We start from the raw sequence: 72,089 nt of genomic DNA on the forward strand, positions 1-72,089 counted from the left end.
CTCCTCAGGGACAAGAACTAAGCACCCCAATGTGCGTATACAACAGCTAACCCATTTTGGATGCTAGGCTCAGAAATGATGTCATGGACAGAAGTTGTTAAACAGATGTTGGTTTATGCACTAGCGAGGAATGACTCCCCGCGTTGCAAGATGCCACAGGGCAACGAAGCATCTGCATTTCCGCACACTCTTCTGCTTTTCCAACCCAGAAATTTTGTCTGCATAGATTTTGAGGACTTTAATGTCCTTCTTCAGAATTTCCAGCCATGTTGTAGCTTGACCAGGGACGGAAGCCCAGTCATAGCTATTGCTCTAGAGAATGAGGCCAAAGCTTGAGGGGAAGGGGAGACAGGCTGCCCAGGTGCTGCCCTGTACTGTTAGACCTGCTCACCCACATAACCAAGCCTAGAGCAGAAAGGACCTGTCTTGCATCTCCTTGCAGGGAAGGAAATGATTTCTTTATTCTTAAAACTGTATCACTATTTACATGCAGGCAGATAGTACATATTCTTGGGGAATAGATACAAAGACACATTTTTTTCCCTCTGAGTACAACTCGCTGTAATTGTGAGTATAACAAAAGAGAATGACAGGCACAGAGAAATAAGTTTCCACTGGTCAAGTGCAGCCAAGAAGATGTTAGCAAAATATTTTGATGCCGATGAAATCATCTGAAAAAAACATTTCATTAATGTAAAGGGCTTTTCTTTCTCTTCCTGTTCAACCCCTTTGAATATATTTTTAACTGGATTTTATTCTGAGCTTATATTTAAGTTACTTGCTTCTCTGTAGAGAACTTCACCATGCTAAACCTGGGCCAGTCCTGTGTGGCTGGATGTGAAGGTGTTCAGAAATCACACAACAAAGCTTAGTGCCAGCCTCATGGAAAAGGAGGGGAAATTAATTATTTTTTATATGTGTAATTGTGGCTTCTGGGTGTAAATACAGAATTCTCCAGTAAATTCTACTGGAGATTATTTTGGATTCCTACATTTCAGTTTCAAAATCACATCACAGGCTCCCACTCTGTAGTCTCCTTCCCCACCAGTGTTCCTCATTGTAGGAATGTGCAGAACCCTCCTTAGCAGATGCATTTTTTCCAACTATCCTGCAGAAAATATTTTTGCAATGCTGCATTATATATAAAATATAGGAAATACTCAATCTAAATATTTAGGAAGGCCTGACGTAGTCAGACCATACAGAAATACTAGCCAGTCTGAAGCTGAAGGGTTTTCAAAGAACAGTATAGGCTTCATGTCCTTGCACAGGTGCCAAGGTTAGTTCTGAACCTGGAGGAATTGCAGGGGCTTTACCTTTGGAGGACAATCCAAAAGACCATTTAGAGTTGCAGTTTTCTCTAATGTCCACAATCTTAACTCTTGTTAACATAGATACTACCCAATTGATTTTTTATTTTTTTTCTTCTCTCCCTGTGTTTGCTGTATGTATTTGGACACTCCAGCTGTTACCATTCCCTTCCAAATTTATCACCATCCTCTCCTTCCACTCCTTTCTTCATGGTCCAGTTTGCTGCTCCCTTCACCTTCTCATGTCTCTCTTCCCTGTAGCTTCTGTATCTAAAGCATCCTGCCAGTGTCTCTGTTTACATCTCTACCGCGTTCAAGTCACTTTTAACAAATCATTCCTTTCAAAATGCCCACAAAGAGAAACTAATAATGGGCTAAAAGAACACCATGAAGTCATTCACCTCTTTGATGCTGTCGTGCACCCTGTCTCCTCTGTGTTCAGTCCTTCACAGTGTGGGCTGCCTTTCCCCTCTCTCAGTCCTGCCCAACGCCAAGAAACTTCATAAATAATTAGGGGATGCGGTTTGGTTTGGAGAATGAGGCACTGACCTTGCTCTGCTCTCAGCAATGCCATTAAGCCGCTAAATGACCTTGAATAACTTTTTTAACCTCGTCTGTCCCAATCTGTCTCATCCTGTGACTTTTTTCAACACAACGTGTAAGCTCCTGGGATCTTGTTATGTGCTGTTAAAGCCTCTTGAACAAAAGGGCCCTATTTTCCCATTGGCTGGTTTATCCTCTGTACTTATCCCCTATAACCACAGCCATCTACACTGTGAATATCTGCATCTGAGCTATTCACTGAAGTTTCCTAGACAATCAGAGGGGAACAACAGGCAGTTTTAGGTTGAGATTCACCTAAGCAGATGTAGGCTTCACCTTTGGGATGAAATGAATTGCTCCATCAGAATGCTTGCATGTTGAAAATAGTCCCCCAAATATTAATATTAATTAATATTGTAATTCTTTGGTAAATTTAGCTGAAATATCTACATTATTTTGGGCCAACTAGATTGCATTTTTTAATAAATAAACTATTCCGTTAAAAAAAATCACCCAGATATTTGGGGAAATCCTAAATATTTGAAACGTGGTTTTTCTAAGTGTTTTTAGAAGTTTCTTTGTAAATGGATTCTCCATCTTGTGCTTCACGAGGAAGTTTTACCACATTTCACACTCCTGAAGAGCTATAACTGTGCACAATGCATGTAGACACGCAGGTACCAGCAAGTCAGCACACCAGACCCACCTCAGAGATCCCATGTTGGCTTTATGTAAGCAGAAAGCATGAGATCCTTAACATCTTGAGAACTACATCAGTACCTAAACCTGGATGTAACACCACAAAAATAAGATTGACAAAGACACTTTTCCTGCCTTAAATGAGAACTTTCATGAAATGGCATCTGCTGAAGAGCTCATGGGAAGGAATATTCTGTTTTCCTACCCAAAGGAAGAGGTTTTGAGAACAACAGACCTTTTGCGAAGCAACTAGATGGAAAGGTCATGTCACTCACCAAATATGCAGAAATGGAAGAGCTGAATAACTGACTAGCATGAACATTACACCTATCACGGCTAATCAACATCACCTCATACAGCTGAAATGGCAGTAGAATATTGGAGTGTCTTTGAAAAAGACTAAATAACAGAATGAACTTTAAAAAAAAGTCAAAGTTTTGCCAAAACCTATTACATGCACTCTACAAAGGGGTGTCTGTGAGCAACTGGGAGGGAAACAATAATAATAAACTGGAGGAATAGCTTTCATAGGATAATAAATGAATTGCAAATAGCATACATGTCAGACACACTAATTCTAAAGCAGAAAACTGTTCCAAAACAGAAATAAAATGAGATTGTGACTGGGACAAGTAGCCTCTTCATCCTTAGAAAAGGAGAGACACTTTCCTGAGTAAAGGATTAATTTATAAAAAAAAGAAATCTTTGGAGTTCAGGTGCCATTTTATGTGCCAAAGTAAAAAAAAAAAATACGCCCATTCAACTACCCTAAAATCCCAAGCACCTGGAGAGATTACTCCACAGAGTATGGGGCCCACGATGCCCAGTCAAAGAGCCCTTTTAGCGCCCACCTGAAACTGGATTAGGCACAACTAGGAGAATGGATCTAGCCCTAGAAGAAAACCTTCTGCAAGGAGGAAAATTCAGGGAATTCGTTCAGTTACTAGTCACGGTTATTGAAAATGCCTGTGCCAGCTGTATGAGGCTGGAGAAGTCATTGTGGACAATGGAAAACGGAGATGGACGCAGATCCTGTGAAGGAGACAGAGGAGTTAGTACCTTCCTGTGAGTCTCTTCCTCCCAGCGCTCCTCAGGAAGGGCTGGTAAAATGTGGAGGCTTAATTATTTCAGCTCGTGTGAGTTTGATACTCAAGAGAAATATTGGAGTGGCTTGTAATTCTGAAAACTGGAAGTTGCTCAGCCAAAACCTTAGTTGGTTTGAAGCCAAGGAATCCACCTCTATATACAGCAGCTGGAGATGTAAAGAAGAGGAGATATAACTAATCAAGTGGACGGAAAGCTTCATCAGTCCCCACATCCCTCCGATCCCATGCCACTGCATTGACCTGTAGATCATTGCGAAGGAAAGAGGGGTTTGTCTGGTTTTAATAACTCTGCTGAGACCACTGCAGTACAACTATGTAATGTGAACACCTGGTAACTGAGAACAGAATGGAGGCTAATCATCTCATTTTGAATGGGCCACCAGCCCAAATACCATTTGCATTTATTATCAGGCTGGACTGGACTTTAGCTGGGCTTGCAAAAGAAAATTGTACCTTTCAACAAGGCACTTGAGCTATCCAGTTCAAGGAAGAAACAGCACTGAGACATCATAGTAAGGTAATGGAAAAACATAATCTCCTTTCTTGAAGTATGTTTAACGTTTAGAGCTATCTTTCATTGGTGGTAACATTGTGCAGGCCTATAAAAAACAAAAGCTATGCGCAGGTGCTCAGAAACACTGCGGGAGCAGCCACAGATGAATCCAAACTACGGTCCTCCAGTCTTCTTTGAGGTAGAGCAGTGACAACCTGCATCTTCAGAGACTGGTATTGACACATCCTCAGAGAGGATCAGCAGCAGTCTTAGAATCACTTAGGTGTCCTAATATTTATGGCAAAACTTTTTAGAACTGAATAGGGCTAAAAAAAGAAAATATTCCATAGAAATTAGTCTGCAAAACAGCACAATGTTATAGAGAGTGAAAGCCTTTCTACAGGAAACCTAAAAATTCTGCACTGAGGATGTAATTCTGTACTAAACTCCCCAGAAGCATTTAACCACTGGCTCAAACGCAACCAGTTTGCACTGCTTGGGTTAGTAAATAATGTTCTGCTGCAACACCAGTGCTTGTGTTTGACTTCTGTAAAATTACTACTTATGTCTTTCCTTTTGGTCAAAGAGCAGTTCTGATGGTGGTCAGTAAAGGGATGCTTGGGAAACAGAGGTGAGAATGTGGCTTTGTAGTGAAGATTCATTTAGACAATTTGGTATCTGTTACAAGCTGAAGTCAGACAGTGTCTGCATGCAAATGTGGGGAGGTAGTGAAAGGGAACCTCACGCAGTGAGAGGGTTGTTTTTCTTCATTAGCATTTACAAAGTAAGTAAGTGACATAAATATGGGATCTGATAACTGGGAAGCCACTGGACATGTCCTGCATGTCACAAGGCTCTCAGGGCTTTGTGCTAGCACCATGTGCTGCTATCATGTTCAGGTGCTCTCTTCATCCAGTTGACTTTGAGGATTTATTACCATTATGGAAAGGGTCTGTAATCTCAAATCGGTAGGACGTGGCTGGCTGCTGCTGCACAGAAGGAAAACCTTTGTCCTTTAATTCCTTGTCCCGTGAGCAGAACAACTGCACTTAGGAGAAGGTAATAAGGATATTCTCAGATGCCCTAAATTCTTTGCCACACTGTCTATGGCTGGAAAGCAAGGAAAACAGAAAGAGGGTGTGACTCAGAAAATGACAGTGCGTGCCCCAAGCCTGTCAGTGTTTGAGGCATTTGGACAATGCCCTTAACAGCATGCTTTAACTTTTGGTCAGCCCTGAAGTGGTCAGGCAGTTGGACAGATGATCATTGTAGGTCCCTTCCAACTGAAATATTCTCTTCTATTCTGTTCTATTCTATTCTATTCTATTCTGTGCTATGCTATGCTATGCTATGCTATGCCTGATAAGAGATAGAGGGTGTATTCCAAGAAGAGGGAATCAGTCAGTTGTCTTTGCCTTCAGATCATGTCAGGAAAACAAGCCACAAATTGCTCACAGAGCATGACAGTAGCAATTACCTATATAAAATCATTTCTGCTATGCTCCCTGACCACTGTATGTGTGAGAAGGTATGAGAGCAAGGGTGGAAGGCAGCGGATGGCCTTGCACCAGAGCAGGTGATTTTGAGCAGCTTCCAGATGGCACCAGTGCAGTATGTTTTATCTCTCTCATGAAGAAAGTGGATCTGTCATTCAAGTCATTCATACAGGGTTTCTTTTCACTCTCCTGGAAGTGTTTTACTTTACCTGGCAGTTTTCTTACTGTTACCCATGAAATAAAGATTTTTATCAGTTACAGTGGAATAGACAGAACTTCTTTATTGTTAGTTCTGTTGAAACAGGAGGCCAGTGATGACTGGAAGAGCTGGCAGCCTGTGCAGGTTGATGTGAAAAATAATTTGCTGAGCCCTGTCATTCAGATAAGGACAAAGGACCAGGTCCAGCTCGGGGGGAGACGTGCGGCTTAAACAAGGGTCTGCAATTTGGCAAGAGACAAGGCAGCAGAGGGGTACGGGTGGGGAGATATTTCTGAAGTGGGGTTTGTAGAAATAGCACCTAAATGATGAAGCAGAGATGGCAGGTAGCTAAAAAAAACATTTACAAGATTTTGTGCAGAAAGGAAGGAAGAGACAGAAAATCCATTCTACAAGACCAAGTGTGCAAAACATTCCCATCAGTCTCATCTAGCCCTACTATTGCTAGGAGATGTTTTGGGTACAGCTTTAAAACAGGCAAACATTTGCTTGAAATTACACAAAAAAGCTGGTTTTCATTTCCGTGTTGAGGTACTTTCTTTTGCTTGATGTCAGTAAGTGGCCAGAACAAGACAGTTCAGAACAGTAGGAAGCTTTGTAACATATTGTGCTAGTTTTGGCTGGGATAGAGTTAATTTTCTTCATAGTAGCTAGTATGGGGCTGTGTTTTGGATTTGTGCTGGAAACAGTGTTGATAACACAGGGATGTTTTCGTTACTGCTGAGCAGTGCTTGCACAGTCAAGGCCTTTTCTGCTCCTCACGCCACCCCACCAGCGAGGAGCTGGGGGGGCACAAGGAGTTGGGAGGTGACACAGCCGGGACAGCTGACCCCAACTGGCCAAAGGGATATTCCAGACCATGGGACGTCATGCTCAGCATATAGAGCTGGGGGAAGAAGAAGGGAGGGTGGGACATTCGGAGTGATGGCGTTTGTCTTCCCAAGTCACCGTTACTTAGCGTGATGGAGCCCTGCTTTCCTGGAGATGGCTGAACACCATCTGATGTGCGACAGGCTGAACACCTGCCAATGGGAAGTGGGGAATGAATTCCTGGTTTTGCTTTGCTTGCATGCGCAGCTTTTGCTTTACTTATTAAACTATCTTTACCTCAACCCATGAGTTTTCTCATTTTTACTCTTCTGATTCTCTCCCCCATCCCACCGGGGTGAAGTGAGCGAGCGGCTGTGTGGGGCTTAGTTGCCGGCTGGGGTTAAACCACAACACCTATGATTGCAGAAAGGAGTTAGCAGAGACAGTAATCTGAATGTCTTTAGACCTAATATTAATTCCTTTTAGCCTAGCAGTGGAATTGGAATATACTGTTAGTAAGCGTTACATGCCGTACCTTAATTACAGTACTAACATACAAGAAATATTGTTATAATGCAGCAACCTCTGCCTTGGCCTCCTCATACACAAATACACGAGACAACACACTTCCCACAAGTCTTTCAACACGCTAGACAAATGTTTTTTTACAGAGAAAAGACAAAAAAGGAAATTTGATGAAGGCTGGGGCAGGGGAGACGAGAGGAAGGAGAGGGAATGGGGACTGATTAAATGGTGAGTACAGAAAAGCACTGGCTGTCCAGAGGGATTAGCAGGGCTGTGGCACCCCTTTTTTTGCAGCACACAGTAGCGTTTGGTTACTTGAAGGGTGAGAAGAACCAGAAGAGGGACCTTCTCCTGCGTCTCCCACCCTGCAGACACCATCACTGCTGCATTGGACCATGACGGCAGCAGATGAACAAGATATTACTGATATTACTGCATTTAAAGGATGGGTTCAAACTAAACTGCTAAAAAGCACTTTTTTTTTTTTTTTTTTTTGTTTTTAAATCTCAAAATCTTCCTTGAAGGCAGTTCCTCAGCAGGAGCTGAAGGAAAATAGGCCGGTTATGGTTTAATGGACTAGTCCCAGAGAGCTTTTCATAAAATAGTTACAATATTATAAACAAGAAATGTTGTAAGAATAGCTAAAATGGGAATTTACACAAAGTATGGTGCCTTTTATTTGCATATGACCTCAATGATTATGTGCAAGATTTGGCCCTCCTCACAATAAGTGCCACATTCTGGTTAGAGAAATATGATGCCTTTGTTTTGGCAGAAAATAAATCTCTTAAGGTAATCAAAAATTCATGTAACGTGTTCTAAAAATATCCCCTCCAAAACTGTCTGTGCCAGACAAAACAGGAGAAAATATTTGCCTTTGACAGGGATATTGATCTATAAAATGCTGCTTTTCTTCTCACTCCTTTGCCCTCTTGATTTTCTTCCAAGCTCCCCTCTTCTGGTGCTTTCAGGGGAGCAAGGGCTTCTTCTGGGAAGGAACATCTTGAAACACAACTTTGCCAGCTATCCCCTGATTTTTACTTACGCTGAGGCTCCTTGCACTGTTCTGGCAATTTAGAGAGGGATTACATCCATTTTTAGCTCTTTAGACTTCCCCCAGCATGTATAAGGACCTTTGTATGAGCAAGGACTTAATATGCACATTATTGCAAAGTTGCTTTGGATGCCCTCTCCCCTGCATAGAAATAAATGGAAGTGAACCTGGAAAAAATGTTTCACTTCCTATGAAAGTCAATCCACCTAGAAAGGAATCCTCATAAAGAGGAATACTGCTTGAGGCAGGGATTTCTCTGAATAAAGTAAGTGTCTAGGTGCTCAGGAGGTGGATTTCCTATTCATTGGTGTACACTAGTGGCTTTATAATGCTACGGTGACGCAAAGCACCTATGCTAGCTTAAAAATACAAGGTTTAGGATCGCTGGAACAGCAGTGCAAAGCATCTGGGCTAGACCAGTGTATCTGGCACTGGCTATACTGGTTGTGGAAGCTAATTTAGACCAGCTGTGGCTTCCTTACATTGGTCACTGCTTACCTCTCACATCATTTTAAGCTTGCGTGAGAAGAAATTACACCACTATACCCCTCCAAGATCAGGATTTTGTCTAATGCCCACTTTTTCTTTAAAGGCCCAACAGTGTCAAAAAAAATTCTGCAGGTGTCTGACTGATATGATTACAGAACCTGGCAGGGGATGGGGGGGGGGGGGGGGGCGGAGTGGACTGAAGTTAGTGAAGTTTTTTCCTGTTCAGCAGAAAACAGCAAGTCACTGCGGAGATGGCATTTCCAAACAACAAATATCCCACCTGTCTCCTTGACATGGCACCCTGTCACACCAGAAGAGTGATGGATTAAAGCTCTTATACAGTTGACTGCTGTTTCTGATTCTCATTTTTCCACCAAGGGCTCTCTTTCCCCAGTAGCAAATCTTTTTATTTTGGGCAGACTACAATGCTTTGTGTTTGTTTGGCAAGCCATGGTTATGCCTGGTCGAAGGTAGGTAGAGACTACCCATCCCTTATGTGACAGCTCTGAAATGCTGCTGATGGGCAGCTGTCCCTTCTGCTCCCATGCTGTACTTCAGGCAGACCATTACTGTGATGGGACAAAATCAGATAGGAAGGAGTTCAAATATTCAATCTCCTTGCACAGACTTAAAATTTCTCTGTTTGTAAGGAGGAACAACACAGAGGCTTACTCTGAACTCAGTCAATCATTTCAAAATGCAGTCAATAAAACCAGTGTATAATAGCTGCTGGTAACCACAACCATGTGTCAAATGAACCATCATATTTTCTAGGAAAGAGGATGTAAGAAAGTCTGGTTATTGGATGATTCTTTTTCCTGGAATACTATACGTCTAAAATAGCAGCTTAACAAAACACCACAAAGATCAAGGGACATTTGCTGTCAAAGACCAAAGAAAACACAGGGTTCCTAAATTGAGGGGCCTTCAAGGCCTGAAGGAGCTGTGAAAATGGTCTTTCAGCTTCTCTTTCACTCCTTTCTGGTCTATTTTTTATTCGTAGTTATTTGCAGAACTAAACCCTTCTTTCTCCTAATTCTCAGTTCATACTTTCGCATGGAATAGGTTTAACATTTGTTCAAGACCCATGACATAAACTGGCATTCAGAAATCTGAAAATATACATCCATATCTTTGTGCCTACACATAAGTACATGGAGGGTAGCCAGCTACTCTGCTAGCAGTGTCAGGCTAAGGATTTCAGCCTTAATATTCAAAGTCATTTTTCAGGTCTTCTTTGTGACAAGGCTTACTGTTTCTAGTGACCTTTGAGAAATGCTACCATGTTCCTGGTCCTTCTTCCCCTGCAGCCCCCAGACATGACAGGTCAGCTCCCTAATGGCTAGTACTTTCATATTTTTTGGAGCCATTTGGAATCATATCTCATCTATGACCTCTTATAGCCCTTCGGACAGTTCTCTGTGGTTTTTATCCAGTGCATAACGTTCCAGAAAATTCAATGAAAAGATGAGCAGGTCATCTGCACTCTGTAACCTGTCACCTTCTCAATGCAAGACCGAGCCTGGGATCCAAGACCAGGGCTATGCACAGCCCCATGCGGTGCCAGTTAGTTGGAGACACATCATTCAGAGCTGTATCTCTGCTAGAGTCAGGCTTCTGTTTTTGATGAACAAAAGGAACACTTCCATCTCCTTGAAATCTGGAAGCAGCCTGTGCTGTTGACAACACATCGGCATAATTCTAGCTGTGGGCATTTGGTGGGCTGTTGGATATTGTGATAGCGTAAGCTGCCAAACAGTTTTGAAATGTAGGCCCAAGACCAAGTTGATCGTGCCTAGGCCTGAGATCACTGAACCATCTGAATCTGGTTGAGTTCCCACCTTTTTTCTCATCAGAGAGAAAATACTGTAAGTTCCTCATGTGAAGAAAAGGAGAAGCCATTGCGCCTGCTCATGAAAATCACTCATGGAAAAAGAGCTGGGAATTCATGAGTAGTAAGAGTGATTATATACTGTCACATTAAAAAGTGTTCCTCTCTTGGGGAAAACACCCTGCATGCCATCGTTTTGTGCAACACACATCTAGTAGCCCAGTTAAATTGCTTTGAGGGAGTGAAAAGAAATAATAACCCTCCTGAGGAGAACATGAGGTCTTTCCTGAAGACACCATAGTTTTTCCTTAAACTCTGTGTCCAAATCAAGTAATTTGCATGTTCTGTTGCAAAAGCAGGAAGGAATCGGTTGTAAGAATCACTCACTGCATGGAAATAAGAGGTTTTGCACAGCTTGGTTGATTTCCTTTCTCCACCCCCTTCTCCTGCCACATCCTCCTGAAAACAGCTAAAATAATAATCTCATGAGACTATCTATTACTGGCAGTTCATTACACTAATTTGAATGGGATTCTTGCTTTCAGTTTAAAACTGGAGATGATTTTGCCATTCATGAATGGTTTCATATTTGTTATAAAAACACAGTGCTGTGGGAATGTGTCACTTCAGTAACTACCTTTCACCTATACTATTGGTCCCTTTCATATTATAGTTAGACTCACTCTCTGATTTTATTTTAAAAGATAGGTAAGTTTCACAGAGTACTTAGAAGCTCCCTCATGCTGAGCTGCTCTTGACTTCTTGCTTAGAAGATGGGTCAAACAGTATGATGGGACAGAATTACATCCAGCAGTCTGATCTTCACATCTCCAGGACCAGTGTTAATAAATCAGTGGAATAGATTCTCAATAGATGTTTTGTTAGTTTCTACTTTTATTACTGGGGCAATGTTTTTCTGTAAATTTGCAGAAACACAGACGTATTCAGAGATTTGCCAATTTATAAGAGGCTTGTAATCTGTAATTGTAAAATAGTCCTTGTTTTCCCCTAGAGATACCAGTATTTTGTAGTAGAATTTTGCATGTCTGTAAGATCTTGTACATGTATGCACAGAAGCACATACTGTTGCATGATTTGCCTTTGAATGGAAATTTCCCATAAATATAAATTAAACTATTCCACACAAGTGAATACAGCACAAACACAATTACATCAATGTGTTTCTTACATATTTTGGCAAATCAGTAGGATCTGGTTATCAGATTTATGATGTTCTGCTCCTGTAATAAATAATCTGTGAACCCATTAAAACTGTTTCTCATATGTCATTAACTACAATAGACCCAGCACATGTGCAAGCATAATCTCCTTCCTAAAGCCAGATACTGTATATCAAACTTCAGGGTTTTCTATGTGGCCTGTTTGTAATATTCTTGGAACTGAGGGAATTAAAATGTTTGCTATATATTTGAGACCTATAAAAGATTGGGTTCATTTCTCCAAATGTCAGATAAGTTTTCCACTCAACAGATTCATCTAAGTTTTCATTCAGTACCTCCCACCATCAGATCCAAGCCTTAATCCGCTAATTACCAGCAAAAAGCAACCCCTCCATTTTTAACTTGCTCAAAATTACAGGTAGACAAAATACTTTCTGCTAATATAACATCTTCCACCTTCAGCCTCAACTCACAAATGTCAGACCGCTTCTATTCTCCTCTACCATTATATCTATCCATTTTACAGCCACTAGCAGGTAGTTTTATTTTCTTAGCATCCTGCAGCAGTTAATCTCCAGACAATTTTATATCCTTTGCCTCCCCCATAAAAAAAGTAAAACCACCCTGACAGTGGAAAATACAGGGGACAGAAAGGTTAAATGATTTGTTCATGGTTGCACTGGAGCTCTGTGGATAAGGCGTCTTGCAGGAGTGCCAGTGCAGTACTGAAAGCCACCCTTCCTTCGGGCAATAAATACTAATGCTCTCGCAAATACCCACGAATTCAACCTGAAAACAGTGTTGCTCTTCCCACCAGCAGCACCACCTCTCGCTGCAAAAGCAGCAAATTGTAGTTTGAATAAAAGCTGGTAATTGTCAGCACTCTGCTTTCCTGCACAGCAACAAAAGTTGCGCTCAAGCTTCCAAATACTCGTCTCTCCCTCTCGCCCACATTCATTTGTGAATTTTCATTTGTGAGAACATTTTCACTCTGTTCTGTTTCTGACAAATCTCAGAGAAGAAGCGTCAGTGATATTACAGCCATCTAGCATACTGTTTACTAAATAATTCTTCATTACATCCCACTGACTGTTTTCTTTGGAGGGAAACAAACATTCTTACAAATACAACAGATGACATATGAAATGTTAAAAGTGCCTATTGGGTAAATGAAAGATCTCCTTTATTCTCAAAAACATCCAGCTTTACAAGTCTAATGTGTAGTGCTGTGCTATGCCAGATACATTTGGAATCCATCCCAACTATCACTTTGAAACTCTGCCTATTTAAAAGTTTTGGCAACTTTAATCACAGGCACAAAAGCTTCAGGAAAATTGCTGTTTTAATGAGGCCAGCTCTGCCAGGAAGCGACAAAGCAACCAATGCCATCTGTTTGCATCTACCCACATTTAATCTATTAATGTGAGCCAAACTTACAGTCATCAGTATTGTTTTACTGGTATCATTATCTGGCCTAAAAATAAGCTATGTGTCTTATTCATTGCTGAAGTAACTGAAATCAGCACTCTTACACCAGATATAAGTTTGACCCAATGCTTTTTTGGCCAGAAAAGAAAACAGGAAAAGTTCAGTTCCATATGCCGTGAATGCAAGTGAACCTTGGCTAAGCAGACAAATGTTTTTTTTCACATATGCATTACAAGCTGAGAACTAACTACGCTTGTGGGTCACAGTGACTGTATTCTGAACCTCTGTGGAGTTAAAATACATGGAATAAAAACAAGTTAAAAAGACGTTACTATGTTCCTGCGCCACTATCAAGTTTCTATTCAATGATCCAACATGCAGTAGCTAAATAAATCCAACTGGCTTCTTTTCTGTGCAAGCCTTAGGTCCCTCAAGATTTTTCTTTCTGTATATTTTCCACAGTTATAAAACCTTTGGACAATTGCAATGACAAAACATGAATATGGGCATTAGCGGCTTCCTTCTTCAGTGCAAAACTTAAAACCATGAATTGATTTGACACTCCAAAGAAAGACACTGCTGAGAAATGTCAGCTTACATTTCATGATGTCTCTGCCTACACGTTAAGAATGGAGCAACCAGGGCTGAGTGTGAACTGCAGGAACCTCGAGCAATTCTTGGGCTCTTATTCTGGGTACGAGCTCTAGTTACATCTCAGCTCCCATACAGGGAGTACCGCAGGTATAAATCTCCACTCCCCACCTCCCTATTCCACTCTCCCCCAGCTTGCCCTCATTTTCTAGCCTCTGGGACCCTGGCACATGGATTGAAAGGAAGCCAAAGCAAGATCCACCAAGATCCCTGCTCTGGTCAGCACCAGGATTGCGGAGGTCCCTAAAAACACAGTTTTCCTGCAGTCTAAGGTAGTTTAAAATGCTTCAAAACTTCTTGAAGAACATGCAAGGCAAAGGTGAAGGTTTTCAGATAGGGATGATGTGAGCTTGTGAGGAACAGAGCATTATTTTCCTCGGTTGGCAATAGCCATCCTTCCTGCTGGAATATTTAAGCCTAGAAAGAGGAATTATATATATCACTTTTGATGGTATGAGACTGTACACACACAAAAGGAGATGGACAGACAATATCTGCATGTTGTTTAACAAGTGCTAACAAATAATAGAGATAATCAAAGCAAAGGAAGACAAAGTGTAAGCTTTTTAACACCTGTAGGATCTGGAATAGGACATTTCTACTGGATAGGGTAGGAAATTTTCCTGGTTTCCTACTTGCTGCCCACCACAAGAATAAATATGTGTGGAATCACTATTCTCCAGCACTTTTAAACGTAGTTTACTACAAGAAAGATGTTAGTTTCATTGGCTGACTATAGACATTCTCCTGCAATAGGGATAATTCTTGCCAGTTCCTTGGGCCTTTCATGACTTTATTTCTTACTTGTTCAAAAAATTACTTATGATCACCTATATCCTCTGAGTTAATGGTACAATTTTTTTTGTTGTTTTGGGCAGCTTATGTTATGATCCCTGAGACTACGCTGGATTTAGGGATTTCAGTTTGGTCTTTAGTGGCTCATATATTTCGCAAATCTAATACATATCACAGGTCACAGACTAAAACAAAACGTGTAACCGAGGATGGCATTTCTGTAAAAGCCCAGAGTGCTGTAGTACATTGGCAGGCTAATCTGTCATGACTAAGAATTATTATATTCATAAGTCTATACCACACAAACCGAATCCTCTGATCTAAATGAAATTACTCTGGTTTCATGGCAGTGCTACTTAGATTGCATTATAGTCCATTATCCGTGGCCTTGTTCTGGCTATAAGTGATGACAGATTCTGGTGCCTTATATGGCTATATTGCCCATTTACTTTCAATGCTAGAACAATAGGCATAAACAAGCCTCTTTTGTAAAGATTTGGTATAGCTTGATTCACATACCTACCTCAGCCTCCTCTCTGGCAAGTACTATATTCTGCTTTTTGATCAGACTTTTTGAATATATCAGTCTTCTCTTTTCTCAACACTGCTCCTTTTATCTTGCGTGCCTGATTCTTAATCATTAGGATTTCACTCAGCTGTGACATGAACAAACTTTTCCAGCATTTTCTGCCCCCTTAATGCCAAAGTTCACAGTCGTTTATAGATTTTAAATTCCCGTGTTTACTTCACATTTTATTTAAGATATTAGTATATCATGTTCTGACATTGCAGAATGTTATAGGGTTTAATGTTGACTTTTCTTAAACACAATAAATCGTAGTTCTCAAACTCAGATTACCTTAAGCATCACTGGGCTGGATGACCCCAAAGTCATAAGCACTGCAGCACTCCTGGAGAGAAGCTCGGCAGCCGCTGTGTCTTCTCTGGCTCCGATTCGTGCCTTTTACACCAGCTGCTGCAGAAAAAATGGTGCAAATGAGCAGACTCAGGGTAACCTCCAAAGAAAATTTCTTCCTAACCCACCAGGCCTAAGCATTGGATTAAGCTCTGAAAAAGATGCACAGCAAATAATTACGGAGAATGAGAAACAGTTTTTTAAAATGTTTTAGTTCCATATTATTTTCTCAGTGCAGGAAGAGGTTTATGCTTGCCTTGGGCAGCATGGTAGTGGGGTGGCAGCAGCAGGGGCAAGGGAACATCATGCAGTAGTTGCATTTAGAAAGGAAAGTACCGATTACTAATAACAAACACATTTCTGCACTTTGGATGCTATGCTGTTGTACAGGAATACACAAATAATTCCCCTAAATACATTGACACAACCTTTGTTGTCTGACATCCATAAACACAGACCTTAGCCTCCAAATACAAAAAGGGAGATAAACTACAATCTGCTTGATTTTAAAATAGCAATTTAACAACTGTTATAATAGCCTCTGATATTTATTTTCCGAAGCTAAATCCAGACCACCAGCCATATTTAGCAAGCACTGGAGCATGAGCCGCCTCTCCAGCGCCGGTTCCTCCGCGCGGAGCTGGAACGACGCAGCAATGAATCAGTTACGCGCTGCAGACCACACTCCAGCTGTCTTACAATAAACTAAACTGCAGCAGCTCCAGAAGTTCACAGTAGCGGCACTAATTTTTACCAGCTGAGGACTTGAGCCTTTATCTCTTGTTTAGACTTCAGAACAGACCTCAGATGTCTGCAGTGTGAGTCTCCTCTAAACAAAAGGCTGATCTTTGGGTTTTCCCCTTTTGCTCAGCCGTTCCGAGGGCCAGCGAGCGCAGAGGACCGTTTCCCAACAGGCGATGGGGCGTTTCCATGGTTTGCTCGGCCCCGGAGAGCACGGTCTTCCTCGCGCTGCAACAGCGTGCAGCTCCGGTGACGAAATGACATCTAAGACCTGGAACAATGCTACCGCGGATGCGGGAAATGAAGTACCTACCACATGGGTGCTACTGAAATGAAACTGGCCCCGTGTGCCAGCTTTGCAAAAAAGAACACTTTGTTTCTGCCTGGCCTTGGCAAGCTTTTAACCCTGGCTAATTTAACATTAAAGCTACACTAGCTGTCTCAGATCCATATTGTTAAAGCCAGCTGGATATGCCAAAAACTACAAAGAGAGCACGCTTTTTGCCTAAACAAATAATACTGACTGTCACTTTGTATCAGGACTTAATCCTGTTAATGAGCTACAGGTGGGGTAATTTCCCTGATTGAATGCATTTTTCAGAGACCATTTCCATTCACTGTATTGCTTGCTGATAGCCATAAGGTATGTACTGTGATCCGGACTTCACTCTTACTCAGCAATTCATTATTTAGAGTGCCTTTTGCTTTTACATCGACCCAACCCTGTTATCTCTACCGTGGCCACAAGGAAATTCTGTTCCCATTTACTGCAGGGTTTGCAGGCTGTATTCAGATTTGCGCCAGACTGCAGATTCATATTTTGTATTGTGGAAGCAGGTTTGGGGAGGTTTCAGCCTGTTTCACAGTTGTTCCATTCTGCTGTGCTGAATATTGGAAATTCCACGGGATTAAATTAGCAGCTATGAAAGTGAGGTAAATTCCTTGGTTATTCCATTTCAGATCCTAAGATCTCACTTTGTGCTGCATAGAAACAGGCCCATGGATTGGATAAGTTTAACGTCTAACTAGATATTAAAATTAGTCCAGAAATGCTATTTATGTTAACAAAAATATAACAAAATATATTGTTATTTTTCATGTATGTTGCTTTAATTTGATCCCACCGTGTTTTCATGGATGTAGAAGCAACAAGGGAAAGTTCTTCTTTGCTGCTGAAAACAGATGAATTAATTTCCCTGTTTACATCATACGGACATCCTTGGAAGGAAAATCCAGTGTGACCGAATGAAAAGATGTCACCTCAGCCCTCTGGAAACTGGGCAAGTAGCTGTTCTTATATTGATCCTGCTTAGGTGCAGCAGGCTGGGTGAGTAGTTCTCTGGCCAAGCTTTGCTATGTTACATCCTGGCTTTCTTAGCTCCACTTGCTCTCCCAGGAAGGAAAAGATGGGAGAGGAGGCAGCCAGGATACTTGTTTTACTATCCTCTGAATAAGAATATGCTATTTCAGGTAAACCATTTTGTGTTTATGATCTTTCTTTTTAGGTCGACAAGTGGGAAGAATATGAAAAGCCCACATATTTTTCAATGAACATGAAATTTAAAAAAAACCACCTGTCTTGGGAAAACTCACTCCTTTTTGCTGAAGACCAGTTCTGCTGCTGAAAACCACATGAAGACCAGTGCTAGCTACAGGCATGGGACCTGCACATGTTACTTCCTTAGGCTGTTTTGCAGATCAATACCACAAATGATTTGCTGCTTGTTTTTAAACTAAGCACTAGACAAAAAAGGACTATTTGGGGTTAAATGAACAAGCACTTCTTTGAGTACAGGAATTAAAAAAAGGCTGGCCTCCAGCAGACTGCTATCTTATGCTTTTGTTTGTTTTTACCTGAATTAGATTAGTGCTGCAGTGCGATTTCACCCTTATTAGACACTCGAAAGGCACACAATGTAGCACTAAGCTCAAGGAATAGTTCAGACAAAGTTCACAGCTAATTAGACATCCCAGGCTCCTCACAGCAAAGCAACTTCATGGTGGAGTGGATTCTTGTGTGTCTAATATGACCGAGCCGCACCGGCGGGGATTTTTACTGTCACCAGCCCATGGGGTTTCTCCGGTGCCTGAACACTTTTGCATCCAGCTGGTGGCTTTCCCTCAGAGTTGAACTAATAAGTGCTGTCTCTCCCCACCAGTTTGCACATAAATGTTTACCAGAAAATCACTGAGAACTCTGTTAAAAATATCAGAGTTATATGTCACATAAATATTTATGACAGGACAGCATAATGAGGCATAACTGGGACTCCAAGAAAGGATATATGTAGCTACTACCATTTAGTATAACTTTTTGTATGACTTTTCTAAATAAATTGTAAAGTTAAAGTAAGTTGCGGTTTTTTGTTCTTTTTTTTTTTATATTATTTTTAGGCTAAATAATCAGACATTCAAGATCTATTTGGTATTGCCAAAGCAATAATATCAGGTTTACGGAAAAGAATTCAAACATTACCCCTACTAATTGTTGAGCAAATGTTTGTATTTTTTACCTTCCCAGTTATAACAATCTGATTGCCAGAAGTTTGGCTATTTATGAAATTATGTGGCAAAACACATGCGTGTATCTCTTTTTAAACCACCAAAACCCGGGATGTGGGTAGGAACTATGAGCGTGGCTGGCGGTGTTTCGCCCCTGCTTGACTTTCACAGAAATTGTTTCTCTCCCTTCAGTATAAAAGAGACTTGTTGCTCTATTTTAAAAGTAATTGTTGGCAGCAAATAGTTATGTTCCAGGCACCTCTGCCCAAAAAGCTTCACAAAGAATAAAATTCCCTCTTGCTCAGATGGTCAGGCTCACGTATCACTTCAACCCTGCTTGGTTGTATTTTCGGCGCGTGAGTGGGAGACCACTGGCTCATGAGCTGTTTTCTGACAGTCTTTGCTGGAGTAAATTCACTGCTGGGTGCCGGGCTCTTCGACGGCAAAATCTGGCCTGTGCCCACTGACTTGGCTTTAGCTGTGCTGTGTTAATATACTCTTTCAGGATCTGCTTATTACTGCTTAAAAGGAAAACGTAAGAGGTTGTATTCCCTGAATAGTCACAATTTTCACTGTCTTGGGGTATAAAGAATGTGGATTAAACACTGTGTAAAGTTGGGGGAAATATATAGCTAGTACAGCAGTATCTCATTAAACATGATCTATGCAGTAATATGACATTACATATGGTGTATTCAGATAGTTCAATACTGTTGAATGGTAAATCAGGTAAAATAAAACACCAATTAGCATATCACAAGAAGGCTCTAAAGCACTCTACATAAACTTCTGTGCTTTTTTTTTACTCAGGAGCTAATTAATTTTTTGGAAACAGGCTGCATTTATGAATTTTGGAAACTAAATGAAGCACGGCAGGGTTTCCAGTTTATTGCCTAACAAAAGCTATTACTCTTTTAACAGTTCTGACAGGCACAGCTGAGTCTTACAAGAGCTATTCCCTTCTCTCCAACCCTTTTTTTGTCCCCTCAAACACTCTGTCGCCATATTAACAATCAGTGTAGAAAATTTGCAATTACCTCAACAGCATATTATAGGGAGCTGATTTTCTGATTTATATCTTTCTCAACTGATTCTCAAGGAACAGTTAACCATTGCAAACAACGGGAAGGCTTTCAATGTCCATGTACTCTATATACAGTGTATGTATATTTGTGACATTTATTTCATAGCTTGTATCTTTAGTGGTAATATTTGTTGCTCCATCAACAACCGAGGTAAGAGTTTTAAGGGAATTATAGTTTGAAACAAAGATTGCCCTAAAGAAAGAGGGCTCGAGTTGTAATGCATTAAAATGTTTGCACATATGAAAAGTACTTATGAAGTCACTCCTTGGTCTGAGTTACAGTCAGGACACATGGAGCAGATTTCACTGCTAAAGTGTTACAACGATTAATCATAGGCCATAGGAAAGTCACTTTGAGTGTTACGGGAGGAGAAGCACAGGGGCACCACCATGTAAGGACTCCAAAGAGGTTTTCATACACCGGCACAGAGATGACTTTCTGCCCCATCCACACTTTCCTACAAAGACTGCCAAAAGCTGCCAATTTCAGCCCACCAGTGAGAATCTGAACTCCTTATTCCCGAACCCCAAAAGGCTGCTGTCTCATCCAGTGTGCAAAAAGGCTTCAGCAGTCTGATGCCTTAGCATTATTATTATTATTAGCTGGCTGTGATTTATGGTGTGAAGGAGAAGGCCTGTGGCTGGGGTGTGGCTTACTAGTTTCCAGCTGGAGTTGAACTGGAAATATACAGCAGCTTTCCTCTAAATCTACAACCACAGCATCAATATTTACATGAGCAAGTGAAGATACAGATCCACCATGTCCACATGCATCCATGGCAGGGTACCAGTCGGTCAGCCTGTGCATACGCACACCCACCCCTGCCTTATTCGTGTCCTGCAAAATGTGAATGGATGGGCTCTTTAACGAAGAAATTACTTTGGGGCCTCATGTAATTCTTTTAGGAGGACAATATTGTACTACCCAGCATACTGTATATGTCATAGGTTGTGAGAACACCAGTTAGGTTAAAGGAAAAATCCTTACTATATGTAAAGGCTGCTTTATATTTCATTTACACATTTTCCACAAGAACTATTGAAAACCCTGACAAAGTGATATATGAGCAAATAAAATGTGAGTTTACTGCATACAGACTCACACTTTCTGATACATTTTTTCTCAAAACTCAGTGCCAGCTGTTTCCCTTGCCATTTTTCTCAAAACCCACTGTGCCAACCAAATGTCATTGATATGTGACTTTCCACACAGATAGATAGTATTGCAATTTTTCAAAATACTAGCCTAAGGCTATTAAGCATATTGCTTTAAACTTTCACCAGAATTGGAGGATATGAAGGAAGCAGACAATTGGCAGAACTAGCCTTTCCACCACATATGTCAGTAAGACCTATAGCTTGGGAAAATGATGCTTTCTGGAATATCACACTAATGTATTTACCGTATGCTGTGCTAGAAGCTTTTTACGTTCACGCTAATAATCTGCAAACTTGGTAATTTCACACACACAAACTAGAGCTCTCTTTTTATGTTTCAGCAAAGATTTAATGTATGGTGTTGTAACATTACTAGGCTGTGTTACTTTTCCCCACACAGTCTATAGACTCTTGGTAAGCTGTGAAGTGTGGTCAGAAGTAACAGTAACTGCATTATGCTTGTGAAAAAGTGCAAGTCCTCTACATTATGAAGGTTATTGGCCTTGGTTCTTATCCCTTTATCTATTTACTCCTTAGTTAGAAAAGCTGCATAATTTTTAAAAGACCTGCTAGCCATTACTAGGTACTGCAGAGATTCTAATAGAAGGGGAAAAAATACATAGAAAGCTGGAAATGCCCATTTCAGAGCTTACAATGAAAGAAAGAAAGGCAGCGATCCAGGTCTGCATATCTGTTCCAAGAAGAATGATATCAAAGGACAAAACAGCAGAAGTCTTGACCAGGGACATTCAACCAGCTCGCCTTTAGGTATTCCACAGCCTCTCCTTGCTTTAAATGCCTTCCAAGATCAATCCATTGCTGATGTTGCATGGGAAACAGCAGAAAGGAGAACAGGCATGAGCATCTGAGTACACACAAGGAGAAAAGCTGAGTGAGACTGGAACAAGGTTGTTTACATTGAAAACAGTCCTTGATACTCATGGCTGCTTTTGTTCTTCCTCCCTTTATCCCTCTATCTCCCAGCTAGGCTTTCCCAGCCCTCCCCTGCACCGTCCCCAATTTACAATGCTCCCACGTTACAGGCAACTGCTAGCGTAACAGCTAACCCACAGAGAGCTGTCCCCTCCCAGGCTGGGTCTTGTTTGCAAATATAGGTCGAAAACATAGTTGAGACTGGACTGGGTAATCCCAAATGGCCCACCTGTTCCTTACTCCCATCACACGAAGCCTTGCCTGTCGTCACCAACTGTGACTCTCAGAGCTCTGTCCTGCCTGTTTCAAATCAGTTGAGTTCAGAGGAGCTGGAGATGGCTGAAATGTTTTTTCACCGTATTCTGCAAAGCCAAATGCATAAAGACGCAGATGTACTTAGACCATCTCCAAAGTCAGCTTCTGTTTGGCTCAACACTGAGTTGGGCAAGGATGTCAAACATGGCTAAAATGTGTGCTTGGTTAAGGCAGGGGCCAGAAAAAGCCTTTAGGAATGTCTAGTGGGACTGATTTCCTCTTCTCTTTTGTGTTGTTTCCTCCAGATGCCTTAACACGGGGATAGACAGCCCTTGATCTTGTTACGGAGGCTGCCCTGATAGGATATGTGTTGTATGCCTTTATTTGAGAGGCCCTGTTTTGGTTAGGACAAAATACTGCCTGCATGGGGTGATTGTCTAGAGTGCCAGAATTAAAGTAGATTCTCTCAGTGTTGTTGATCTTCTGCAGAGGTTTTTCTGCATGTGGGCCTTGGCAGCACGGCTCGGGTAAATGCCTGGTTTCAGACTATTGCAAGGTGGACCAGGATGTAGAACAGCCTTTTTTCAAGCTTCGGTGGCTTCTGAATAGCTCTATGGCAGCAAGGTGAGGGGACTGCTGTTTGCTAGGGGCAGGGCTGTGAGGGGCACCTTTCCCATGTCCTGCATAGAAAAGGAAAGCCAGTCTTTTAATTTGCAGAATAGAGAGTTTTCCTCTTTTGCTGGTAGTAAATTGTGAGTAACTTGATAACACAGCTTGTTCACAACTCCTAACACTGAAAAGCCTTTAACATGCACAATCATGTCCTTCCCCACCTCATCAACACACAAGTATCACTTTGTCCCAAGAAAGTTCCTTCTTTCCGTATCTCCTCCAGAGAGCTGGCACCCTAGTCCCTGCTACTACTGTACTCGTGAATCCAGGACAAATGTTTAGTGTCTTTCTAAGGGACAAAGTATCAGGGCTTTAGACATAATTGAGAGAAAAGCTGACCAGAGCTCATGGGGCACACCAGCCAAAGGATCCTTGGGGCAGGACATCACTAACCTTCTCCATGAAGACATCCAGAAAGCTGATCCTTTTGTTATGAAGGGCACTGGTCCACATTGGTGCTAATCAGGCATTTTTCCCTGCAAAGTGCTGTAGCAGTCAGGGGTTCTAGTGATGCATATCATTTAGTGACTGCATAGTGCTAAAGTTTGCTGGAGCTGATGATTTAGCAATCCTAAAGGTGCAACATGAAAGAACCCCAAACGCTCACAGCATGGACATGAGCAGCATCCTGCTATCCGCGCAGATGTTTCTATCTGCACAGAAGAGATTTGTAGGAAGAATCTGGCACAACGGCTCATGTCTGACCATCAGAAACAGCATGTGCTCCAGAGGCATGCAAAGCTGATCTACAGACTGACGTATGTTGGCACTTTTGACACAGAGACCACAGAAGGAGGGAATTATCAAATTGCATTTCCTCAGGTCATGAGCAGGTTAAATTCTAGAGGAAAAATAGGACTATCATAGATAAGCTGACAGTGCTGCATCTTGATGAGTTATGGCATTCTTTCCTGACTGCCAGAACATGAGAGTTCAAAAATAAGTGGTAGCAATTTCGCATTTTAATTGGCACAATTGTAGAAAATGCTACTTGGCAAGTATCAGGTATTATGTCTAACAGACTAAGCATTTGTCTGCAACAGACTTCCTTTGTATTACAAAGCAATAAATAGACATGGTGCTACCTTATATGGTATAAGCGTCACCTTGTGAAAAAGGTGATGACTGTGAAATGAAGCTGAAGTTGGCAACAATAATGCAAACAAAAGGATACATTCAGCATTAGTGGTGACCCCATTGCATGAATAGCATGATTCTGACTTGTAATAAAATCTTATGCTATTATCTGTATGTGCATAAAACACCCTTGTAGTGAAATATATACTCTTGTGTTCTCTCCCACAAAACTGCAAAAGATAAATTAGTGCCCTCTTATGACTTAAAGCCAGAAAGCTGCAGACAGAGACACCAAAAAGAACTTGAGGCCAGTTCAGTCACTGTGGTTCTCCAAGCTATACGCCACAGCTTTAGCACTGGCATCTTAACTCTGAAGTCCTGAATACCCACTGTGATGGTGCATTGACCCTATCCCAAGAGATTAGTGCGTTGCCAAAGTACTCTGTTAAGGAAGTTTCCCAATATCAAGCCTAAATAATTTCTTCCTTCAGACCACTACTGCTTACCCCACCAGCATGCCTAATCCCTGCTTCCATTTTTACCTTTCACATATTTGTGGACTACTGTATCTGAATTAATGTTTTAACTTCCAGTTTAGTTTCACTCAGTCCCTCACATTTGTTCATCTTCGGGTGCTTTTCTGATGTTTTATCTTCAGACTCTACCTCACTTTGTTGCCCTTCTTTTTTATTATCTGTAGGTTTTCTATATAAATTCCAAACTGAAAAGGCCAGAATAGTACAGATTTTACGTCCCTTACCCAAAACAGTGGTATGACTAAATAAATTTGTTTAGAGGTAAGTTAGCACCCTCTGGTGTATCATTAGTGTACTGCAAATTTCCTTAAAGATTAAAGGACATTGATTTCTCGCAACAGCAAGAAAATTTTGGTGAAGATGGATGCCTAAAAGATGAATATAGAAACTTGTGTGCTTATTGGCAGATAGAGGAAGCTTTGTTTTTTTTTATTCTCGTCCTCTTAAAGAAGAAAATACTGAATTAAGTATTTTCAACTTTTTTTGAACAAATGATAAAAGCATTGAACTTGGCAAATTACATTCCTCAAATGGCTTTTTTCTTTTAAATTATTTTTTTTCTAGCAATTATTTTGCATTATATGAGAGCCACTTAGACATATGTTTTGAAAAATTTCACATTATAGTCACTTCATTAACTTGTGTTTTCAAAATTTTCATTTCATCTGAACTGGGAAGCAAGACCATGTCTTTCAAAGGTATTTCTACGCAGCACATATAGCTCCTGTGCCTTTTTTTTACTCAGATTATATTCTGTTTTCTCTTAAAAATGCATTTCAAAGCTGTAACATCTCTGAAGATGAGCATTTTTTTTCCCTTCAGGATGGGACTGTGGGCTCAAATAGATTAGGTAGTACCTGTTAAGTAAAAGATACTACTGAATACTACTAAGTAGTTCAAAGCAGAAGTAAAATTATATAAATACCCATTTTTATACTATACTTCTTTTCTGTATTCATGTGATGGTCCAAGTTCTTTTCTCAACCTACAGCCACAAAACACACTCTGCCTGTGTTGAGATTTTTCCACAGGACAGGTGAACTGGTGAAGATTACCAGAGCCGTGAAGATTGTTATTGAATTTGTGTAGAAACCACTGTAGAGAGCAGCAATACAGCAATCATTCAGCTCTCTGGGTATACTTATTCACATCTTTGAATGACAGGGTGCATTTTTTACTATTGTTAGTTCTGTAGAACTAGCATATGTGACTCCTTCCTATATGATTCTTTCCAGGGAACCTTCAGACAAGTTCCATTCACAGACACAACTTTGCAGCTTTACCAACCTCAGAACCTGCCTTCATTTACAACTGTGCAATTGACAGGAGCAGGGTGAGGGAGAAATAAAACTAATAAACCCCAAATAATTCACCTGATTGTAGAATGCAACTTTCAGCAATTATAAAGGCTATAGTATGACTCTGCAGTGTGATAAAATAAAAATTAGAAATAATACGGTCTTGTGATCCTAACAAACAGAAAACCATTGGGGCACAACTAATGTGGAAGCCATCAATCATATTTTACTAGCCTCATTTTTCAAGCTATTCTAGCTCACCTGGAACTAAAGGAGAGTAGGAATTTTAAGAAGTTACACCACACTCCTTTACTTATATATGTCTGTGGTATCATAAAACTAAATCTTTCAAATAGAAGTTTGCTTGAAAGGAAATTTACTTAGAAATCCCATCTAAAGTTGGAAGTATAAGAATATTGGGGAGGAGAGAACACACAACTTTCCATAGTAAAAAAGTAAAAGCAGTTTTACATTGAAATAAGGGAAATGTGAAGCTTGAAATTCGTTATGGAAGCTCCTGATCCAGAGATGTTCACAAAACAGATGTTTCTCCATCTATTTTACTCTCATTCACGGGGCACACTTGCCAGTTAAAAACTCGTTGCAGTAGCTAGCTAAGGAGATGATGTAAGAACAATGAAATCAAATTCAGAGATAGTAAGAACAATCATTCACTCTTGTGTTTTCTGGGTAAATTAACACTTTGTCTCAGCATCACAAAAAAACTCCTTTATACTCCCCTTTCTGTTCTAACTTTTCTTTCAGGTCAAGCAAAACATTTCAACCCAAAAGAAATTTATCATGTACTCAGAGGACTTTCTCTCAAAAAACCAGCTTTTAGTTTTATTATTTTTTAAATAGTCCAGGTAAAGTTAGGGACAAAACAAAACAAAGGTGCGTATTTGGTGACTCAGTCATAGCAAAATTTTGCCAGACATACATACTAATAGTGGGGATTTCAACTTAAGAGTTATTCTCAAAAGAAAAAGGTTGCATTCTGGCACCCTTTCAGAGTATCCAGTTGCTGTTCCTGTGTGAGAGTAAGGGTAGTCTCCACTGTGTTTTGTCTCTTCATGCCAGTTCCCCCATTTCGTTCTATTTTGGGAAGAAATCATTGCTACCTATATCAAATGGTAAACTTCTTGGAGTGCGGAATAGATACTGTATTATGAGCTCAGCAGAGCGTGTTAGAATGTAATATCCCTCAAACCTTACCCCTTTCAACAGTGCAAACAAAAAGTGATCTATTGAGTAAGATCCAAAATTTGGAATTCTGGAATCAAAAGTTCATAAATTACAATATTTTTAGGACTGGGGCTCATCTCTAATACAGGCGCAACCATTTCAAATAGAGTTTTGCTGCAGCTCAATGCATTCACAGCAAGGAATGCTCATTGAATATATGATCATGTTTTGTCTTAACACTTAGTTTATAAAGGCTGTTTATTTATACAACATATTTTAAGCCAAAATTTCTAAAAACAGCAAGAGGATTTTGTAGTCCTGTTTAAAACTACTGTAGATGTTAATCAGCAAGATCAGTGATGTTTGAAATACATTATTCATGCTGAATGGTTAGCTATTTTGTGCCAATTTGACATTTTATAGAAATTACAAATACTGTGATATCCAAAGACTGTGTAGGGCTTCTCCAGATGCTTATTGACTAAAACAATTCACAGATGTTTGCTTATCTTTCTGTTGAATGTCCTCCAAGATTAGTTGATCCTAGAACAAGAATACAAGTACAAATGGAAAAAAAAATTAGTAAGACTAAAGGAAAACTTTATTCATGTAAATTATTTTGATATCTTATTCAAGGAAGAGAGGAAGCGAAAACTATCAAAAATTAAAAATAAACCCCATACATTTTGATAAGAACTTTTGTATATCTCTCTTTATGAATCTATATATGCTCCTTTGTATTTATATAAAAGAATTGGGTTTCTCTTTCCATAAAAGCATTTTTGCCTTATTCCAATTTCAGCTACACAAGTGAATGTCCAAAGCATTGCTGTGCATATGAACTGCAATTAACTTGTAACTGTATAGCTCAAGGAAAACTAATACTTGAGATAAATATAGCTGCTCTTTTGTTTATCTTCAATTTCCAGTACATTATTTACAGATTCTATGAGGTTCATGCATTATTTGACATGCTATATCACTGTTCAGAAATTCCACAAGAAAAACAATTGTGATGTAAGCTTCCACAAGCTATAAGCATTCATAACTTGAGTGCAAGTGAATTTCTTAAAATACGTTTATTTTGGTTTCATGAAGTTTCATGAACTCAAAACTGCTTGGGATGTGTTACTCCTGGAATAGAAAGGTCACATTTATTAATATGGACTGAAAAATGCTTCATAGCTGAATTATCCTTTTAAGGTAAATAACAAAGATTTCACTTGCAATGTAAACTCTGCAATATGAGGAATTAGGTTTACAAGATGTGATCCGTCAGGGTACTAGATAACCTTATCTAGGCTCCCTTTCCCACAGGAGGTTGAACCAGATGATTTTTTTCAAGGTGCCTTCAAACCTGGGCTGTTCTATGACTCTATGATTCTATGATTTTATGAATTAATCTGCCCTAGTGCAACTCCTACCTACACCCCTCTTGGGCTGGTCTCTATGCAGCTACTTTTCCTAGTTTTATGCTGCACTCAACAAATAATACCCTAGACTATCTCCCTTTTTACTGTCACTTCTGGACATTTATGTGGGTGTCTTGAGAGCTAGATCTTTAAGAAATGTGAAGTTGAGACAGAAAATTTGGCAACTGAGAGAACAGTACTAGGATTGAAAAAATCATTGGGATTGGGATTTGGAAGATTACTACTGAAGTCTGTGACAGGATAACAGGTAATTATAAAAGAAATAAAGTTAATATCATACAGATTATGAGAAGAACCACCAGCAATAAATCATAATTATCATCTAAGCCTTTTCTCCCAAACTGTGAAGATACAGAGCATGTGACACAGAAGTACAGTGAAATAAATAATAATATTTATAAAACATAAAAATAAAAGACCAGAAAATGCTTTTGTCGTCTTTAACTTTGTTCCCATCATGTCCTTATTCTTTGCTTTTTTGTTTGGTTTGTTTGTTGTAACTATCCAGAGTGTCTCTTTTGTGCTTTTCTTGCTTCGCAGGAAAAATAACCATTAGTGTCCTCTCATCTTTTTTCCTTTGGTCCATCCTGCTTCCTCTTTTACACTAATATTCTGCATTCTTATCTCCATCCTTCATAAATTCTTTAATCTGTTTCATCTATAGCCTTTTTTCTGTCCCATGCCCTGTTCTGGGCTCCTTTTCTACTCCCCACCCTTTTAATATCCTCACCTTTTTTTCTCTTCCTTAATACATCTTCCTCTGCTCTGTCTCATCATCTGCTCATTCCCTATCCATTGTTCATTTTCAGAATGAGTTCACTCATTTGTTCATTTCCATTAATATTCCTTAGTTCCTAATAACCAGGTAACTAATATTTCACTTCTTAATCTCAGAATACTGCAGTTTCCTTTTATATTCATTTTTTTCTCTGTTGAACATAGTGAGATGTCAACTGTCACCCACTTTCTACAGCGTGCCATTCGGTCACACAGGAACTGCCTCCCATTCATTCTTTTCATTATAGACATTTTTTTCCTTCTTTTCCATGTGTCAACTCAACTATTCTGCTTTATTAAAGGACTCCTGTTGACTATCTCAGTCTTGCTATGACTCCCACTGAGTTTGCTGCACTTCCTCCACACATGTGTTTCCTTTCCCTACTCCGTACTTGGGACTTGTTGCAAGATTAATTTTTGTCAAATTATTACATGCTTTGCATTACTTAGAACTGGTATTTTTTCTAGAAAACAATTATGGATACTATCAGATTTAAATATCTTTTAAAATATCATTCCAAGATGAAGCAAAAACACATTTTAACAGCAGATATTCTATTGCACAGAAGACTAAGGCAAGATACAGATCATAAACATCAATATTTTTCATATTTTGCTGATAGTCTACTTCCAATTTTGAAATATCGTTTTTGTGTTGCTTAATTTACTTCTTATTTACTGTTCTCTAGTAAATGAGTAATAAGCATGTTATGCTGAAAATTTTTCAGGAAATGTTAAATGTTGTTATTTTATAAAATATACTTGCCTAAATGTTGTCTTTGCAGAAGTCCAGAGATGGTGATTGGCTGTCTTGTTACAGATGACTGTGGGGAAGGTGATGTAAATGGATACAACTGAGGGGTTCTGAAATCAGAAGCAGCCCATGACCCCCTTCTACTGCTTTGTGATCCAGATGATGATGTAAGTGAACATCCACTATGTGGTAGTTTTATAGGTGTGGATCTGTTACTGAAATTAATTCATGGATAAGATTTGAGGTTACTTTCATAGTACAAGAGTACACTTAAATTCAGAGTGCTAATATTTTAATAGAAAATGCTATAAATTATTGTGTTCTATATATTCCTTATCAGATTTTTACTTCTTTAGGATTTTTACATATTTTAAAAAGCAGAAGGAGAAAACAAATTATATGAGAACCAGAAATGGAAAAAAAAATATTTTGTTATATATACATTTTAAATTTGTGCTAGGAAGATTATTTGGCTTAATGATTATAGAGAACAAGAGATTACTTTTTCTGGAACCATTTTAAGTTTTTTCTTTATGTTAATAATTTTCACAGTTTGAGACATTTTCAATGTTTAGATGAAAAACCTGAAACACCTGCTACATGCTGCATGAAGATGTTCAAGTTATTCAGAGAAGAGATATTGTGTTGTCAGCTCTGATTTTTAGAAGAATTATAAAGCAGAGAGGTCGTTGCACTTTCTTACTATAAAATTACTACCCTTTGTGTAAAAGTACCACGACTGTAGATGTCCACAGCTACAGGAACTCAGATTACCTCTGCACATTTTTGAAGAAAGCAATTTCAAAATAAAACCTTCCAACAAAATCAAACACATTCATATAGGTGATAGCTAACCTGCACAATAACATTCTTCAGATATAGAATATAGCCTTTAAACATACAGATTAATACAGGCTAGACAAGAGAAATTTCAGTCTCTCATAGGAGACAGTAGCATCCTGAAAAAGTATTTAATTACCTTGTAGATCCTGCTCTACTATTTTGACTTGACATTATTCCAGATGACTGAGTACCTCTGTAGGATACACTACCTGTAAGAATCGAATTTTTGAAAGCAGGACCAACATGAATTACTCATTTTACTTAAGAGATAACTTTGGAAACAAAGATTAGTACTTTAAGTGCATTATTTGGGACAAACTCATGATCAGTTTATTCAAGGATTAGAAATGGTGCACAATTACAACAGACAATGAAAGATAAGGAATTGGCTGACAAAATGAAGTCACCATATCACTTGAGAAAGGATTAAAATAGTCCAAAAAATTAATAATGTGTTTTTACAATTTAGCAGAGACAAGACATTTGCTGAGGCATGAGTTGTCTTCCAGTACCTCTTGCTAGAAGAAGATCCAGCAAAAGTGAAAGCTATCAAAAGTCCTCAGCAGTACTCCAACAGAGGGTAAAGGTGAAAAATTGTCTTTAATCTCAATAGATTAATCCTATATAGAGCTTAGCTGTCACAAAAACATCATATTGCACCATTCCTGCAAAGCTTTTTCAAGTTAAACACATATGTTGGTTTATTTCACCTTCTCTCATTTATTAGACTATTATTAGACTATCAAGATCGCTCTGCTGAGGTGTTCCACTTCTTCAGCTATCCTTTTTTGCCCCGTCCATCTCTGAGAAGGAAACTTTCTTTAGTGCACCATTAAATCATTGTTTCTACTTGCCCTTACTTTTGCAAGTACACTTTGATTCATTCAGCTTTGTCCACTGCAAAACTTTATGGGTTGATTCTGGTATGTGCTGAACAAATAACTGTTCTACATATACTTTTACTATCTCATTAAGTATCTATTTATATTTAAACACAATAAAAAAACAGTTAACCTCAACTCCTGCTGTCTTGTTACCCTTAAATTTATAGGCAAGCATGCATTTAGGAAGGATGTGAACATATAAATCAGACATAACATAGCAAAAGCAATTTTTGCTCCTTCATTACAATTGCATTACAATTGCATTTGTCATTGTTTCGGGACATTTACACCATGTAAAAACACAAGAGTGCTAAAAGCTCCTTAAGTGGCTAGAGATGATTCTATTAACTGCTGAAGCCAGGTGAAAGACTGCCTGAGAATGGACTGTTACAGAAACAAGCTGAATGTAAAACCAAGAACGGGAGGGACACATGAATGATAGACCTGCAGAATATCAGGAATATCTGGGAAACTCCTCACAAATAAACAGTACTCAAGGAGACTGCACTAATTTCAGTAGGCTGTCATTCATGTCTTATTTACATCAGAGTGTTACCCAAGTTCTGCAACAGCCCAGGAATGAAAGGAAGTACAGGCAGGTAAAATGTCTTATATCCTATTACTGTGATATGGTGAAAAACAAAAATCACCTTTCTGAAGAAATTCTTGGTCTCAACTTAATTGCCTTGCTTTTGTTATGAAATAGTTTGTAACTTCCATTTAGTTTCCCCCCTTTTCCTCATGTGATTTTTAACATGACATTATGGACAATGTTAATCTCTGGTAACTATAAACAAATATAATTATGAAGGTTAATAGAAGGTCAACAACATATATGGCAAGTATGCCTGTTCTGTTCAACCATACACATCATTACAGTATTTTCTTTGCAACTGTTGCCTATGATTGCTCAGCAAAAAATCATTTTGGTTACAAGTAATTGTTCACAGAACAGAGTAGGTCAGTACTAGGAAGACTTATTTCATTCTTCATTTTTAACCATTTCCCATCTGCTGGATTGATGTATACATGATAAGTTCCTTATACCTCAACACAATTCAAGTTTGCTCAGTAAATTGCTAATATACAGTTTTTAATTTATTAATCCTCTTAATGCAATACAAATGTTATCCAGTTACAAACTTCGATTTTTACTCACCCATACGTCCATCTTGAGGTGGAGTTATTAATGATAATCTTGTTGGACCGGTCGGTGTCTCAGGCTAAATGAATGGCAAGGTATTAATTACAGTGTAATAAGTATGTTAATTATTTAAGTATTTTCAGCAATAGTGTTACGTTTTTGAGGTCTATAAAGCCTGCAGATTTCTGGTGCTCTCTGCTGCCAGTTTTGTTCATAGCACTAAAATGCAAAACCTCAGAATTAAGTTGTTATTTTTTACAGATCTACAGGGACAGAAAAAGTACATGTATTTTAGTTTTATTCCAAGAAGTCCTCTCTGTCACATTCAGATAAGAAAAATATCACGTACATAATTTTCTGTGCTGAGATTCCATTCTTAAGCTATCACCTGTTCCTGGATGTTCTCTCTCCTAATCTGAATACTAATACAGTGAAAAACTCCTGCCTTCATTCTCATGTTAGAGATGTCATTCCAAGCTTGCAATTCCCTACTCAAATATCAGGTTCTAACACTGCTTTTAGACCATTGACTTCTACACCTAGCTTTTTCTTAACACATGAAGATACTATACACACATTGATGCCCCTGAGCATAGACAGAAGCAAGGTCACCTGGTCAAGCAGCAAACAAAATTGTTTATGAAAGGTGAAAGAAAATGACTCGCTTGATTTGTGGCTTAAAAAAACATTTATCTATCAGAAATGAAATTTCAGGAATGTTTTGAAAATCAGTGTGATGTGGAGTGCCAAGTGATTCACCTCTTGTAACTTCAGACATCTGCAATGACAACATTTACATCCAGCCTGATCCCCTGAAATTCCCTTTATGGTCAAGGAAGAGAATCAGGAATGAAACCAATAAGTTCCCTTTAGAATGAGATGAATCACACATATTAATCCATAGGTTATACCTATGGATATAGGTCTATCTATGGATACGAACAATCTATAGGTTATTAAGGAAACCTTGAGATGCTAGCATAAATCTGCACTGCAGACATCTACATGAGGTCTGGTGAATGTGGAAATCTTACATATATTTCCATTCCTTAATATATTAGAACTCAAATTTAATTGCAACTCTCAGTTTCATGCATTACCAACATTTATTTTGGAAACAGTTATAACATTTTTATAACATAAGCGCACTGAGATTTCAAGAATTTGCCATTTAATTTAGCATCAGAAGTTTAAAATACAATTCCAGAAATCAATGTTGTGATTTATTTCCTTTTGGTTCCTTTTTTAGGAACATCTTACTTCTACTAAGCATCAAGCATAGCTGAAATCAGCACATACATAAGAATTTTTTTGAAGGAGGTGGAGGGAGGATCCTATTTTTTTGCAGTATTAACAGAGTAGGAGAAATCAAAAGCATTTGTATGTATATATACATACATATATAAACATATATAAAAATACCACTTACTTTCCTCATTGGTGAAGGTACAGGATCAATTTCCATTGACTCCATTCTTACAACAAAGTTCAAAATAAGTATGACATTGTAATAAAAATAACACATTCATTATAACGGCTAAAATTACGTTATATTCTCATGTTAAATTTGACTAATAACAGAAAAGCATAATACATAACGCATAACACATATGAGTATTTAGGACTTGTTCCAAAACCCACTAGCAGTAAGAAAATTCTATTGATTTTGAGCTTTGGTTTAGACATTCACAGAGAAAGTTATTTTATGATTAGCATTGTTATTCTTGTATTTAAGTCAGAATATATATGCATGTTTATATATTTGTCACTTGTCTCCACAACAAGGGCATTCTGAAATTTTATTTTTTATAAAAAATAAAGTCAAAGTCACAGGTATGGAAATCTTTTAGCTTGAGCAAGATGTATGTTCAATTTATTTAAAATTTAATGAGCCTTATTGGAGTTCCTCCCATCTAACTTTAGACAACTACAATGTATATATAGGTGTCTGTACAAGTCATTTAGTTTTTCCCTGCAGTCAATGGGAAGAGTTCCTCACTAATTAATCAATCTATCCAGAAAGCCTGTAGAATAACGTGTATCATGCCTTAGAATTTTTTCCAGTGATTACAAAGGCAACCTATAGAAGTAGTTATGATGTACACTTGGATAGATAAGACCCTCTCCAGTTCTTTCCTACTTACACAGTTTGCAGAAACAAAATGCAAAATCAGAAAATATACTTATTTTAAACTCACTACCAAAAAAAATGGTTTTCTGTATAAAATATCAGTATATTGTCACTGTTAAGATTTTCATTGAAAATTTACAGATTTGTACCTACATTTCAGAAGAGGAAGGATGACTAGGATGAAGAGAACATGAAGAATAACCATCTTGTTTTCTTGAAGGAACTAAAGTCATCAATAAATTTAATATTAGAACATAGCTATATCTAGTGATATGTATTCCATAGTTAGTATCCTAAACCAACACTTCTTACTGGAAAGTGGATTTCTACTTGCACTGGAAAATGGGCGTTGTGTAGTTTGTTCAGGAAGTTTCATACTAAAGGGGAAACAGAAGAAACAACAGGTATAAATTGAAAGCTGGTTTGGTTAGTTCATTTGTTTAGCTGGTCAATAAAGCATAAAATCAAAGCATTTTATTCATCAATAGCTGGTTTTAACATGACACTATTTGCCATGAAGCAAAATAACAATGTATTTGATAAGCTGTTAACTACTTCTCTATATCATAATGTCTGTATCAGTCATTACATGCCCAACAATATCAATTTAGGATAACATTATGTACTTTATGGAACAACAGATCTTAAAATACAACTATTAACTACAGTTGAGCCAAAAATCTTCATTTTGATGTATACATTTTCCAAACTTTAAAAAATCCAGTTATCAAAAGAAATGTTGGCATATTTATACTATTCATCAACAGCTATGTAAAACTGATACCTTTGCCAATAACCATAAATAGAACATGTCTAGTGGGCATGCAAGAAGAAGCCCTAAGTCACACTTTCTTGGTAGACGTCTGAAAAATCTGAAATTCAGTAAGAACTCTGTGTGTGGTATAACCAAAATTCTATTTATTTGAAATGCAGACAAGAAAAAGGAGGCAGTGGATAAAAATATATAAACTATGATAATCCACCACATACATAGTTTCCTTTATACTGTTTTTCTTTCCATTATAGTAGCCCAAGAAGCGTAAGAGAGCATAACACAGTATTATGTGCATGTCAGAGTCAAAAGAAAGTCTATACTGAAAAAACACAGAAAAGGAATAAAGATCAACAAAATTTTGCAATTAAATTGCTGGCTTCATGAACTGGCTTATTAAGGAGATTTAAGCATCCTTGATCACTGGTATTCATAAAGTGGCATTCATGAGGGCTTCTCTCAAGAAGATGGATCTATAGGGAGAATTACATTGTAACTATACACTAAGTACTCTTAATACCCATATTCACTAAAAGGGAAAAGCAGACAATGCCTGTTAGAGTTTTTTCCCAGATATTTTTGAAATCTTAGAAAATAGGAAGGATAAAATAGGACATAGAAACAAATGCTATATGGAAAATTTCATAATTTCACCATAAGTGGATCACAGTAGATCAATCTGATATCTTTTTTGTTTTGTTTTATGTTCTGGTAAGCAGATTTTTTTTTAAACAGTAGTAAGATACTACATTTTTTCTGTGTTAATTCAATTTAAACATCAGAGTGCTCTATAGGCCATGTGGACTTTAAAGCAGAGATAAGAGTGATTAATTCAGATATGTATGCTATAAATAACATTAAAAGGGAAACGGCAACAAAAAAAGATGAAGACAGTGCAGAAATGTTTTTAGACATGTCCCCTTCAGTTTAGTCTCGCAACTGGTCCTGTTTAATATACTCCCTGATGACTCAGGGATAGCCTGCAGTTTGTGAAATCTGAAGACAGAAAGTTCTGAAGATAGAAAGTTACATCAATATTGAGGATAACTACATAATGATTTAAAAAATGTGATATTTTCAAACAAATAGTTGAAATAAAATTTAATTAAATGAAAAGTAATAGCACAGAGTGCACTTAGGGATCAATAAGAACTTTGGCTTTAAATTGGAAATAAATAAGATGGAAAGATTAAGGTGTAACAGCAGGGGAATAACAATGAGCTACCTCTTGGCTATCTCCTTGCCACATTTGTGAAAAAAGACTAATTTGAGTCAAGAAGTTGATTTTTACAAGAAACAGAGAAGATGAGAATCATGTTACAAAAACCTGGTAATTTTGCAAATGGGCTAGATACTAGGAAAGATATCATAGTACTTTCCAAGCTGATGTTGGAAAGCCCGTTGGAAAAAAACCAAACACGTTCATGTAAATGCAAATAAAAATTTTAAAACTTAATATCTATATGATAGAGATTGCTAAAAATTCATTTTTACAGTAACTACTGACTTGAATTTAAAAACAAAAGAATTCCGTCCTGACAGGCTTGATTAATGTGAAGAAAATGGACCTGGTGACAGAAATAACTGTTCATTTATTTTTATAAAAATAAGCTTCTTCTATTTATACAACACACTATATGAGAAAGGCAAACAAAGCATGACTTTTTTATTGTTTTATCAATTAAACTTACTGTTGTTTGATTACAAAGACTATTTCTTATTTACTTTTGCTGCATTAAACCTCTTACCATTGTATCTGATGCATTTGTTGTGTTACTTTCTTGAGAGATTCTTCCAACTTTACTGTCTGTGAGATAATCATAGATTTAAACAAAATCTATTTGTGTGACATACAACTCCATTTTCATACAACTAGTATTCTAAAGTGTTGAAAGGCTGTTTTCTATTGGTTTTAATCTTAGATATCATTGCTATTCCAGATTTATTGGGGCAAGACTATAGCTGTTATATGGATCCATTAAACAGTCTGAAAAATATATGCTTCTTTTTGGCAGTTACAAACTTAGTTTGATTACCTTTTGTGAAGCGTGCTGGTGATATTGGATAAATGAATACTAAGAAAAGTGTTTAAAAATACTTTGCTTTTATTTTTATTCCTCTTTTCCATATCTGATGCAAAAATTATGTTGCATTTAATATGAAATTATCTGGAAAAGATACCAATAACTACGATATACCAAATACCATGTTCCCATATTTCTCATTTCAGATTCAAAATTTATTCAGTTCTTTGTGTATCTATTTGTAATAAGCTTATGTGAAGAGTATTTCCTGTTATGTTATAGACACAATCAAAAATATCTCCTTTAAAGAATGTTATGAGCTTGCAAAATTGAAGAACATTAAGGTCAAGAACATTAGGTCAGCTCCCTAGTATGTGTATTTTTTACAGTCTTTCATTACGCTATCATACATTATATTTTATGAAGGATGTAAAAATTTACTCAATAGCCTCAATACTTCATCTATATTTTACCCTTAATTTCCACTGTGTGACCTTAGTCCTTCGTTACTTCACACTATTCATATTTTGATTTGAAGACAAATTATGAATTTTCTTGTTAACTTCTCATGCTTCTTCTCACAATATTATTCAAATTCTTTAATAACATTACCTGATATGCCTTTATAAAATCATATTGTTTGTGGGAGATTGTCCTAGTTTCAGCTGGAATAGAGTTAACTGTCTTCCTAGTAGCTGGTACGGTGCTATGTTTTGAGTTCAGTATGAGAAGAATGTTGATAACACCGATGTTTTCAGTTGCTGCTAGTAGTGTTTAGACTAATGTCAAGGATTTTTCAGCTTCTCATGCCCAGCCAGCGAGAAAGCTGGAGGGGCACAAGAAGTTGGCACAGGACACAGCCAGAGCACCTGACCCAAACTGGCCAACAGGGTATTCCATACCATGTGACGTCCCATCCAGTATAGGAACTGGGAAGTGGGGGCGGGGAATCACCGCTCGGGGACTAGCTGGGTGCCGGTCGGTGGGTGGTGACCAATGACACTGCGCATCATTTGTACATTCCAATCCTTTCATTATTGCTGTTGTCATTTTATTAGTGTTATCATTATCATTATTCGTTTCTTCTTTTCTGTTCTATTAATCTGTTCTTATCTCAACCCGTGGATTTGCTTCTTTTCCCGATTTTCTCCCCCATCCCACTGGGTGGGGGGGGGAGTGAGTGAGCGGCTGCGTGGTGCTTAGTTGCTGGCTGGGGTTAAACCACGACAGAGATATATGCTCTTTTTGCAGATGTGAAACTCTGCAAAACAGATTAAAGACATCATCTAATTTATGTAAGATCTGGTTTTGTGTATTCTTTTTTCTTTTTCCTAATGAAAGCTAGGTTTGATTAAGAAAGTGACCAGTACAGATGTCAGGAACAATGTACTTTACCCTGTCACTCTGTAGGACTGGATCATTTTTAGGCCAAAATGCCTTAAATAAGGTGAATAACTATTTGGGTTTCAATATCTTTGGGTCCTAGCACAACACAGGGCCTAGACTTGCCAGGAATATGGACATCAAGTGCCCACATCACACACTATCACCTGCACCGCAGTATCTGTACAACTGACAGAAACAGCAACAAAGAAGCTTTTATCAATGTCATGAGACCTGTTGGTTGACAGTGACAAGGATGACATACTAGAAATAAGGTAGGGGACCACAAACGATAGCCAAGCATGAGAACCTGATTGTGAATTTCCTTATGCAGTACTCCACCTTTCTCAAAAGCCAACACCTGCAGAGTGGAGAGTAGCAGGAAGAAGCATTTGTGTCAAAGAGTAGTTTTGTGCTTCTTCATCTGCCCTGCGGTCACTGACATTTGCCGAACTGTTTATACTGATAATCGTTCTTGCTCCATCCTTTTCCCACTCACCTTCATCTCAAAGACAGTGGAAGGAAGACTCAGATGGAGATTATAACCCTGAGTGTGAGCACCTACTCCCACTCTCTCATTCTGTGTGCCTCTGCCAGCTGTGATCTAGCCTTCCCCAGCTCCTTCAGACTCCCTCCCAGTAGCCCTGAAAGAGGGAGCATTGCTAACTGAAACTCACAGGAAGGAGATGAGTATGTCATTACACAGGGAAATGTTTCTCTTCCTTGCTTACCTCAGCCTCACTGTCAAACTATTTCTCCACCAAAATAGCCTCACCAGTGCTAGCCATAGCTGCACATAGGATGTTTAAGACAACCAGCCTCTTCTGACCCTGATCCAATGCAAGCAGATTTAAAATACTAATACATAGAATGGACAAAACAACAACAAAAACACCCAAAACAGTGTGCCATTGAAATAGCAACCAACTAAATCTTCAGCTCTTTCTGTACTGTCACCTAAACGCCTTCCTTGGGTCAAGCAGCATCCTTGAGTACAACCACTGCTAAATGAATACCTCAACAGTAAAGAGGTTAGAAACTTACCATCAAAAAGTATCAAAACTCTGCACAGATTCTTTGGAGATCAGATTTCTATTTATGCAAAATTCTGTTAAGAGCTTTATTTTACTTTGTCTACAGTTTTCAGGTTTACCATCTGGAGTCAGTACAATTAATTAGAAGGGGGCATAAAATCAGGATTCCTCTATGGCCTGGCTTTGTAAGCAAAAGGACAGGACACTAGGACTTATTCCAAAATGCAGTCATGGAAAACAGTGGAGAATGTGACACAAGCACTTAAGTTTCCAAGCTGTTCTACCCATGAGAGCCATATCAGATGCTCTCCTCACACACAAAATGGCCAGCTGGCCAGCTATATGAGTTTGCCTCTGTCATTTCATACATTGGGCACCTACTGATGGGTTGATTCACCAGTATTGTCAAGTAGCTTTAAGTAATATACCTGGCTGTGTCCTTACAAATGAATGAAACAGCCAACTATTTTATCAAATGTTTAGAAGTGGCTGAGAAATGAAATTTTCTTTCCAACCTACAGAGGAAGAGGCACAAATCCAGTATTTCTTCTCCACAGAATAATTAATTCTATTCCTCTTCCCATTGAGCTATCCCTATTTCGGAGTACTAGCCTTTAGTCTTGTTCTCCATTGCTCAAGCTTCTCATTTAGTTTGTCAGCCCTAGTCTTCTTTTCCTCTAGGCTTATCATCTGAGTACCAGTCTCTCCCCACCTCTTCCACTTTGTCCTCCTACAGTGAAATGGTTTCTTCTCTCCCTGTCCTTTGACTCTCCGTTTAATCTCGGTCACCCCACAGCTAAAATCTGTCTTATTAAATAATAGTAACCATAATTAATAAAGTCCTCACAGATTTTAAACTATTAAAAACTGGTATTTATAATGACAGAAATGAGGCAATCCTGATAAATTATTCTAAGTATTCCAATAAAAGTTGAATATATTTCCTAAAAATAAACCAAAGTAACAAGGCAAACATAAGCAACAAAAATAAGGAAATCACAATTAGAGTTACCTTTTGTCTGTGGTATGCTAATAAATGTTTACGATGTTTTTCTTGAAATTCTGAAATCTAAAAATAAATACAGTTATATCAAGCTTCACCTTATTACATTTATGCAACCTTAGCAAAAAAGTCATGGAGAAGAACTGCTTCACAGTATTCAAATTTTTCTATATTTTAATAAGTATTTAACATATCTTCTTTAAATCCTCCCCAACAAAACATTCTAAGTTATTATCACTATTAGAGAAAATCTTATAAAGTTTATTTAATCTAGTATGACCTACCCGAGAGTTGGTAGATTTGTTTCACTGAATTTATATTTTAACGCTATGTTCAATTACAAGGTAAAGACATTGGGAAGCCAGTTTAGCTGTGGTGTTTCTTACTCATTAGTGCTAAGCAAACACATAAAATTAATGGCAACATAAAAAGTAATGTGTCTTACTGGTAATTATAACTTGCCTTGTAAAAATATCCTGTTAATTAAAAAATAATTGTTAGACACACTGTCTGGTGGTGTGTAAGCACTTCTTGTGTCCAAATGAGGATCATAAACCATGACAGGTTAAAAGTAAAAACATACAAGGTAGGCAAGACAAGAGCTTGAGGAACAAATGTCAATAGGCAATAACTTACTAATAAATCTTTCTTCTGATGTGTAAGAAAACTGCCAGAAAATGTGTAGGGAAAGAGACAATCAAAAAGAAACACTCTGAGAAGATAAACCCATAGTGGAGTATCTATTTGAAATGGTTCCTTTTTATTCACTGTAGAAGAGCCTGGGAGGTTCCCACTGAATACTCATCAAAGGATCAGAAGTGTCTTCAGAAGAACTGATGGAAGAAACAGCCACTCAGAAAGTAATGGTTCTGAGCTACTTCCAACCACTCAGAAATGAGGTCTTGGGTCTATAAAGGAGAAATCTGTAAAAATGTCAATTCAGTGCTCAGCACCAGTCAAAAAAAGCAAATCAGGTCTTAGAAGTGGTTAAAGAGGAATAGAATAGGGAATATCATTATTCCACTTTAAAAAATATATGTTACTAAATCCTGAGTCTGCTTAACATCTCAGAAAAGATAGAGTAGGTCTGGAGATAGTTCAGATTAATCAGAGGTATGTAAAAGCTTCAGTAAAAGAATGACCACATACAATATGAGTCTTCATGGCTGAAAAAAAGACATTTGAAGAAGGGATATGTTAGCAGTCTACTGATGATTAGCACAGATGGAGTGCATGGCAATGGTTACTTTTTCCTCTAGAATGGGATTCAAGAGTATCAAACGAAACTAGCAGGTAGCAGGTTAAGACCTGAAAAAGGAAATCATCACACAGTTTACAATCTGTGGACTTCCCTTCCATAGTATGCGATAGATGCTAAATATTCAGAAAACAACTTGGCAATTACATGGGGAAAAATATCTACCAAAAGCTTTTGAATGCAGAGGCACCAACCCCACCTTGAGAAATCCCTGTGTCACAAACTGTTGAAAGCTAGGAGACTGTTCTGAAGACATATCACTATATGCCAGCCTTGCTCTCATATGAGAGAGTGCCCCCTGTTGTGACAGGATATTAGATTAGATAAATCTTTTCCCTAATACAGCACAAGCTGCTCTTATGTCTTCTGATGCTGGTAGAAGTTCTGAACATACCTTAATGCCTTAATTATACTCCAATATGTTTTCCATCGCTTATCTCAGGCTACAGAAAACCCACCTTAGTCTTTTGAGATTGTGTCCTCTTTTTACTTTCTTTGACATGTTACAGAATTTTGTATTCACATGTGATTGGTCGTATAGTTGTCTGGATTTGTTCAGTTTACAGAATAACTGCTGATCATTGTACATGCTGTTAAAAGTGGAAGGCTTCTTGTTTACCTTGTGTCACCTATGCATCTTAGGAGAAGGAGTGCTGAGAATAGCGACCGTGCTCAGCTTTGGAGAAGTTTGTGAAGCACAGAGTAGAGCAAATGTGAATCCATAATAACCACTGAAGAAAACAGGTGATCTTCCCTGCGTTACTTTCCTGCTAGATCAGGAAGCTCACCACAAGATCAAACAAGTACTAGCCCAAAGGAAATGAGAATACACAATGAAGGTTACAGGTGGGTTCAGGGAGAATGTACTACTACAGTTCAACCTAGAGTGGTTGAAACTGCCACTGAAATGCTCAGTAAGAGGGACAAGGACAAGGACAAGTCCCAAAGCCAAGCTGAAGAGATGCAGAAAATGAGGAGGGAATAGCAGTTTATATGTATTAGTTTAACCCAGACAGCTACTAAAGTTCTGGACTGGAAACCAAGCCTGAAGGAAAGGATCCTGCCTGGAGTTTACAGAAGGCAGGGAGGAAATTTACCTTGGAATCATTTATTGCATCCGTCTTAAAAAAAGCAGACCTGTTTTGATTTAAAACAAGAAAAAAAACAAGAAAAAAAATGAGAGTGCATGCATTCAGCTCAGGTCTTTAGCCCGCTCAGGTTTTCACTGTGTAACTTTTTATTGCTATAATTAGGGCACACTATCTGGGCATGTTTAAGGTTCTGGCACATCTAATTTTTCACTGCATGACATTGAAAGTGATTTTACACCATTAAAATAACCAGACTAGTGGCCCTCAGAGAGAGTTTGAAAACATAAGCAGTGACCGTGTTGAGTAATTTATGCTTTCTTAAGAACTTTGAAACTGTGGAATTAAGGAAGAAAAGATGGTAATAAGCATGCATTCATTTTCAAGCATTCACTCATATATTTTTCCAATTTATATAAAAATCAGTAGAAGTTGCTGATTATTTTATAGAGTTCAAAAGTTTTAAGGCAGATTCACCTGTGATATTTCTTTTGAATATTTCTTGCATAACGTATCTATTCCCATGAACAGTGATTGAATATCAGGATTTGTCTACCAAGAAAAGAAAGTGTACCAAGGTTAGCATTTTTATTTGCAAGTTATATTAAATAAAACATTTTGTGAAGTGTTCCTTAAACTGATTGATGTATATAAATAAAAAATAGACAGCTCAAAAGTGGGATGATACAGAAATTGAAAACAAACACAGTTTTATTTAATGAGCTTACTAACCATCTGAAAGGCTTTGTGCTTTTGTTTAAATATATTACACACATATATACTTATTGTAACTAAGACAATAACCATTTCCAGAGGACATTCAAGGAAGATGTTTTGGTCCCCTGGAAAAGGCATTGCTTTCAGACCAACAGCCAGGTTTCTGGCAGTCCCTTTCCAGGCTTTTTGGTTCTCACCGTCCCCAGCCGCATGGATGCATCTTCTACTCAGTTTTGTTTCAAAGTCCTTTTCAGAATAGCTCAAATGCTGACTGGGATCCCTTTATCACTCCTGCCTGTTGAGCAGCAGAATGCTATCCTAGCATAAGAAAAAAGCCCTAAAATGATAGTTGAATTTTTCAAGTATTCTATGACTGAGACTTTTAATCAGAGATCATGATATGGCCTCAGAAGTGGCCATCTGTGTTTTTAGAAAATGCTGAGTAAGTGCTCTGTACCTAAGCTATCATTGTAATAAAGATATATTTATTATTTATGGTGAGAAAGAAATGCTACAAAATATAAAGCACATCTCAGAATGATACTGACATTTGGACATCTATCCAAATCTACAAAGCAATGTAGATAACTTAGTTAAGTGTTACTTTTATCCAGAATACATGTATTCCTAATTTATTCATAAGAAAAACAAACAAAATACAACCCCAAAATAGTTATACTAGTTATAGTACTAAGTTAAAATAGTTATATTACTAAGAACTAACAGTGATCATATTTCAATTATCTTCTACTGTAACAGTAAACAGCCTTTAAAAATGAGGAATTTAGCAAAAAAAAAAAAAATCTACCTGTAAACTGCAAACTGGAAGGTTCTCTGAAGTATTGTGATTGTAAAATAGAAGATAGGCTTACAACTAGCCAAAAGTTCAATAAAAAAGCAAAAACAATCCCAACGTACTTAGATGATAAAAGAAGATTGTCCCAGATAAAAGGCATCCTTCATGTAAGGAGCCACCTTTCAAAATCCAGTCAAAAAGAACTGGAACTCTTGTAGGCAAAATATAAATTAATCCCAGAAGTACTAAAGAATCTCAAAAAGTTTAAAAAATTGAAAAATTAAAGACAGGTGAATTATTGAAAGAAATAGGATGTAGGCCAGCTGTAAATGAAGCAACAGTTTTCTAAGCTACTAAGAAAATAGAAATATAAGTGCTATCACTTAAACTAAAAATATTGTTTTGAAATAACAAAGAATTAGGCTTTGTTTCATTTAGAAATGTACATATAAAGAGACAATATTTTTACCTACTCCAGAAATAGTATAACACTAGTATAAAGTCAAATATCCAAGACTAAATAACAGCTGTATTTGCCAAACTTATTTTCAACATGTGTTTATATTATATAATTTTAATAATAAGAGGGAATTAAGTCTTATATGTATGAAAAATAATTACATGAGGAGCTAAATTAATAACCTGGATTTGCAACAGATTTCTATCTTTCGTTCCCCATATTCTGACATCAGCTACTTCGATGTCCTGTATAGCAATTCATCTGAGTAAAGATGGCATGCACTGTTTGGTTACTGCAGAACTGTGCATGTGGCTGCCAAATGCACTTCTGATTATTGATGAGCTGTACTCACATTTCTCTCACCAGTAGAACTAAACTGCTTTTCCTTGCTTTCCCCAGCTACTAATTTTTATAGAACTCACAGGAGGAAATTAATTGTATTTGAGACTTCCTCTGCTTTTTTGAATTTGGTTGACATTAGCCAAAGCGTTCAAAAATTTCCACAGGGTAAATTGACAGACTGAGAAAGAGAAAAGCAGATAGACAGATAGCAACAACAGTCTAACCTATCTATGGTATTTAAGTAAAGAAAATACAAACAGGACAATAAAATTTCATCTAGAAAAATTACTGTATTCATAAAAATACATTTGTCATCTTTAAAATATATTCATAGGAGGCAAGCTCTAGAAACCTATTTAGGGTCCTAAAAAAGCAATGACCTTGGTTTAAGTACCTATCAGATCTGAAAAAAATAAGAAACAACCAGCTTCATTGCTGATGTAAGACTCTTTAAAATAAAGGTTTGTATAACACTGTTAATATTTTATCTGTTGCACGGAGGAGTAGCAGATGTTAATATGATATTCTGAAATAATGAACAGTGAGATTCTGATTTATCATAACACTTCACCATCCTCTGGGAAAAAGCAAGTGGGGATCATGAGACATAGAAGGAAGATATAAAGGTGACAAGCATCCATTACTGTAAAGATGAGAATATTTAATGTGTAGATGTTGATTGCCCCAATATGCAATTTAATGAGGAGTTTTAACACATTTATAGGACCTCCTACTCATTGGGAATTCTTCCATAGCATCAAGCTCATAAAGGTTACCAGGTATATTTCCACTCGGGTGCCTGAATTATAGAGTCATGACTTTTTTATATGCATCTTTAATTATCATTCCAATCATTTTATCTGTTCTTAATCAAGGCTAAGCAATCATCATGAATGTCTTTTTTAAAGAATATGGTAATTTGCTTCCTTCCAGTCCTCCAGAGCAGTGGCAGGTTCTAATGAAACATATAATATTTTTGTTAGTATCCCAGTCATTGCATGTTTAAATTCCTTCAGTATTTTTGAAGTAAATTATCAAGTTCTGTTGAAATGCTGCAATTTAAGACTGATCTAACTTCAAAATTAGCTTTGTTTTGAGCAAGGTGTTGGACAAGATCACCTCCAAAGGTCCCTGACAACCTAAATTATTCTGTGACTGAAATTAATAACCAAACTTGCAGCCAGGATAGGCTGATATTGAAAGCTTATTAAAATACCTGCTTTAGAAGTTTTATGAGAGGCTTTTGGGGTTTTTTTATTTGATTACTGTGTGCGTTGTTCCTTTGTATTATGTTTGCATTCTGTTGGTTTGCTGTAATTTTTTACTTTTGGTAGCATTGTCTTCTTCACCCTGTTTCAGTTTTGCAAGGTTCTGTGTTTACAAATATGAAATATAGTGTAACATTTTTTTACTTTTTTATATACAGTATATAGAGGTAGAGATTTCTGTATTTAGATATCATCAGCTCAGTTTTAAACATATCTAGAGAAATCATGACCTCCTTCAAGGTCACCTCTTCAGGATTAGTCCCAAATTGTCCTCTATTTCACATACATGATTGCCTTACAGCCTTGTAGGACTTTATGTGTCAGCTGTATTGAATACTCTTAGTGTTTCTCTTCTACCATTGTAAGGCTGGCTTATCTCTTAGGTAGGCATCAGTCTAGGAAAATATAAATGTTTTCACAACCCATTTATGAAATTAGCTAAGAAGAAGATGGTTCCTGGGAGAAATGGGAAAATTATATCTTTCTAATGATTTATCAAGAAAGGGAATTAAAGGCTATTAATTCTCTAATGCATAACAAGAATTCCCGATAATTTTCCAGATCCTCTCTTAATCACATGGCCATGAGGAAAATAGTTAAGCTTAAGAGAAAACAGGGAAAAAAAACCCAATAGACTTGAAAATATTGATGCACCACCATGCAGATTTTTGATTCTACTCATTATATGAATAATTCATTAGAGTCCACTTTCTCTAATGTACAAATGGCAAAGTCAATAAACATTTTTCCACATTTTGAAAGTTTGAAAGTTACACAGTAGCCAGTCACGTTTCTTGAAAAGGTTGGAGTGATTTACAGTCCAGCAGAATCTGAAAATGTAAAAACTCTCTGTAGGCTTTTATTTGAAGAAATCCATAAAACTAAAAGCTGTTTAGTGCATAAATATCTAAGTCTACCAACCTATCATCAGTAAATATTCATGTCACAGTTGGCAAACAAAAGGGAAGTATTTTGTAATGCAAATAATTTAGCTGTTAAGCAAACTACAGATTAGTGTAATACAGCAATAGTAAAGCTTCATTTACCTGTTTTGAAAGGACTAATGTATGACAAGGAATTCTACAGATCAAACATTCATCGTTTTTGCCTGTAAGGTAAAGACACATTTAAAATATACATCAAACTGAATAGATATTGAATACCTATTTAATAGAATTCGATGTTTAAACCTTTTTTTGGAGTTTGTGGAAGGAATCTGAAAGTTATACAAGAAATGCAAATAAGCATGAATAAAGAATTTGATTCTATAACCATTACACACAGTTGCACAGGGAAAAATGTGTGTGAATGTCATCAGGTGTTACTCCTGCAAATAAGCATTCATGTAAATGATTTTATGAATATCATTTGTGTCACTGAATGCAGGTGACTTTTAGTTCTGTTGATTTAAATAGGACTACTTGCCTGGTTTAATTAAATGTATGCTTAAGTGCACTAATGAGTTAGAGTCAAACAGATATATGACTTTTTAGATTGGGGCCCAGTCTGGCTTGATAAAATACATGAAATCTTGACTTCAAAGAATTAATAATTTTACCTTGTGAATTTTTCCAGTGAAAAATTAATCAAATCACTTTTTAAAACTTCACCATTTTTTAAAATGTTTATTTGATTATTTGCAAACATATTAGCAAATATTTCTAGTAAATGCATATTACTACAATATTTATAATTCATAATTTTACTAGCTGCTTCTTTTGTAAGGATTCTAAGGATTAATGTTTATAAACATCTTTAAAGAGTTAAATTTAAATCTGATATTATCATTATTATTGAATCCACAGCAAAAAAAATACATAATGTCTCAGGGTTTTTTCTGCCAAACAGTATTAAAAGCAGAAAGGAAAGCTGTTGTTCAGGTTCTAGGAGCCTGCAAGTTGTATTTAGAGGCTGCATTTTATGACCGTCTCTCCTCAAGAGCAACCCTGTGAAAACTTTTAGTCAAAAGTTTTTAATTCTGAAATACAGGTTGATCATTTATTCTGTGTGCCCTTACAAAAACCAGGGCATTTAGCTTGACCTCAAAGGCAAAAATATTGATATTTGTCTGTTATTTTTTCCTTTTGCAAAGCAACTTCCTTATTCCGCTATCTTTTCCAAAGATCTTCAACTAAGCACATCACAGGAGCCCCAGAATATGACTCAGGAATTGCATATGACACAGAAGAGCTTCAAAACATCACCTCCAATCCTCCTAATGCTGCTGAAAATTTTCTAGTGTTTCAGGGACAATACTGAGATTTAAAATGTCTTAAGACTATTAGCAAAACCTGCACTAAACAAATCCTATGCTTTGCAAATTGCTCTTTCACTAATGAAAAAGCATGCCCTTTCCAAAATTAGACAGAACAGAATGCCATCTTATGTTTTTTACAATGCAATCATGGATCATAAGTATCCAGACTCAAATTTTATTAAAGCCTCCAGTTTTCTGTATCTAAGGCTTGCTCTCAAAGCCACATTGCTCCAGCCAGATTCATCTGGAGGCAGACACAAGTGGGTTTTACTGTTTAAAGCAAATCAATACCAAGAATTGAAAAGGTTTATCAATAACATTAGATTGAGAAGAAGAAATGCTCAGGCCTTTCTTTTTTCCACAGTGAGTCAGAAATGCTAATGGTTAAGGTAGATGTGTACACACCAGCACTGCCTGACCCGCTGAAGCAGAGGGCCAAGCCGCCCGTGCCTGCAGCAGCCATTACCTTTCTGGAGGCAGATCTCACAGATAACATGGCCGCAGCTTGTGAGGCTGAACCGTGGGGTGGGCTTGCGGGGCTCACAGAAGCAGACGTTGCAAAAGACCGGGACGGCCATGGGGTGGAGGGGCAGGAGGGCCCGGCAGGGAGCAGGCGGCTGAGGCAGATGCCGACCCTCCTTGCCGCCCCCGGGGTGAGGCCTACAGGCCTCCCTCCGCCATGTTCCTCCGGTCTGAGGCACTGTGAGGGCGGGTGGTGCCCCTCCCGTGGGGGGGCCTGAGGGCAGCAGACTTTGACCCTCACACCCCAAAACAAGGGGTTTTTCTGGCCTCTCACTACCAAACTGGAGAGGTGCCCACACAGGGGATCCTCTCTGAGAGATTTCTCCCTCCCTTCCCCAAAGGTGGGTGACAGAACTGGGCCAGCCACCGGGGCTCTGGGTAGGTGCTTTGCCATGAGACCTGTCCTCCTGACAGAGGTGGCCATGCAGCAGGGGCTGCCATCAGGACAGTAGGTGTGTGGAAAATGGTAGTGTTTTTTCCCTCTTTTAAATGCAGGAAATCTGGGAAGGTTATTAATTTACTGTCCCAGGTTGGTTGTCGCTTCTTTTGGTGAGGAAAAAGAGCAAAACAAGTAGTTTTGATTTTCATTTCTTAGACTGAAAAAAACCCAGAGCTTGCTAATTTCCCTTGATGAAAATTTTAGGGGAAAATTCCCTTACAGACCTACTTGCAGTGTAGGCTGTAGCTCTGGGTACGACAGAGCCACAGACTGCATAGGAGGAACCTCTGGCTTTTCACTTCTTAAAGAGTGCTGCCCCGAAAGTGCTTCCCAAAAGAGCTATGATTCAGCTTCTGCTTTACAGAGTTCATTAAAAATTTTGAAGGAGACTGAAAGCATTTCATCAAAGCAAAGATATTAATTATTATTACAGATAAAGAATGAAGCACTCTCAAGCTATAGTCAAGGCTCCAGGTCTCAGTGCTGGTTTAAGTCTAGACCTAATTAATACAGAGGAACATAATCAGCTCCTTTATAAATTCTGACATGGTGCCTGTCCATTTGGTTTAAAAGCTTAAGTGTATTGTAAGTTTGTCGTTGGGATGTAGTTAGGAGCCTTACACTAAATATCAGCTAAGGTCTGAACCACAACCTCATAGCAACCTTTTATTAAACTTTCTTCTTGGACTTCATATACCATACGGTTATGACACATCTTTCCTTCTTTCCCACCACCAAAGATGTTATTACAAGACACGTTGTAAGTGAGTGCTCTGTAAAAATGAATTTAATAACAATTACTTACTGGGCATTTCAAGTGACAACTCTAAAGTCTCGGAATTTTTAAATATAGGACACACCTCAGTGAGTAGCTTGATGAGATTTTGATTGATTTAGTCCATAGAGCATTGCTTTTTGTCTCTACTTTGTATCAACTGTATGGATTCTCACATACTTACAGCTGTATTTTCATTCCCATACTGTAAACATAAGTGAACTTAAAGGGCAATGTCATTTCCTTGCTAGTGAAAACACAGAGTGAGAAGATAGAAAAAAGAAAGCAAGCAGTGCCTTTAAAACAATAATTGGGCTACAGATTTCAGCTTTCATGACCTTTTAGACTACTGAAGGGTCTGGAAAGACAAGTAGGAAGCCAAACCACAATATTCTGCTACCATAGCGCTCTCTAGAAACTTTTTCAAGTTTCATGTTTTTACATGTTAACAAGCGCTGAGATGGGTCATGTTATAACCACCTCCAACTCCTTCTTACACTACTGCAGTTTGTCAAGCTGATTATCTGAATTTTTAACCACAGCTTTTTACTTGTAGTTGCACAATACTGTATCTACTCTACCAGTTGTACATAAGCTAGCTAAATTAAGGCATAAAGCTATAGTCAACCAAGCTGCAATAACTAAAATGGAAATACACAATTAAGTCAAAAACTGGTAAGTTCCTTAGACAGTCATGTTACAGTTACTGAATAATGAAAACAAAAATAATTCTCCAACACAAAAACAGACTGAAGAATTTAGTGTAGGAATAACTTAAAATAAAATACATAGGCACAAATTCAGTGTTTACCAAGAAACCTGTAATTTGGTTTACTTTAGCATACTTCATAAAGACTATAATTTACATAAACAACTGTGGGAGACGTCTGATCTCAATTCTATAGCCTAATGTATACGGCTTATCTGGAAGTAAATAGTAATTCCAAATTGTTTGTCTGGGTCTCTCTTTTCCATGGTAATTGCTACAACCACTCATCATAATCTTAAGGGTGGGCTCCAACATCACTTAAAACTTTGAATATTTAAAAAAAAAAAACAGTCACAATTGTATTTGAGAGAAAGCTAGGTGTTACACATACATAGGTTGAGTTCAAGACACTCTCACCAAATTAAGCACCGCAGGGGATATAGTTGTTTCTCTGCCTACTATCTGAATCCTAGTCAGTCTGAAATGCTGAACTGTTCATGGTAGTACCAAATAAGATTACTAAGCAAGTAGAGAAATTTAAAATATTAGGAAACATTTTTAGATTTCTATTTTATTAACAATCCAGAGTTGAACTTAAATAGTGCCTTAGTCACTGAGTCCTTCTTCGAGATTTAGCTTTATATCTGTAGAGAGAAAAAAACTGATAAAAGATGGCATTCAAGGAGTAAAATGTAAGGGGATGCCAGAGGTTGTGATATAGATGGGGAAACCAGAGTTAGAGTAAGAATCAGAATAGAAGATGAAAGAAGATTGAGAATCATATACAACCAATTTTCTCATAGATGCAGGGTTCCTTTGGATGTTAGGTATTACATGGTGTGCAATTTTTGAATATGTGCATTTACTTTATAAGACTTAAACAAGCTTCTTAGATATGAAGAAATCTCTGAGAGATTTGATTTGCCAGATTCCAATGGAGATGAGGATTAGTGTTTGTACAATAGCCCACCACAAAATATTGCTGTTGGTTTCTTCACTTGTCTTCCGAAATTTTTCTTCACGCTCCTAAAGAAAAAAGGAAAAGCATAATTATTACCTTTTGGCATCTGTATGTTTCATGCTGCTACCCAGGAAACTAGGCAGGTATCCCATTTCTGCACCGTAATGAACAAACACTTTTTTCATGTTGATAAAAATGACAGTTTGTTCTTATCCATAAGGTGGATACCTTTACAAATCAAACCTGAGAAGCAGACACACTGTCTCCTGAAGCAGAAAGGCTTCCCTTGTTGACAAAAGATATACTGTGCTAAATATGTTCCATTAGTACAGGCTTAAGCCTTTTTAGGTTTACAGTCACTTCCATATTGCAGTCAAGAACCTTTCTGCAGTCAAATTTTTTTCTTTAGGTAATTAGTTGATATATTTCAAACACAATCTGACTGCCTGTGTATGTATAGAAATGTGAAGACAACGGGTGAACACTTGCTTGAAGGAGGGCTTTATTTCTAACTGCATGAAGATATATAAATATACAGTCATTTCCTTACCCACTCCAATAAAGTTTATGCACACAGACCAGCATGGAAACAACAGCTGGCAACATCACCAGCAATAGTACCTGCCACCTGCTCAGCTGCTGTTACTGACTCTGACCAAGAAAATTATATTTGGAAATTCCTGCTTTAAAATAACACCTGTTGCTATGAGTTCGCAGTGATTAATTAGTTTTTATGTTACAGCTTAAAAATATTTTGCAAGGTAATGTAGGCTATTTTGGTTAAATACCAATAGATTTTTATGAGTTAGTTAAAAATAACACTGCAATTAAATAATAAACCTCATAATACTTTATAAATCAATAAGCCTATGTACAATATTTTTAACATTTCCATCAGGGAACATACATACTCTTTCATAGTTTTGTTCTTTGGATATATGATGAATTTGCTCAATTAGATGTTCTAGTCTAAAGTTAACTTCATTCACTTTGTCTTTGGCTTGAACAACAGATTCATCCAAAAAATGTTCTCCAACTCTAATGTCCAAATGGATACGCTGCAAACAGAAAAAATATTCTCATTACTGTGTCTTCTGTGTTTTCAAAATTCCTAAGAAACAAAGAAACAATGGGTAATTTCCCTTTCAGCTCGTTACAGGAAAATGGTTTTAGTTGCTTATAGAAATCCTTCCTAAAATAAGAATCAGGTGGGATATTTAAAGTGTTTCTTAATTTTATTTTTAAATTATTATACAAATTTACAATCTTAACTAATGTTAAGGCATTATTTTATGCTTGTATTGATTCAACTACCATGAAAATGTTTTCTGTTCTTTGTCGAAAATAGTTAAAAAAATGAGCACCATTAGGACTGCTCATTGTATTTCACTTTCCATCCTGTTATTGCAGAAATTCTTCAGAAGGACTGCAAGAAGCTTTTTATAGATGGACTTCTAGGTTTCCTCCACTAACAGTTAGGAATATAAGACTGGAAGGAGACCAGCTAAATCATTATTTGCAGTTTGTCATAGGTATTAAAGCAGAACCATCCATAAGGTTTCTTTTTTCTTTCTCCACACATGGTTTATCCAGTATGAAATACCTCCCAATATCCTATAAGCTATCGTACAATCTATAGCAAAAATTCCCCAAACCTGCCAAGCAATAGACACGTAGAAAGAAAAGAGAAGAATGGAACTTGCAATATTACGCAACTTATTTTGGCATGAATTAAAAATTTTACTAAAATTAATAGAAGAAATTTCTCCTAGAAGCCAATTTGTACCTAAGACAAAATAAAAATTTTTAGCTAAACAGATAATCTGCGGAAATCCTACAGCTTGGTATTATCACAATAGAAGTTTGATCTACTCAGACATCAACGCAAAATGAGGAGCACATCTTCTTTCAGCTCTCTTAGAGTTAGCTAACCGAATATCCAGAAATCCATCTCACAGTCTTATGGTAGCCTTCATCCATTAATTTATTTAACTTTGGTTTGAAGCAGTTCAGATAACCACCACTGCATCTGGTTCTCCCAGAAAACCACTTAAAGATTTAACTTAGCTAAAGATTGTTTTTCCTTTTGTTATCTTCATTCTTGCAGATATAGTTATAAAAAGCAATATTTTCCTTTTTTACTTCTGTGTTCTTAAGCTAAACAAACCACCTTTTTTAGTATTTGTGCTGTTAATGTTCTCCTTCCCTGCACCTGTTCACTTCTTTTAAACAGGATGACCAGAACTGTACATGGTGCATGCATCATGTAAAATGATATTAATACAGCTCCGTCTAAACCAGATAAAAATCTCCTGGTGTATCCTCAGAATCATATTCATGGTGTGTAGTTAACTATGACCAACCAATGTTTTATCCCCCTTAGCTGATGAACTCCACAATTTTTATTATTAGAACCTAAGTGCTCTTATAATGTGTATGATTAAATTTCCACTCATTTCCATAAATCAGTCCATAAGAACACCTACTTATTCCAGTGTAATAGTCCCACTTCAGTACTGTTAACTCTTCTCAGTTCTGTGTCATCTACATGTTCCCAAAGCTTACGTCTAGGATTAAATTTAGCCTACCTACCTCACATAAGACATTTACGAGATGTTTATATCTAGCTGGTTACCTAATGCTTTTGCAGTCAACAGGGGAAAAAAAAAACCCCTAGAGAGTAATTCTCACCTGTTCAACTATCTGAGAAGAGGCATGTAGATTAAATTTTCAAAACAGTGTTTATGAAATTGTTTGCTGAAATAAATTAGAGCCATGATATCACCTCTGATGGCTTCTTTTTATTTTCATAATCTGCATTAAGACCAACTTTATTGGTAGTAGAGAATATGAAGTATGCTAATCTGTACTTAATTTTAATATCTTTCAAAAATTACTATGTTAAATTTTCTTTAGGAATTCAGTCTAAGTTGATGAAGACATGGAATATCTTTATGACGAGTGTTTGTGTTAGTCAGTCTTACACGTCTATCTTTCTGAACCAAATCATTGTTCTTATTGATCTGAATTTTTCACATAAAAAGCACTGTACAAACATTAAATCACTCTACAGTTATTAGTCTTACCTCTTTAATAATTGACTTAAATATCAGAACAGAGTCTTTTTATCACTTCATCTTCATAATTCTAGGTTTGTCTTCTTTAATTACTAGGAAATGTTGAATTATCTGCTGGAAATTAGACCAACTTCTAATCTAGTTTGTAATCTCTGCAGTTTGTAAACAATTGATACTATTACCGCAAAGAATATTTAATACACCTACCAGTTTACTTCCTGCAAATGCCACAAATCTTGTGGAGTTAGACTGTAAACAGATAACATGCTCCCCAGATAGATAGGATGTAAAAGAAAATGTTCCTTGTGGCCCATACAGTTTTGACAATAGTACCTGTAATTTAGATATTATATATGTTGGGTATGTACATTATAAACATCAGTAAAACAATCAAAAAACAGTACTGTGAATTGGATGTAAAAAGTAATCAATTAACCTCCTGACATCATTAAATTTATCTGAATTTCAGAATCGATTTAGAGGAAAATAAACAATTTTAGCTCACAGTGAACATTGAAATGTTATAGATTTCTGCAGTGTACAAAAACCAATGCTCTTTAAGGCATTTAAAGTTTGAAAACTTTAGGCACAGAAATAAATTGTCCATTGCTGAAAAAGCTCAGGACGTCATGACAACGCAGGCAGTTGGTATGCATGACGGCTATATGTACCTTCAAGGTAATCTTGACTTTTGCAGTTTAGTTTATCATCAGCCTTCCTTTCTGCTGCTCAAGTACCTCTGTACCATTTTACTTCATTAGTGAATTTTCATTTTTTTAGAATTTAACCTGTTTTCTCAGTTGTCACTTACTATTCTTAGTGACACAGTTTCCCAAATCTGGTAGTAATGCAAAAATTGTCCACACACATCATTATCAAACATTGCCATTTCTATTTACTTTGATAGAAATCACAAGGCGCTTATACCTTTCAGCATCAAAATAATGAAGATGTAGATTTACTTTTAGATTAAGACTGTACATTTACTTTTTCCCCAAAAGTGCCTGTTATTTTTAGATATTGCTGCATGCCAGTGCCAAAAGTCACCTCATAAATCCTACAGAAACATTTGTAAAGCATATTTACCTCAGCAGCAGGAGTTGTGACAGTCACAAACATTCCCAAACCAGGAGCAGACTCCAGAAAGTCTTGCTTATGTATATCCCAGCGTTGTACTTTGTAATTCCCTGAATAAAAACATAGATAAAAATCTGTTAAATAACATGTAGCTTAATATTAAACGTCTTTATTGCTTTTTCAGCAAAAATATAAAGATAAATGATTAACAATAAAACAATGTATGTATTTCATGTGCTTATGATTAAAATTGCTCAGGGGGCATTTTATAATGGTGTGAAATCCAATAAATTTTTACCACACTAGAAAATGTTCTAGAATACTACAAAAATGGTTGATTAACAAGTAATACTTTCTGATTACTTCTAATGCTCTGGCAAGATTAGCATACAGAAGGCATGCTGAGACCTCCAAAAGCATAAGTGTGCTGTATTCAAATTACATTTTTAGGATTGTCTTTCATATTTATCACATTATTTATAAAAAAGATGATTATATATTATTTTTACTATCCCCTTTCAATCTTGCATTTACAGTCTTGTAGATGAATTTAATGTGCTTTTGATATCCCAGGTAAAATGGAACTTTAGTACATCTTGAATTGCTTCTTTCCAGACCAGCATTAATCAAAAAAGTATCTCTCCCATTTATATGGGGAAAACCATGTTACAGAAATTCTAGTATGAATGAGTAAATCAGTCAGAATTTACAGAAGCACACACTGAAGCCGCAATTCATCACTACTGTAGAATTAGAAGACATTCTTTTACTTCGTAGAGTCAGTTAAGCACTCCGGAAACCTGCATTTCTTTGTGTGATGGATACACACAATGTGTGAGGACATTATGACTAACCCCTGCTGCAGGGAGTTATTGTCAGTGTGCCCTCTTTCTTATCACCATGGTTTTAGCATATTCATCAATCACAGATTTTCCTGCTACATAACAAGCTATCTTTATTATTGCATAGGTTAGACATCATGTAGCATTGACAGGTACCTACCAATTACCAACGTGTCACTGGGAACGTCTTCGATTATGCATTTCTCTTCTCTTTCTCCACTATGAAAATACAAAGCAAGTGAAAAAGAAATGCAAAAGTTCATAAGAAATCCTGTTAATTGGCTTTTCATGTTTTTTATGTATCCCAGTTGTACTGCTTTTGAAGATAACTGTTTACAAATGTATGTAGTCCTGTGGTCATTCCTTGTTTGCTTCTTATCAGTGTATTTTTGAGAGAGAAAAAAACCTGTGAGAAAAGGCAGCTGGTGGTTACACATTTATGAATAACTACAGCATGTTCTGCAGAATGAGATAACATGAAAAAGATATCTTGTAAAGTCTTTCTTCTTTCCCAGCATCTAGATTAAAATTTTATTTTACACACATAGAAGAACATGAAACTGGAAAGGACCTCTCAGGTACTTGAGATCAGTTCCCTAGATTACTGTAAGCAACCACATTGGCTCTCTCTTTCCATAAACTGCTCAGTTTTCAGCCTAAATGAATTTGTTAACTTATATTTCCCATTTATTCTGGGTGATTATTCCAGACCTTCACTCCTCTTTTATTAAGAAATCTTGTAATTTCCAACCTAAATCACTGTACATACATATACACGTACGCAAAACCCACAGGGACTCCATAAAAGGGCTGAAAGAAATATGAAGAAAGTCAAAAGAACTTGAACAAAGAAGAATCTGAAACGCTAATGAATATGATACCGCAGGAAAAAAAATAACAAAATTAACATTTTCTGAACAAGATTTTTTTACATAAGAATGTATTTTCCTTAGATACTGCCTAATAAATTCTCTCAAGTTATAGTGTAAATCAAACAATGATTGAGGTTTTTATTTTTACCCTTTGTACTAATATAGACCAATCTATATGTCTGATGATTAACTCATTTACCACTCAAGTGTTCCTTGTCCTGTAAACTGAGATCACTGTGTCTGAAAGGTTAGCCTGAATGTGAGAGGATATGTGGTCATTTTCTAGCAGGGAAGACCCACTTATGGGATCATTTCCAGTAGCGAGGACCCATTTTCGATCTCATTTTCCCCTTCAGAAGCTCACTACACTCCTGTTGAAGGCTCTATAGTTTGATGACTGACTCTCTCCAACCCTGCCATGTTCCTCAGCAGCACCTGGCATTTGCAGACGAAATTGTTCACTGATGTCCTTGAATGTGTCTTTGATGAACCTCACAGTTCACTTCAGAGTTCTGTCATCTTGACTTCAGGATATGGGATATAAGCTACCCCTACTGCACACACACATGCCATATATGTTGTACACAGTGCCATAGACAGGGAAAACACCATTTCCTTGCTGGAATTTTACCAGCATTTATTTTGCTTGAAAAGGTGGAAGTTGGATTTTATTTTATGTTTTGTTTTTATATAGCTGTCAAATGCTCAGCTGCATACGTTGCATCCTTAACACTATGCACACACCAAAGGATCATGACTAGCCTTTTTCTCATATTGTCCAACACCTCCTCTGAATTTTTCTTTCAGTTACCTCATAAAATGTCCCATTTCCATTTACTGTTATTTGGTTATACCTATACTAGTAAATAAAACCATGTTGGTCTTCCTATCCATTTCTGAGCAGCCCTTCTGGGAATCTGCTTTGGCAGGAGATGCATTCTGCTAGCGCTAGTAGCCGCAGAATTGGCTCCATCATAGCACAAGAACAGGTATTTTCCTAGTGTCAGGGAATAAGGGTGGACAGCAACTCATCTTCAATACCTGTAACCTAAATACCTAAAATTTCAGGATGGTAACTCTCATTGGATTATTTCACATCTGCAAAAGAAGGACTGATTCGTGTTTATTGCCCTTCACTGCAGCTGCTATCTATGAAGTTGCCTCAATAAAAAAATATCTTTGTCTAACATTGGCACAGGCTTACAACCGTCATCAGTTCAGTCCATTTCACAGCATGAATTATCTTCACAGATATTCTAGCACAAGTAATAGTTCACCTCCTAGCAAAATACAACATCTCTGTACGGATAAAGAGATTGTCAGATGAGGAGACTTGATTCCTTAAACATTACTTCTTTTTCTTTGACTCCACATGGTTAAGGATAGAGGGATACAAATTGCATCTCATGGCCATTGAATCCTTAGAAATCTCAAGGGTGATATTAGGACTCCATTACTACTTCAGCATTTATACATCAGAAATAATTTTAAATTATACAGGATCTCATCACATAATTGAACTCTTACCCCTCCACCACAGGGAGATCTTGACTGACATGCACCTGCATAAATTCTCATGCCATACTATACCTGTAAGAAGTATATGTTTGTCTGCAGATTGTGAGCTACTTAAGCAATCACCCTTTTATCTTTTAATTGACTACTTGAGGTTTCCAAAATTCCACGTTCCAATGGTAGAACACAACATGTACAAGGGGACACCACGTTATCCTTCACTCTGCCAGACCAGTTGGGACAGACAAATTACTTATGTACTTCTGGCTAGCAAATGCTACCATAGTAGGGCTGCTGGACTTCAAACAAACAAAAATAAGTCAGCTTCCAGGTGATCAGGTTGTCATGCTGCATATTGAGAGCTTTTTTGTCTCAGGCATTCACAGTACCTGTAAATTATCATGGACACGACTTCTGCATACTACATCCCATTAAACAGGATTCATCTGACTTCAGAATTGCTGTATCATATTAGATTTTTTTTCTGAACACAATAAATATTGTCATGGAACAGTCTGAGTTACTTTATTATGTTGGATCACTCATGACAGATCAGATATTCCCAATGTTCTTCAATTACCTGGGAATATCATGAAATGGACTTTTTTGCCTTCAATACCATCAGGTACTCTCAGATCTTTTGTTTGCACTCCAGTTATATCCTGCTGGGGACAGTGCTCATTCAGTGGTCAGAAAGGCTGGCATACGCTTTCCCTCCCCTTCTAGAAGTTAGGCACACATTCGTTTCCATGACCATGCTTAACTTAGTCAGTGTGGCGAGGGTATTAGAACTATTTTCAATGAATCCAACACTGTCGCTCCACAAAATGAACTTTAACAGCAGACCCTGTGTTGTTTTGGCAATTGCCTACAACATTTCATAGCAGGCTTGGTGGATGAGATTTGGTCAGTTAGAGTTGGCCCACTTATGCACTATGGTTACATAGTATAGAGTTGGCCCTCTGATACAGCTTCTCCCCAATTGTGGGAACACATATTTACTTAGCAAAATGGAACAGGGCCTCAAACTGTGGTTAGTAAGTTTGTTTCACAAACCAACCCTGGGCATCCATCCCAGTCATTTTGGAGTATTTGGTGGAACAAAATATCTGCCCTCTCCTGTAGTCCACCTAAGGCTTACACAGCCAACATTTATGGTATGGTACCAGGGAGAGCTTTATGACCCAGTCATTAACCACCAAGGTGCTGTATTGGATTTCTGCAAAGAAGCCACAGCCCATAGAAAAGCATAAATATAGATACAGCTTCAGCTGGCATTCCTACCTACCAGGAGATAATAGGAAGAGCTGCCATGTGTTCACAGCTAACTGTCTTTAAATTCCTTAAGGTACTGGACAAGTTGTTCTCAGTAATGAGGTTCCCTCTTCCACTATAGGAATTGAATTTGGTGTTCATGATTTTTATAGGACCACAGTTCCAGTTTGGGGAGACTTTTTTGCTGCTACACTTACCTTTAACTGTGGCTTCCATTCTGCAAGAATATCTGCCAAGGCATCAAAGCTGATTCTTCCTACAAAACATTATTGCTAAAAAAAATTGTCTTTACAAATCCATTTCAAGTTTCCTCCTAATGTGTTTTCTGAGATTAGTTTAACCCAGAAATTAATTTACCTGTTTCCTTCCCTAAATCTCATGTATTTAGGACCACAGCATCTTGGCTGCCAGCCATCTGTAACACTGGATGTAAGGGAAAGGGAAGGAAGAGCTCCTCTGTGTTTCTTCGCTGTCCCAAAGTTTTTAATAAAGACAAATCCAAAACTGTGCTGAAAGTAAAAGCTACAAAGGCCTAGCCATATCCACACAGGGACCACGTACCTACTAATCAGTTTAATAAAGATATGTTATGAGAAATGTGCTCCATCATTAGAATGTGCTTCACTGGAACTCACTGTATCCACAGTCTTGCCAAGAAATGTCTCCATCCCTGGTGTTTGCAAAGTGAATGCCTGGAACTATATTTATGGCCAAACATTATACAGCCACAAGGGCATCCTTAAAGAATGCCATATTTACCAAAGTCTCCTGAAGTCACTGCTTGCCAAAAAAAACATATCCAGGTAACTGGATAGGAAACTTCTACTTGAAGTTTCTGCAGTGAATATTCATGTATGTAAACACTCTAAAATAGAAAAGGTATTTATCACTAACTGGAGTTTCCTGAAGTGTGTTGGCCTTTTACATGTTCACTTCCCTTTCTACTCCACCTCTCCCTCTCATCCCTTCTCCTTCAGTGTCCTTTGGGAAACTTTTGGCTTCAGGAGTTTGAGTAAACACTGGGACTGCTCCACTACCAAACCATATCTTGCAGGACTGAAATCTTAGATTCTGGTCATGTATACAATTACAGATGCAGATCGATACTCTTCTACTGGACCTAGTCCTTTAGCTGTTCTGGACATGTGGGGAAGCAAAACTCTAGTGTTTAGAGAACTTCCAGGAAGGTTCCTCCAAGGATATCTTGTGGTTTGTGGGTTTGTTTTCCCTAAGTCATAATTTAGACTTGCATCTGATTTCTGCCCAAGACCATTATTGAGTTTAGTTTATCACTCATTGATCAATAAATTTGAAATTAGTTCCTGTCCTCAGAGAATACTTAAATATATACTTCAATATATGCTTATGTTTTCTGAGATGGTGATAACTGTGTAACTATATAGTACACAGGTTTAAGAGAAAAGAAAACACAGAATGAGCAAAAAGTAATATAAAAAGAAGAAAGAAAAAAGTTGAAAAGGTGGAGAAATTAACTAAACACAAAATATGAAAATTATAGTACAATAACACTATTTCCATTACAGAATGGAAACAGGGGAACTGAAAAAAATAGGTATAATAAAAAGAGTAAGTGAAGCAATTTTGAAAAACAGGCAACAGTGGGAATCTGAAGAATGCAAGATGTAGAAATTCCTATACTTAGCTCTAACAACTGTGCATTTATCAGCATTTGCAGGACCAACTTAGTCTAGTCTGATAAAGTTTCAAATTTCTTTGGGTCTTTGGAAGATTTATCTCCTGGAAAAAAATTTAGAGAATCTTTTAAATGTTTCAGCCCTACAGAGAATACAGTGTGCTCCTTTAAGTACATAATAAATTTTCTGATATTTGGCATATTCCAAAAAGAACCTACTCATATCAACTCTCCTGTTCAGTATCTGTGCTGTGTATTTGTAAAATTGCAGTGTGCTGTAAAAGTTTTGTGGGCTGACTGTAAACATATTCTATTGAACAGTGTTATTCCAAAATTCTTTTCCTAGTTGGTAGCCACAACTCTTTATAAGCCATATGTTACATTCATTTTATAACGGTTATTTGAGCATTAACACTTGCAGTCAGGAACAGTCTCTGACATACTGTGTTTTGTTATATCTGTGTATACCTCAATTTCAGATAATATTAAAACATTGGTAAGTTTTCTCTGTAAAAATGTTAGGATGACACAAATAGCAGCAAGCACATTTAAAGAAATATGGACACATTTACTGCGTATATAAAGACAATGATATAATTTATGTTATGGTCAACGTTGTTAATTTTGAGATAGTTCTCTCATGAGGGACACATACCAGCAATCAGTCAGTTTTTAAATCTCAGCTAACACTTTTAATTAAGTTCAGAGGTTTTCTACTATTATCCACTCTTCTGATTATTTCTAATAATTTTGTTGGCTGAGTGTCCTCATGACAGATATTCTCCTCACTTTTGAGAAAAGAAAAAGACATTTTTATGTATTCATAAGTCTCAAGACAAGTTTACTCAGTTATACTATTGTCTTAACCACACTGCAAACATCTGGTCACTCCAGTTTATGTAAGTAGTTTCTGAAGAAATGTATGTTAAACATGTTTAGAAAGACGACAAAAATGCCAATAAATTATAAAAACATAATTTAGAGAAAAAATTAATTTCTAGGTATAAATAGCTGTAGATAAACAAATTACAGTATTTAAGAACGTTATTAGTTTAGATTCTGTCACTGAAAGATTTTTACATTGGTGAAGTATAATCTTTCCAAATGTCTTCTTTTCTGCCACTAGAGGGTACTCCAAGAACTTACAGTATATTTATAGCAAGGCTTTATTTGGTGGTTTTTGGTCTGTAAATGATCAAGTACTGTTGTCATACTAAACCTTAGGAATTTAACCCCCCAAAATCTTGATATTAAACAGCAACTTTCAAAACCAGTCTAATATATCTTTTCAGCAAAATAGTGCAGCATACCCAAATTATAAAGAACATTGACTGACATGTAGTTTAGATTTAGTTAAACTTATCCTATTTTTAAATTATCTAAATTATTTTCTTTTCTTTATTTCAGACACAATTCTCTGGTTCACATCCTGTTTCTTCATCCAGATTTGGACAAGGCATTCCATTATTGGCAGGCTGAAGAAGTACGAAACGGGTTCTGATCTTGGTCCCTGTTTTTCTGCAAAGACCTCTACAGAGACCCCAGGAAGACCATTGTGAAACCTCACAGTCCAGTGGTGTTTCTGCAATATACACAATAAAAAGGTAACTTTACATAAATTTGTGCTTAAGGCAAATAGTTGGCAAAACATTAAGGAATGATGATCAAATAGTGTCCTTTCTTATACAAAAATACATGTGATATTACTAAAATCCGTACATTGTCTTATAAATAAAAATGTCTGTTTTCAGCTCCTAAGCTCATCAACACTGGTATTACTATTATTATTATTATTATTATTATTACAGTCTAGAGACTGAGGTATTATATCAGTAGTGCAGCATATTATCTACTGAATTGAAAATACAGAATTCCTATCAAAGAAAACTATGCTTAAAATAATTGCATTCAAATGATTGCATTAAAAAACATTTGCTGTCAATTTTATAACTCATTTGCCTTTGCATGTCTTACTAAAAACACCAGGATTAAAGTTTTTCTCTGGTTTATTTAGGTATATTCATATTTCTTTGCAGATAGAGATTGTTCCTATAGTTGTTCATATTGAATTCCATTTAACTTTTGTTCCAATTTGCTTCAGAAATAAAGTCTCATTTTTTTATCATTAAATCATGTTGCTATTGTTTGGTTTGTACACTACAGTTCCCTTTGCCAACAAAGATATTCTGTCATTAGAAGCTTTTTAATACTAAAAGGGTTTTCAATATAGTTTTAATTTGCTGCAAGAAAAGAAATCAGGAACTCTAAAGTATTTTTCATAATGTATACTTCCACTGAAAATCTCTCTCATAAAAATATAGGTGACTATTCCTTAGCAGGTTAAATAAAAATATTGCTTGTCACAGGAAATTGCATCAAAACTGTGTATTACAACATCTGTGGGTAAAGTACATGTGCACAAAACCAGCTTTAAATGCTGTACTAAATGTGTGACCTCTGGTATAAATTTCTGGTATTACAGTGGAACTCACCACTTCTGTTGTGATCACTCATTCCCATGTTTCTAGAGGGAATGAGGGACACAGTTTGATCTCTGGTAATTAAATCTGTCCTTTTGATTCTGGAATATGTTTTTAAATAGACTGATTTACTGGTTAATATACAATAAAGTGGAGATATATCATTAAAAATGATTTTTTAAATAACATACTTTAAATGCATTGTTTTAAATGTATATCCTAAAAAGGGCCAAATGTTCCTTTCAGATGTTGTGGGAAAGGCAGATGACTGAAATGGGATATGTAGCATTCACTTTTAATATGTCTTGTTTACCAATAGAAATACATTAAAACACTATAAATTGATAAATACATTTGTCAAAGTATAAATCATGCATTATTAGCTGTTTAATGAGCTTTTTTTTAGTGAATGTGAGGTGTCTTCAGCACAGAGTTAGAGGCATGCAATCTTCACATTCTGGAGAAGCTCTTGGAACATGGCAGCTCTTCTAGCTCTTCATTGGGGATTTAGCTTATTGCTGTCTCTCAAATAATATTTAGGATGTCAGTCTTCTTATTCTTAACCCTTCCTCTTTCACTTTGTAAAAAATCACTCAAAAAGTGTGAAGAGAAAATCTCAGCGAACACTGTCCAACTGCTATCTTTCCCTTAGAGCAAATATTATGTTAATTACATATTTGTTAGTGTGGAGATTTGAAAATTAGCCTTAAGACTGACCTGAGTCAGTAGTTTGCATGTCTCCCTACCTAAACAAGGTTATTAGCTAATATTTTTAAGAAAAGAAAAATGAGAGACAACATTATTTTTGTTGTCAGGATGTATGTTTCTATCACAAACATGTCCAAATCAATTGAATTATATCAATTCTTATTGCACATAACTATCAAGCCCTCTGACCCAGCAAGAGACAAGAATAATAGTACTTTTGTTCCATCATCATGTACAAACTTACCGATGAATATTTACTTCAAAGTTGCAAAGAATTTGGGAACTCTGATTCTGATCAAGTGTTGATAAACAATAAAATTCACTGATTTTTGCTGATAGTAAGGCTTGAGTAGCCCTTACTATGGATATAACCCAAACCTTTGAACCATAGCTCAAATACGCAATCCCTTCCTTATTCTTTCAGGGATTCTCTTTTATGTCAATGGGCTTGTTTGATTTCCCATGTGCGAGTCTGGAAACTATTCCTATGCAGATAGGAGAATATTCTCCCTAATCACCTATTTCATCCACATTGCCTGCCAGATTTCCACATATTTTCTGAGTGAACGGAAATAACAGAATTGAGAATATCAAAGTACTAATCACTTACCTGAGACAGAGTCTATTATTTCATTGCTTTTAGCTGGAAGATTAAAATAAGGTGCAGAAAGACCCAGCTGGTTTTTCTTTAATTTCACCATTGTTACTTGAGCAATAGGTGGCAAAATTTTGAGTTTGGGATAATAAAATGAGTTTGCTGGGTGACTTGGAGAGGAACAAGTGATCTGTGAAATAAAAAGGGGAACCTTAAAGGAACTACATCACATTAGTAAGAAGATAACTGTAAAATCATGTTTACACATCATGCTAATACTTTTTGGCAAGTAAAATGCATATAACCAGTTTCTATGAACCTCAGTTCACACAACTACTGCTGGTAATCCCAGAATTTTTATGCATAATGCTTTAAGAATGGGCACAATGAATTGTGCCAACCTTTGGATAGAGGACTATGGCGGGAGGTACTGAAAACACAGTAATGTATGGAGTGGTTTGATGTGAAGAAGTGGATGTTATTACAAGGAAGAATACAAGCGTATTAAATAATAGTATTAGGTATGCTATAGCAGCTGTCATATGCATATAGGAGGCCAAATGTATTGTTTTCCAGCTTCTCTGTTTCTTTTCTCATTACTCATTAGCACAGCATTTGGCTCTAGAAAAACTGACCTTAAAGAAAGGATTAACTGAACGCTTATAATATTCAAAATATTTGAATCAAAATCCTTTGTTCCCCACCACCCTTAAATGACAAAAGCAAAGTGTGAGGCATATAGAGCATCAAGCAAGAAAGAGATTTAAAGTGGGGTCACCGCAGTAGTGATGAAGTTCTCCTCTGCTTTCCCTTAGCTCCTTTCCCTCAACTGTAACAGTTTCAAGTTTCACCAATGCTTTTAACTGAAAACTCCTCCCCACATCAGTATTCACTATGAAGAATTTTCCTGTTTAGATACACATTTAGTAATGCCAGGACTTTTGTGAACATTTTTATTTTCCTGGTGTTTTAAGAATTGTTAAAAATCATCTAAAAATACTTTAAATGTAGAGCCAAATTTTCATAAACCATCTGCATTTACCTCATAAATTTGAAAGATACAGAAAATAAACAAAAGTAGTAGGGTTATCAGCTATGTAATAAATTCATATGGAGAGAGCATCAGCACTCTCAAATGCTGAAATCAGTTTCACAAGAGTCTATTGTGTAGTCATTCGATAGTTATCTTTTAAAGGGAGGACTCAAATCATATAGGTATGAAGTGCTAAACTACGTATATACACCTACCTCTGTAACTGTGTCCTGTGGAATAGTGGCAAAGTTTGGGGAGGAAAATGTGAAACCACTATCAGTTCCAGCGTCATAAGGAAATAGATCTACTGATATTTCTTCCACCCAGTGATCTCCTTCACAGAGATTTAGGCTGTCAATACCCACAAACCAGTCGGGGCTTGGAACAATTCGTACAACAAATGAAACCTAAAGAAACAAAATGATCCATCAGGATTGCATTGCTTATTTTGAAATGCTCCAGTCCTGCTTATAGTAATTTTAACTTAAAATTTTTGAAATAAATGTCATTATGCTCTTCTACTTTATAGAATCTGTACAGTGCTCCCTGCAATGTGACATGCTTTTTAGTAACCCTTGCATTATACTGTTCCTACAAGTGAGAACTCAAATATTTAATTTTGGGTGCTAGTGACATAAAATAAACTTTTAAAATTAATATGTACATTTACTTACTAGGGGATGTCTTGAATGTGCTTCTAATTCAGTGAAGGTTTGTCCTGTACCACTGGAAATGGCAGGAGCAGAGAAGATTCCATGTACACTCTGAATTTTCTCTCCAGCTTCTTCTATTTCTTTCATTAATACCCATGCTTCACCCTTTTCAGCAAAATCACGTACACCATTGCTGGCGTATTCATTTTTTTTCCACATGCTGTAGTCAGAACTATGAGTAACACCTATTTGAGTGAATACATGGCATGACATAAAAGTCTGATTTAGATTGTCCCTATTTCTTCAGTTTCTCTGTTTTATATCTGAGGTTAAAAAATATGTGTATAAAAATGAGTGAACACGAAAACATTTGGCTTATCACTGTTTATTTCAGCTGCAGCCAATTGAAAACAGAAGTCAATTGAAAACAGTTGTAGATTTTTGAAAGCGTTGTGGATACTTCAATTTCTGCATTTTACTCTTAATAACTTCGGCTATTTTTTTCCTTTTTCATTAGTTATCTTAAAATTGACTATTTAGAAGAAAAAAGACCACAGTGGTCAAGGCATTTATCTGGTTTTAAAACTGTACATACTTCACTTACCTAGCATTGATGACCACTGTGGTGGGGGCCTATAAAGTGGATACTGCTTAGGGAAAGCAGTCTGACTCCATTTCCCTGTGAAGATTATGCTGTACTTCGCAAGTTCCTCTGCTGTGCAAATAGAATCATCACCCACAGGCAAGCTGCTGGCATAACCTAGTATTGTTACAAGTAATGTCCAGATAACTTTACAGGAGCAGTAGACAAACATCAGGTTTTCCATTCCCTTCCACACAAAAAAGAAAAAAATGTTAGCCATATTAGTCACTCTAAACTCAAAATTGAATAACAGTTACCTAATAAAATGTAACGTACCGTAAGTTATAACCAAAAAGAAAGCATATATCTGAAACACTAAGAATTGTTACGCTTCTGAAAACATTATTATAATGCTTTCAGATTTGATATATACCACGCTATATACTACAAATCTGTAACGTTACCTGGGACAAGTGTTTCTAATGAAAACAAAAAAATCTTAACCTTGTCCATAGTACTACCTCTGAGAAAAATCTGTTTCTGATTTTCTTTTGAAATCTTATTAGAGCCACATCTTGAATTAATTAGAGTAGCAACTGTTTCTGTGGAAAACATTAGTGGTATATTTATTCTTCTAAAGATTAAATTGCAGGTTACTTTGCCAAAAGAAATGATTTATTTTAAATTTGTGTTCTACAAAGGCTGGTTTATGGCATAACATTTTAAGTCAAATACATTTCATATTTATATAAATTACTTTGCTGTCATAACATGGGCACTAAAAAATACATTGTAATTGCTTCAGATTGTTTAAGCTACACAGTTGTTAAAAAATAATATTTTTTAAAAGTTGCTGTCATAGGTTGTGTCATTTTTTAAAAAAAATTAATATGATAATTGCATCAGACTGTTGAACTCCAGCAATTGTTTAAAATAACAGCCTTAAAAACTTATTTTTAAATGCTTTTGTCCTTTGAGAAAACTATACAAATATAACTAAAACGCTAATAATATATTAATTTGTAAAAAGAGCTGTGAATACTCACTAAATATTTCCTCTGGAGCACTGGTAGGGGGAGAGCACCTGCTTTTGCTGGCAGCTGAGTTGGTCTGCAAGAGAAGACAGTAGGAGTCTTGCTATTTATGCCTGAAGAGGGTCCCTTTGGTCCAACAATTATTGTAATCTTTAGACTTTCCAGGTTTGCAAAAAGCATGCCATCTTCTTGTTTGCAATCTTTTTGGATGAATTATCAGAGGTTTCCTGTCTGTCAACTGGTTCAGGTTCCTATCAGAAAACTGTGATGCCGAATAGACGAAATGCTTTAAAAAAACCCCTTGGATTCTTAGTAACAGTTCGAGTTTTCTGGTGCCTTTACAGTTCTCTGCTCTTATTAATGCCTCCAAGCTATACAAATGAACTGATTCCAACACTGAAATAGTTCTAGTGAATACACTTTAAATGAGAAGCATGTTTTCTTGTAAGTTTTATTGTCTGACAGATGCTCCTTCCAAACATTTACAGAGAGCTTGCTCACTCTCACACACCATATGTATGTGTTCAAATAAAAGGGGTGAGGCAGCTAAAAAAGTCAAGAGGAAAAAAAAGTTACATTTCATAATTGCACACACTCACACAGACTGTGTCTCCTGCAAATATGAATTAATTTAAAGTAGTACAGTGTATATTTTTGTGTTCTACAGTACCGTTTGCTGGATGATGAAAGGGCTCTGTAACATTGTGGTTTCTTTGGAAAGAGTGGTTTTGGGAAGCTCTGAGATTTTTCTTTGCTGTCTTCAGAGTAAAAACCCCAAATAAAAATCTTACTACAGTTAAATCATACATCCTCTGTAGCACAGTACATATACTTACATCATTAAAATTATTTAAATTGTCTATGAAAAATATGCATAATACAGTGACCTAATTAAGAAATAATGTTTAATATTGATTTTAAATTATTTTCTCCACCACCTTTCAAATAAGGGAAAACAAGGGCTTTGTGCCATGCCTATAAGTTTAAACAAATGCTGTTGTGGCTGATCAGCAAGTGAACCATGAAGGAAGTCTTTCATAGAGTCTTCTTTTGCAATTGTGAGGAATGTCACTTAAGTACTTCCACAGATCTCTAATATGATGGTACAGCATATGGAAAAAAAACCGCAGTTATTTTTCAGATGAAACTCCCAGGCCATCATATATAGCTATACGGTAGGTATATAGCTAAAGTGACATGCTATTGTCCACGGTGAGGTGGTTACCAAACAATCAGTCTGAGCTTTGTGGCACTTAAACTGGAAACTTACCCTTCCTTCCCTTCTGCCCTCCACTCCATGGTAAATCAACAAGAAAAGCCAAGAGATGAATAAACTGGGATGTCTGAATGGAATTTCCATTGATTATTCTCCTGGTAAAATGGAATCTGTTGCAAGCTTCAACATAGATGGATTCAGCACCCATAACCACAATTCCTGTATATGTGGATAGATTATGGGAATTCTGTAGCAGGTTAAGCCATCTAGACATGGACATGCCCTTTGTTTCCAAGGCCCCCTCCTCCTATGTTAATGCAATGTTTTCCATAATTTATTTCTGTTCCTGGAGCCAGACTCCACTGAGAAAAAGAGCAAAGAGACTTCATGGATACTTTTATACCAGTTCTTTGAGTCTTTGTTGAAGGATGATATTTGAATTACATCCAGCTCACTCCCTCCTATGCATAGAATTCCAGATCCGCAGGTTCCTTAGAGAATTGAGTCTACCTACATCAGAAGTGATCTTTCCAGCCCATGCAGCCCTCTAGAAGAACTATACAAAGGTCCTACAAGTTTTAAAGTATATTGGTCAGAGCACTTTTAAAATTACTTAAGGCTAACTTATTTATTACTAAGTAGCTTTAAGCTTCACTAGGCTTTGTTGTTTATCATCACAATTACCAAACCAGCTAACTTCACATATTGAAACATAC

General features: G+C 37.1%; 3 protein-coding genes across 3 annotated transcripts; all 3 read right to left on the reverse strand.

Moving 5' to 3' along the window:
- Positions 1-27,490: 27,490 nt before the first annotated feature.
- Positions 27,491-49,931, reverse strand: RNF212 (ring finger protein 212). Its single transcript, XM_030013586.1, has 12 exons — positions 49,820-49,931; positions 48,143-48,204; positions 43,991-44,065; positions 41,177-41,233; positions 37,472-37,530; positions 35,264-35,328; positions 35,105-35,174; positions 34,250-34,295; positions 32,836-32,899; positions 30,929-31,001; positions 29,962-30,158; positions 27,491-27,528 (listed from the first exon to the last, which is right to left on the reverse strand). The coding sequence occupies exons 1-12, from the start codon at positions 49,929-49,931 to the stop codon at positions 27,491-27,493; spliced, it is 918 nt and encodes a 305-aa protein (XP_029869446.1).
- A 2,562-nt stretch (positions 49,932-52,493) lies between these two features.
- Positions 52,494-58,068, reverse strand: LOC115343620 (transmembrane emp24 domain-containing protein 11-like). Its single transcript, XM_030019828.2, has 5 exons — positions 57,916-58,068; positions 56,923-57,023; positions 56,044-56,169; positions 53,671-53,817; positions 52,494-52,824 (listed from the first exon to the last, which is right to left on the reverse strand). The coding sequence occupies exons 1-5, from the start codon at positions 58,043-58,045 to the stop codon at positions 52,675-52,677; spliced, it is 654 nt and encodes a 217-aa protein (XP_029875688.1). The 5' UTR covers positions 58,046-58,068; the 3' UTR covers positions 52,494-52,674.
- A 5,550-nt stretch (positions 58,069-63,618) lies between these two features.
- Positions 63,619-70,521, reverse strand: SPON2 (spondin 2). The gene is made up of 6 exons (XM_030028177.1): positions 70,170-70,521; positions 69,145-69,370; positions 68,562-68,785; positions 68,103-68,294; positions 66,870-67,044; positions 63,619-64,653 (listed from the first exon to the last, which is right to left on the reverse strand). The coding sequence occupies exons 1-6, from the start codon at positions 70,335-70,337 to the stop codon at positions 64,475-64,477; spliced, it is 1,164 nt and encodes a 387-aa protein (XP_029884037.1). The 5' UTR covers positions 70,338-70,521; the 3' UTR covers positions 63,619-64,474.
- Positions 70,522-72,089: the final 1,568 nt, after the last annotated feature.

This window comes from Aquila chrysaetos, chromosome 1 (genome assembly GCF_900496995.4).
Source record: "Aquila chrysaetos chrysaetos chromosome 1, bAquChr1.4, whole genome shotgun sequence".
Classification (NCBI taxonomy): Eukaryota; Metazoa; Chordata; class Aves; order Accipitriformes; family Accipitridae; genus Aquila; species Aquila chrysaetos.

What these genes read in the sequence shown, in the direction of transcription:
- RNF212 (XM_030013586.1), bottom strand. Translation starts at nt 49,931, where the DNA reads ATGGCCGTCCCGGTCTTTTGCAACGTCTGCTTCTGTGAGCCCCGCAAG. An exon ending in TGAGATCTGCCTCCAGAAAG is followed by an intron (nt 48,205 to 49,819) that starts GTAATGGCTGCT and finishes TTTACCTTACAG; the next exon opens with GCAAAAACGATGAATGTTTG. An exon ending in CATCCTTCCTCTTCTGAAAT is followed by an intron (nt 34,296 to 35,104) that starts GTAGGTACAAAT and finishes CTTTGTTGTAAG; the next exon opens with AATGGAGTCAATGGAAATTG.
- LOC115343620 (XM_030019828.2), bottom strand. Translation starts at nt 58,045, where the DNA reads ATGAAAAGCCAATTAACAGGATTTCTTATGAACTTTTGCATTTCTTTT. An exon ending in CAGTGACACGTTGGTAATTG is followed by an intron (nt 57,024 to 57,915) that starts GTAGGTACCTGT and finishes GTTTTTATTCAG; the next exon opens with GGAATTACAAAGTACAACGC. An exon ending in CATTTGCAGGAAGTAAACTG is followed by an intron (nt 53,818 to 56,043) that starts GTAGGTGTATTA and finishes TTCTGTTTGCAG; the next exon opens with CGTATCCATTTGGACATTAG.
- SPON2 (XM_030028177.1), bottom strand. Translation starts at nt 70,337, where the DNA reads ATGCTTTTTGCAAACCTGGAAAGTCTAAAGATTACAATAATTGTTGGA. An exon ending in ACAGTGGTCATCAATGCTAG is followed by an intron (nt 68,786 to 69,144) that starts GTAAGTGAAGTA and finishes TCACTCAAATAG; the next exon opens with GTGTTACTCATAGTTCTGAC. An exon ending in CACAGGACACAGTTACAGAG is followed by an intron (nt 67,045 to 68,102) that starts GTAGGTGTATAT and finishes TTTATTTCACAG; the next exon opens with ATCACTTGTTCCTCTCCAAG.